The sequence below is a fragment of the Bicyclus anynana genome, chromosome 12 (genome assembly GCF_947172395.1).
Source record: "Bicyclus anynana chromosome 12, ilBicAnyn1.1, whole genome shotgun sequence".
Classification (NCBI taxonomy): Eukaryota; Metazoa; Arthropoda; class Insecta; order Lepidoptera; family Nymphalidae; genus Bicyclus; species Bicyclus anynana.
In genome coordinates, this window is record NC_069094.1 from 12,694,951 (window position 1) to 12,767,039 (window position 72,089).

At 35.4% G+C, this 72,089-nt stretch overlaps 3 protein-coding genes across 3 annotated transcripts; 1 reads left to right on the forward strand and 2 right to left on the reverse strand.

The window, feature by feature from the left end:
* Positions 1-329: 329 nt before the first annotated feature.
* On the reverse strand, positions 330-11,665 carry LOC112053572 (uncharacterized). The gene is made up of 5 exons (XM_024093032.2): positions 11,425-11,665; positions 6,256-6,449; positions 2,823-2,950; positions 2,133-2,308; positions 330-1,063 (listed from the first exon to the last, which is right to left on the reverse strand). The coding sequence occupies exons 1-5, from the start codon at positions 11,629-11,631 to the stop codon at positions 659-661; spliced, it is 1,110 nt and encodes a 369-aa protein (XP_023948800.2). The 5' UTR covers positions 11,632-11,665; the 3' UTR covers positions 330-658.
* A 6,230-nt stretch (positions 11,666-17,895) lies between these two features.
* On the reverse strand, positions 17,896-21,734 carry LOC112053573 (2-iminobutanoate/2-iminopropanoate deaminase-like). The gene is made up of 3 exons (XM_024093033.2): positions 21,649-21,734; positions 19,034-19,260; positions 17,896-18,144 (listed from the first exon to the last, which is right to left on the reverse strand). The coding sequence occupies exons 1-3, from the start codon at positions 21,732-21,734 to the stop codon at positions 18,005-18,007; spliced, it is 453 nt and encodes a 150-aa protein (XP_023948801.2). The 3' UTR covers positions 17,896-18,004.
* Positions 21,735-25,729: 3,995 nt separating this feature from the next.
* On the forward strand, positions 25,730-43,531 carry LOC112053575 (serine protease nudel). Its single transcript, XM_052884806.1, has 27 exons — positions 25,730-25,796; positions 27,155-27,268; positions 27,365-27,976; positions 28,210-28,267; positions 28,348-28,461; positions 28,601-28,738; positions 29,020-29,270; positions 29,881-30,038; positions 30,113-30,240; positions 31,162-31,342; positions 31,929-32,242; positions 32,870-33,168; positions 33,709-33,824; positions 34,052-34,211; positions 34,309-35,392; positions 35,506-35,675; positions 35,785-35,898; positions 35,974-36,151; positions 36,233-36,658; positions 36,743-36,931; positions 37,358-37,502; positions 38,279-38,435; positions 39,149-39,156; positions 39,968-40,337; positions 40,554-40,785; positions 41,882-42,013; positions 43,167-43,531. Exons 1-27 carry the CDS (start codon positions 25,730-25,732, stop codon positions 43,474-43,476), a joined length of 6,225 nt encoding a protein of 2,074 aa, XP_052740766.1. The 3' UTR covers positions 43,477-43,531.
* The last annotated feature ends 28,558 nt before the right edge of the window (positions 43,532-72,089 follow it).

Here is a 72,089-nt window from a genome sequence, read left to right on the forward strand (position 1 = left end):
TAATAAATAAATGAAAATAAATAATATCTATTTTACTGACAATTTATTGAATGTGTATGTAGGAACCTTAGGAAAGGATTGGTGTCTTTATGTAAATGTCAATCAAGTATTTAGTTTTTTTTGCTTTTGGGATCAGAACTCAATCACACAAAAAAGACAAAAAAATCATCAAAAAGACTAAAAAAGTTACAATGTTTCAATAAAACGTTTATTAAATTAAACCTTACAACTATTAAAAAAAACTATTAATATTTGTAAGAAAAAATCATAATATAGTATTTTATTTTTAACACTTTACAATAAAAAAAATGTGAAAAATCCAACGCCTATATCAACGTTCTTGCGGCTACCGTAATAAAATGGAAACACATAAAATCACAAACTAAGCCATTAATTGCTTTTAAAGTAAAGTGTCCATTAGACGTTATAGTCGTAAACTAAGACGTCATACAGTGAGAAGTGGTGGATTAAATATTAAAATTAATGCTATAGACTTTATAATAACAATCATAAAAGTGATAACTACAAGTAAACTAGATTATAAAAGTGTCAATAAATATTAAATAATACATGCCTATCCGGATACAACACTTGAGTAAAATACGTAAATAACGCAGTAACTATACTAAATAAAGCTTGAAATAATTTAGCAAATATATCAAGCTGAAATGACAGGAGTGGGACTTTGAAAATGAAAACCGTTGTACGGTAAATCTATAGCGTAGTCTGCCTGCACTTCACCTGGCTGTGTTGTTAGATCAACTAAAGGAGATGGTGCATCTACCACACTGAATATTGATGGTGGTGGTACGTTTATAACTCCTGAATAAACTGGAAACTGCTTTGCCTCTGGTTCTGTTTGAATATGAGATTTCCTTACAATTGTTTCCTTATTATTTTGGTTAGCATCTGCTGTCATCCTATCAACTTTATTATCATTAATTTGATTTGGAGATTCATATGGGTTTGCTCGTGGTACTGATGGATTCCAATCGCGGCTTCTCTCATAGTGGTCGTAAGGGTATCCCTGGTAAAAGCCATAGCTTACCGGACTTGTAGCAATCTGGAACAAAACATCTATTAAATGGTTATCAATTTGTTTATTAGTAAACGTGCTACGTACAAGTACGTGGATAATATTATGAGACTGTTAATTGTGTGATGAACAAATATTATGTTAAACTTTTGTATAATAATCTTTTTAACATAAAAAGACGTATTTCAGTTAATTTGATTTTTACACAAAATTACTTGATTGATTTTCATGAAAATGAAATGGGACCAATCTTGAAGTATGCTCTTTCAAACAAAAAAATAATTTTTAAAATTGTTTAATTAATGATGAAGTTATGAGGTAATTAAAAAAAAACATAAGCGTCGAATTGAGAACCTTCTCCTTTTTTTGAAGTCGTTTAATCTTTTAATAATTTATTTAATCTTTTAATAATTGCTTAGCATTAACATATAATAAGGTTATTTAAAACAAAGCCTTTATGTAATTTGGTTCAGAACTTTCCTCTGTCGTGAAACCCAACATAAACTTCTATTTAAAATATAATGTTAATGTTAAATGTGTTAGTAAAGGATGAATTTTATTATAACACAATTTGGTTAAAAATACAGAAATGAAATTAATGTCCGCCACGGTTAAAATAACGGAGCATTTTCGGCGGTTATTCAATTTTGTTGAAATGAGGAAACCTGTTTTTATTACGAACTTTTCTTACAACATTTTTACACGCTTTTTACTTGATTTTTTTATATCTCCGTCGATTTTGAGCTCATTTTTCTTTACAAGGTAGCAGTACCTAAGTTAGATGGTAAGTGATGATGCAATCTAAGACGAAAGCGGTCTAACTTGTTAAGAGGAGAATGAAAATCCACACCCCTTTCGGTTTCTACACGACATCGTTCCGGAACGCTAAATCGCTTGGCGGTACGTCTTTGCCAATAGGGTGGTAGCTAGCCACGGCCGAAGCCTCCCACCAACCAGACCTGGACCAATTAAGAGAACCTCAATCGGCCCAGGGAATCGAATCCAAGACGTCCGTCTTGCAAATCCACCGCGCATACCACTGCACCACAGATGCCATCAATAGGTTTTTATTGTTATTAATTGAACAAATATTTACCTTTTTGAGGCCTTGTATAGAAGCGAGTATTAGAGCCATTTTAGCAAGCAGCAGTGCTTTGCCTCCGAGAACTGACAAGAATTGAAATCCCATAGGAATAAGGACCATACCGATGGATACAACTCCAAACATCATCATTGTCATCATATGGTGTCGGCGACGTCCTCGATATTCGACTAAAAATAATTAAAAATTTAATCACGAACAAAATTTTTTAAATTATATTTTTGGACAAAAAAGTTTTTTTTAATCGGTCCACGTATATTTTGGGGAACATACATACAGCCAAACATCATCATTATCAACCTATTCTAACAGCCCACTATAAGGCCAGACCTCCCTCCTGGAAGGAGAGCTGGCGCTGAAACCCACCACGCTCCTCCAATGGCGGGCTAGCCACACATAGAACTTCCTTTTTGAAAGTCGGTTGAAAATTACGCTGTAATGGTTTTGGAGTATCTACTTATTCATTTCTTATACCCATCGCTAGCAACTCTCTCCCGAAGCCTGTTTTCCGATTTTTACAATCTAGGTATCTATAAGACCCTAATGGGCATCTTCCAGGTAAACGTTTTCCACGTAATATTTTGAATATCTGTGAGCCTACTTACTCCTTTTTTTACAGGATCTGAGTTATGACAATTTGTATGTTTATTTAATCAATTAAGATAATTCCTTTAAAATAATTACCTTTTTCAATAATATCGTTATCCTCAAATAAATCAATCTTGATAACATGAGTGCGAAGAACTTTGGCCATTCTCTGCAAAGCGAGGTTTCTCCATTCCCCTTCTTCTAATTCTTTCTCAGTCCACGAACTTTAAAGTGAAATAGTTTTTGAAATTAACATTTATCACTTAATTTTTTTTTTTTAATTCTTAATCTATTAGTACGAAATAAGATGTTAGACTAACGGTGAGCCCTTAGTTTTGAAATGGTTGGAAAACGGTGTTTACAATCCATTGCTGGATTAGTCGACTAGATTGAATACAAAATATAACATTATGTACAATCTAATACGCACACATTTTCACATCTGTTGTACGAAACAATTCTACAATGGTTTGATCTTAACAATCGTTAAAGTAATCGTGCGTGCCTTCATTGTTTCATATCTCTATTTATGTGATTCCAATACCGTTACAAATGTACTGAAACGTAACGTTCCAGTCAATTTTTACATTAATAAACAAGGTTTGCCCATAGTTTATTTTTAGAATTTCTCCTTAGTGCAAGTTTTACTTTTCATTAAGTCCATTTTCATTACATAAATTTAACCCTTCGAATATTTGCTAAAACCTTCGCTGGAAAAAAGAAAATACAAAAAAATCAAAAATTCCAGAAGATCTTTATTCATTCAGAGATTATATATATATTTCAGAGATTATTTTTGTACATAATATATATATTTTGTACATAATAATAAGAAATGCCATTACTCGGTTAAAGATTTTTATCATTGTTATGGTCAGTGTAATATGTTGTTAGGTAACTAGCTTATTATGTAATAATTTAGTTCACATAATTACGGACTGAATAAAGTAACCGACTTGGTTGGAGGATCTCACATTTTTTATAGCAGAAGAACTGAGTTGCCAGAATAGGGAAGAGGACATTTTTTTAAATTGTATATAAATGAAGAGTATGCTAATAGTAAAGCAATTTTGTAAAAGTAACAGGGTATTTGCGATCATTACTTTCGGAGCTACAGGGATTTAAAGGGTCAGATTTGCGGCGCTGCCGCGGTTCACTGAAAAGCGCCCCTTACAAAATGGTACGAAATAATGACGTCGTAGGTACATAATGATCATAAACGCTTGTCCGTCATGATGGTCTATATTTGAACTGCTTCATGACGTCCAATCCAATCCCTCACAAACGGAGCGTTTGACGAAAACATTAGTTTGACGTATAGTACATTAAGGAACATTGTGACGTCACAAAATGGACGACAGCGTTTTGGCGTTTGTAAAATTTGATAATGATTTTATTAATTAATATGGGACCCTTAGTCCATGTACTATACGAAATTAATATATTTTTTTTTAATTTGATGACCTACTATAATATTTCAATAAGGTGCGAGTGCGAGTCACTGCAGTGTTGAAATTGGAACGCTTACGCAATAGTAATTGGAAACTGTATTAAGCGAGCTTGACAAATTACTGCTCGTACGATAACCCTGTATACTTTCTGTTAGTTTAGGTTAGAAAATTTCATGGGCCATTAAAATGAAAAATGTTTAATAAATTATTCGGTTTTCATATTTAAAGCGTCTGATAATAAAATACTATAATTTAATTGACATGACACTTTTGTTCAGCTCTCCGGCTCGGGGCATGCACCTCTTTGCATTTTAAGAAATTAAATATCACATGTCTCAAACGGTGAAGGAAAACATCGTAAGGAAACCGTGGACTATTAACCTAACCCCTCAAAGCCTTCCAGATGAAAATCGTCGTATCAAGTGATAATTGAGACTACAGGATTAATTTCGAGCTGCACTAACCACACCGATATTATAAAGGCGAAAGTTTTGTATGTATGTGTGTATGTTTGTTTCTTCTTTGCGCTGCAACTAATGAAGCGATTAGGCTGAAATTTGGGATGGATGGATGGAATGGGAAATAGATTTTACTCTGGATTACACATAGGCTACTTTTCATCCTGAAAAAGACCTTGGTTCCTGCGAGATTTGTATAAAACTAAATTCCACTCGAACAAAGTCGCGGGCTTCCGCTAATCTATACTAATATTATAAAACTGAAGAGTTTGTTTGTTTGCTTGAACGCGATAATCTCAGGAAGTACTGGTTCGATTTAAAATAATATTTCAGTGTTAGATAGCCCATTTATCGAGGAAGGCTAGGGCCATATATTATAGCCGTATTCTTACGAGAACGGGAACCACGCGGGTGAAACCGCGCGGCGTCAACTAGTTTAGAATATGTCGGAAGAAAATCAATATTTCAGTGCCCAACACAGGCTTCCAAAATGCTGGGTACAAAATTTTATAATGCGAAGCGGCTTGGTTAACCACTGCACGTTCTTTCATTTTCTCGTCTTCACGTTTCTTTCATTTGCTCGTAAATAGCTCAATAATTTTGTACTCCACTAAGCCTTTGTTTTAGTGTATCATAATATTTAACGGTTTCTTTATAGCGTCATCTATAAATAGATATTAGTTGAACAATATATTAATAGAAAATGAATAAGGCTTGAAATGCCATTGAACTTTATATCAGAGGCGTGGCGTAATACAAAGTGTAGATGAAAATATCTATTGGTGGGGTGGCGTGCTTAATCTCATATCAGTTCAACCCACATCATATCTAAAGCCTTAAGTACATGATTGGTACGATCTTGTGACCTGGAATTTTTCTTTGTTACTACTACTTATTTATATACGAGGGCTGTCCAAAAAGTAAAGTGACTTTTCTATTTTCACGGGCAACGTACATTCGATTATCATTTTTTTGTTGTTGCTGTGTTGCTACACATTTCCCGAACTTATGTTCAGAGTTTGAAATAAATAGAATACTTAGTTTATTTCTGACAGATAAAAAAGTGACAGGTATTCTGTTGTTCTCGGCGATTTTCTATTATTATAAAATTTGATGGAATTTCAATCAAATTTTATATGAAAAATGGAATCAAGTCTAAAACTTTTGAAATATTGACAATGGCGTATGCTAAGTCTGCTTTAAGTAAAATTAATTCATCATCATTATCAACCCATATCTGGAATACTGCTGAGCTCGAGTCTCCTCTCAGAATGAGAAGGATTAGGCCAATAGTCCACCACGCTGGCCCAATGCGGATTGGCAGACACGCAGAAAATTAAGAAAATTCTCTGGTATGCCGGTTTCCTCACGATGTTTTTCCTTCACCATTTGAAACACGTGATATTGAATTTCTTAAAATGCACACAACTGAAAAGGTGCATGCTCCAGACCGGATTCGAACCCACACATTCGATGGGCTATCACAGCTCTGACAGTGACGTCTGCCAATCCGCATTATGGACTATTGGCCTAATCCCACTTATTCTGAGAGGCTCGAGCTCAGCAGGGAGCCGACTATGGGTTGATAATGATGATGATGGTGATATATTCCTCTCATACCTTGTCTCATTGTCATGCAGGACGTTCCCTGAGTGGTCAACCAGTTCGAACCTTACAAGGTTGACTCCGTCAGCGAGCGGCACCACATCCGGGCTCAAACAGCGGTCCAAGGCTCTCAGGGTCTTTCTCTTCATGCATCGCACGAACCTCGGGTAGTACTCCTTGTGGTCTATTATGTCCTTTACTGCGATTAGCTGAAGAAAAGAATGATTTTTTAATATTAGTGCCATTCTGCTATTATAATTTTACTAGCTGACCCCGCGCGGTTTCACCCGCGTGATTCCCGTTCCCTTATCAATACGATGATAAAATATAGACCTTAGCCTTTCTCGATAAATGGGGTATCTAACACTGAAAGAATTTTTGAAATCGGACCAGTATTTCCTGAGATTAGCGCGTTCAATCAAACAAACAAACTCTTCAGCTTTATAAAATTAGTATAGATTCATCACAAAAATGTTGTGCAATTTTATAATAACAAAATTAAATTATAACATAATTAAAAATCATTTATTATAATAAAACTATTCATTCCTTGATTGTTTATTTCTTGATTCCTTCCTTCCTAATTAATTTTCCCAGAGCAGAAATCTACTAATCTAATTCTAACTAAGTCTAATAACAAGGAGATCATTCTCGCTCCATACATTTTTGGGCTCTTTTTGAAAGTGCCGGCCAACAAAAAAAAATGGCACGACTCGTTAGAATTAGCTATTTAGAGCAATAGTTAATATGGCATAAAAGTTGTCAGGTGGCTCTGAACCAAGTTATACAGGTTCGACGATTCGTTATTTCCATACATTTTGTCAATTTTCCAAAGTGCCCGCTAAGAAAAAAAACTGATACGTATCGTTAGAACTGCCCATTTGGAACAATAGTTAGTATCGCACAAATGTTGTAAGATTACTCTGAATCAAGTTATACAGGTTTAATGACTCGTCACTTCTATACATATTTTTTGAGTTTTGTAAGTGCCCACCTACAATATAAATAATACGTATCGTTGTAACTAGCCATTTGCAGCAATAGTTCGTCGTCATCAACCCATATTCGGCTCACTGTTGAGCTCGAGTCTCCTCTCAGAATGAGAGGGGTTAGGCCAATAGTCCACCACGCTGGGCCAATGCGGATTGGCAGACTTCACACACGCAAAGAATTAAGATAATTCTCTGGTATGCAGGTTTCCTCACGATGTTTTCCTTCACCGATTTAGACACGTGATATTTAATTTCTTAAAATGCACACAACTGAAAAGTTGGAGGTGCATGCCCCGGACCGGATTCGAACCCACACCCTCCGGAATCGGAGGCAGAGGTCATATCCACTGGGCTATCACGGCTATTACAATAGCAATAGTTACTATGGCATAATCATTTTAGTTTAGCTCTGTGTCCAGTTATGCAGTTTCGATGATTCGTCAAATCCATATGTTTTATTGATTTTCAAAGTGCCGTTTTACAAAAATATGCACTTATCGTCAGAACTGCCCATTTGGAGTAATATTTAGTATGTCACGAATGCTGTAGGTTTGGTCTGAAGCAAGTTATAAAGGTTCGATGTCTCGTCACTTATATGCATTTTGTTGTGTTTTGTAAGTGCCCACTGACAATATTAATGATACGTATCGTTTTAACTAGTCATTTGTGGCAATAGTTAGTATAACAAGAATGCTGTAGGATTGCTCTAAACCAAGTTATACAGGTTAAATGGCATGTCATCTCCATACATTTTATTGATTTTAAAAGGTGCCTGCCAATAAAATTCTTACAGGTATCATTTTAACTGATCATTTAGACATACTTTGTCAGTTAGTATGGCAGACACGTTGTATAAATGCTCTGATCTAAGTTATACAGGTGTGACTATTTGTAATATCCATACATTTTCTTGATTTTTAAGTGCCAACCATTAAAATGTTACGTATCATTAGAACTGGTTGTAATAGGAACGGGGAGTAATAGTTAGTATAGTACAACAAACGTTGTAGGCCTGGTCTGAGCCATGTTATACAAGTTCAACGATTCTTAATTTCTATGCATTTTATCGATTTAAGCAATACAGTTAGTTGGTAGGTATGACAGAAACATTGTATGATTGCTCTGATCCAAGTTATTTGCGTTCGATGATTCGTCACTTATGTTTTTGTAGATATCTGAATGTAATGGGGAACAATAAATAGGTAATAATGATGAATTCTTAACTAATAATATGAAATAAATGTCATCATTATTTGTTATGTTCTTCCTGCTGGACCGTTTCTGCACTTGGCCATGTGATTCGCCGTTGTGCGTGTATTTGTTATGTTATTCAAGCTTGTAAACCGAATTTACCATTACTTGAAGAACTTAATAAATCGTTTTTATTTCTCTCAATGCACAATAACACAATTTTTAGTTACATTTGCACCATAATTTTGAATTTGTGCAAATGCTTAGAATCATTATTTCTATATTTTATTATTGCTTTTATGTTTTCCAACTTTTTCGGAAATCAATGAATGAAAGTTATATTACTTGTTTCAGTACTAGAATTTTTCTAAAGCGTGTGCAACGTGTTACTAACTATTGCTCCTAATGACTAGTTTTAACGTTAGGTACCATATTTTAGGTGAACGGTACTTTAAAAATCAGTAAAATATATGGATTTGACGAATCATCTAAACAGTATAACTTGATTTAAATCTATACTACAATGTTTATGCCATAGTAACTATTGCTGCAAATGGCTAGTTATAACGATACGTATGATTTATTTTGTTTGCGGACACTTACAAAACTCAGTAAAATGTATAGAAGTGACGAGTCATCGAACCTGTATAACTTGGTTCAGTGCAGTCCTACAACATTTGAGCCGTAGTAACTATTGCTCCAAATGGGCAGTTCTAACGATACGTACCAGTTTTTTTTTCTTTGAAAGCACTTTTGAAAATTGACAAAATGTATGGAAATAACGAATAGTCGAACCTGTATAACTTGGTTCAGAGCCCTCCTACAACTTTCATGCCATATTAACTATTACTCCAAATGACTAGTTCTAACGATTCCTGCTATTTTTTTTCGTTGGCCGGCACTTTCAAAAAGGGCCCAAAATGAATGATCTCCTTTGATATAATTTTTAACCGACTTCAAAAAAGGAGGAGGATCTCAATTTGACGCATATGTTCGTTTTTTTATTTGTTTGTTACCTCAGAACTACGTCATTTCTGTACCAATTTTGTTTTTTTTTTGTATGAAAGTGTATATATCCTCCTGTCTCCATGGTGGTGCTAAACCGGTATTGTGTTAATTTAAGTCGTTTCTGAAAGAACACTGGCTGAAAAACCTAAATCTTTATGATATTCTTACATGGCTTGAATAAATACATCATCGGGTTAACACCGCCTTCAAACTGATCGTCAGTTAGTACATAATATGATATATAGAACTTAGTAGGATATTATTTTTCGCTTTTTAGTTAAGTCAGTATGTTTTATGTTTTTGAAGTCGGTTGATTTTTTTTTATAATTTTTTTTATAGTAGTAAGTAAAATCCTTTTTAATTGTGCATTTTTAAGCTTTAATATAAACAATTTATGTACTTTAACATTCGAATGCTCCATTATAACGACTGTTTGCTGTATAATATAAGGTAGAGAGGTCACGGTTTACAATTTCCATGGGCAGCGTATATCAAAGGTAAAAAGGTAAAGAAAAGCGTTCCAGAATTTACATATTATTTGCACATAGCAACACATTATTAAATTTCTATGTCAGGCTACCGGGACTTTGCGATGAAAGTATTCTTTTAATAAAGCCTCACCGAGGACCGCTGAATTCATAAAAAGGCTCTATCCCAAACTTTCACTGAAGCTAATCTATTATTTAGTTTTCGTGGCTTCAAATTGTTTAAGTTTTCGTTTAATTTTCTATTATATTAATGAACTAGCGGACGCCCGCGACTTCGCCCGCGTGGAACTCAATGTAAACTTTCAAGCCTTATTTCACCACTTTAGGGGTTGAATTTCAAAAATTTTTGAATTATATTCGGCATTATATTTCGTATTTATTTTATGATTTATGAACAAATTTTTAAAACTGCAACTCTAAAAATGAAGGACTTTCCATACTTCCCCTCCTCATTCTATTTTCGCAATAGAAAGTATCCTATAACCGTCTCCGTATGTTTCACTCTTGAAAGTTTGCCGCGATTCACGATAATAGTACGTATTATGAACGTCATACAGGCGACTGTCACCATACCCATGCTATCTGAAAAACCCTTTAGCCATTTTTTGCTTCAACTTTGACGCGCAAGTGACATGTCTAATAGTATAAAATCTTTGGACATGGTTGACATAATTATATTTCTTAAATTGTTTTAGGTCTATTCAGATGTCCGAGTGTCATCGGAGTTAGTTACCCTGCGGCATACACGTGTCGCCAAGCAATTAAGCATTCAGCCACGAGGCATAGGCAGGGTACGAGTGGGCGACGTGGGATGAACGCGACGAAAAAATTTAAAATACTTTTTTCGTCGGACATTTTCGAGGCACGAGGTCACTTAGATTCCGAAATAACAGTTGTAGCAATAAAAATTGTCTGGTTGTTATAACACACTTATATTAGCTTCACTTGTACATATGTATGTAAGAAAATCAAATCGTGGAATCTTAATTTAACCCACTTCCCGGTCTTCAATTAGGATGATAGATAATTTTTATTTATAACATTGATTGAAATATAATAAAAACTACTGAATTAAAATGAAAATTGTCTCTATTTGAGACCATAATACGAAGAATACGAAGGTTATAGGATAATTTTTGTCGCGAAAATATAATCAGAAGGGGGTGAAAAGTTTGTATGGAAAATCTCTTACTTTGATGACGATGCGAACGATGCGAACGCCCGCAATTACGTCCGCGTGGAAGTTTTTTACAATGGATACAAAATTTCATCCCCTATTTTATCCCCTTAAAGGTAGAATTGATCAAAATCCTTTCTTATCAGATGCCTATGTCATAACATTTACCTACATGCCAAATTTCATCCCGATCCGTCCAGTGGTTTGGGCTGTGCGTTGATAGAGCACTCAGTCAGATCAGTCAGTCAGTCAAGTCACCTTTGAGTTATATATATTTAGATTTCCATGTTATTGAAACATTATAATAATATAGTATATAAAATATTACCTTTTTTGAACAGTCCCTCCAAATAAATCGTACCACATCTGTCCCCTCGAGCCACAAATCCGCTACGAATCTACTTATATAGTCATCACCATCATTCAAATTCACTTTGGTATCGTTCGCTGCATTGATACCGTGCGAGACCAATATCAGTGCCAAAGTATAAAGCACAAGTTTCATATTAACGTTTTGCAGCGTCACGTATTTCATTTCCCCTCATATGCCATTTCTTGCACGCGCGAACTTCTGGCTGTAAAGTTTAAAACGAGCTTAGAGGCATATTTGCAGTGATATTAGAATTTGTTAGACGTAAAAGATATATTGGAGAATGATTATAGATGCATAAATATACAGGCTGCTGGGGAGTATTTCCCATTACTTTAGAGTTATATTCTACTAGCTCACACCACGTGGTTTCACCCGTGTGGTTCCCGTTCCCGTAGGAGTACTGGAATAATATATAGCCTATAGCATTCCTCGATAAATGGGCTGTCTAACACTGAAATAATTTTCCTGATATTAGCGCGTTCAATCAAACAAACAAACAAACTCTTCAGCTTTATATATTAGTATAGATATAAATTATGGGAATGTTCATATATATCTATATATGTTAGGAAAATTAATTAAAAATATCTTAAGAACATGTATTCTAAAATTAATATTTTCGGAGTAAAAAAATATTTATTTTGTAAATAGTTTTTAAATCGTGTCCTTTATTATATGTATATATTATGACCTAGCCAATCTCATTTATTGATAAATATCATGAAGTAGCTTACTAGTGAATTGCGGAGTGCCAGTAGCAATATTCGACAGTCTTACCACTACGATTAAGTATTTTAATATGCGAGGATAGATAAAGGTGTGTGTTACATTATATGAATTACTTTGTATAAAAACATAAAAAGTTTTTCTTTTAAATAGTTAAAAAAAATTAGTTATGCAGTTCGGCTCCTATAAGTGGACTAGTTATGGGAAACACTCCCAAGCACCCTGTATTTTATCATTATTATCCGCCTATTTTAACAACCCACTTTAGGACCAGGGTCTGCAGTCATGTGGCACGTCGATCCTCTTTCTACAAACGCTAACGCTTCGAAAACTTACAAAATGTATGGGAATTTAATTTTGAACACATTTTCACGATATATATTTCTATATGTAATCTCATTCATGATAATAAAAGCTTATTTATTTTCATAGGTATAAGAAAAACAAACAAAAAAATTGAAGTTTACTAAAGTCTACTAATATCTCCAACACAGATAAACTCACGTCAACTTGTACGAGACTACGACTAGTTTCGAAACCACACAATTACGAGTAAGAACCTTAGTTCTCGTCTTTCTACGCACCATTTAAGAGCGCGCAGCACGTCGGTACGATATGGATAAAATTCGAAGCGCAAGCGAGACGCCGAATTATGACTTTCACGTGAGTGAAAAGCACGGAGCGATTGACGCGCGACGCAAATTTTATGACGTGACGCGCCAAAACCATTTTAACCTAATTGCAAGTAAATTAAACAACATAACGAAAAACAAAATGGCCATGTTCAAGATATATACCTAATTTTCTATACAAAACAAAAATGTAAGACAATAAGTTTGCTTTTCTTGAGATTGAAAGCAAAATGTGAGCAAAACATGTATTTTTCAAAAAAATAAACCATCGATAAAAGTTTTACAAATTGTGTATTTTGTATAGTCATGACGAAGCTAACACTTTGAAATATCATTTACCCAAATATCAGGCTCCTAACTTTTCCAGAATCTGAGATCCAGAACCATTTGTAACAACCAAATTACATATTGCACACTCTTAATATTAAAAAACTTAAAGAAGAACCATAAGAATATTATTATAGACAAACTCTCGCAAGTATTTTCTCTTTGAAAGATTTTGTACACGAGTTTCAAAGTTACAACTCCTTGTAAAATACGAAACTCAATATTATCCCAACTGAATACACTTGACTACATTATTTTCTTATTTTAAGACATATTGGAAGATGGAAAAAATTCCACGTACACAAGCGAAAATAACTGATAGATATAAATTACCTCTGTTCTTTTGGGACGACACAGTAATGTTTTTTAGGAATACCCGCACAAATATGTTTTAAAAACAAGGAATCTTATCGTTCAAGTAAGTAAATCAGTTAGTCCAGAGTTAGAAACACAAATAAAGCATACACATGAACGCTTACATTATATAGGTATCCTACGGGAAAGCGGACAATTTTCCACATGAACAAACCGTGCTAATAGTTATCCATACGTGAGTATTTGTGCATATGCATGACGGTCAATATCGGTGACTGCTGGCCTCTTTCTTCAATGAACGTTACGATTGTATTCAACCAACTTGGCTTTGATGTTGTATCTATAGGAACAATGGTAATGAACCGTTGACTGACGAAATTGCAGACTTTGCATATCGTCGCAATGTAGAATATCTGTCGGTTTTTCCCGGATATACTTTAGTGACAAACGGTGAAGGAAAATATCGTGAGGAAACCAATCTGCATTGGGCCAGCATGATGGACTATTCGCCTAACCCCTCTCATTCTGAGAAGAGACTCGAGCAGCAGTGTATTTGCTCTCGACATGCCCAGATGGTTGAGGCGACTGATACTTACGTAGTTCCTATTTCTACGGGAATACGGGGAAAAATTAATATAGCCTTTATTCTGATAATATAGTTTTCCATTAGTGGACGAGTTTTGAAAATGGGTTCAGTAAATTCGTAAAAAATCAACAAACAATCATACAAAAATTATCTCACCTCTTTACAATAATTAGTTTAGACAAAATCCTGGGCTGGCAATCAAACCCAGAACTTCACTGTTAAAAACTAGACCATTCCCGAGAGTCGGTTCATTTGTGTAAAAAAAAGGATAGTCTGTATTGTGTAGGTAACTACAGCCAAAACACATTGAGACTTGGCTATACAAATTCATCGTATCTTAAACACGCCTCTATAATATCCACGCAGCAGGTGGCAAATTGCGGCGACAATGAGCTAAGGGCGGAAAATCATCATATTACTGAGGAAGTTTCGCCCAAAAAGTGTACCTACGAGTAACTCAGTAACATCGTGCAAGACGTTTTATGTCAAGCCCGTGGCAATGAACTCTGGCCGCGATAAAAAATAATTATATGAAACACGAGGCTAAAGTTTTTGCCAAGCACATCAGTTTTTGCAGAATTTTTATATGTTTTATACAAGTTGTTTTTGTATCAAAGAAGTGGACATTTTAAGTCGTTGGCTCAGTGGTTAGACTATATGGCTTTTGATTGCGAAGTCCTGAGTTCGAGACCTAGTTATAAAATACTATCGAACGGGATAGGGCAACCGAGAAAAATAGTATTCTATATTCTGTTCCAGGGTCTTAATTATATTAAAATTCAACTAAATCAGTCCCAAAAATGATTACAGAAAAGACAGTCAGCGAGACAAATATACTTAGCGTCGCACCTTAATAAACCCTTTGATTTTGTTTCTTCGTCACTTTCTTATCAAACAACTTCCAGGCTTCGCAGTGATCTGCACAATTACGTAGTCTGCATCTATTAAATACGTACAAAGAGGATTACTTCAATATTCCTGAAGCGCACTGCAAAGATCTGGAATAATCTTCCAGCTCCCGTTTGACTTGGAACTTCCAACAAGGTAATAAGCGAGTTGATACTTTCTGTTCAATGAATGAAAATGAATGAATTCTACTATAGAATGCGTCATTACTTAAAAAAAGGCTTTTTTGTCAACTTATGCAATTATAATTATTTATTTATTTTATTTATGCAGTATTTTTTTAGAAAATAATAAAAAAATATATAAATAAATAAAAAAAAATGTTTTTCGTTGAGCTATAATCGAACTAAGTTTTGCCCATAGATTTACGATTCGGTACAAGTACCTAAATTCTATGGTTTTGCCACTTTTTACACCACTTGTGTCGTTATGTTACCGTCGATATGTGTTAACTTGATGCATATTTATTTGTTTTATCTTTGTTATTTGACATAAAGTGACAAATGTGACGGTAGTATCGGACGCATCGCATCAAACACCTTTTGGTCCTGATAAATTGGTTTGGCGGCGTGTTCCAGGGCTGCATATTTACTTACTTTATAGACGTGATTGCAGCTAAGCTAGTCTACAATAGTAGATTGTTATGCAAGGGGCTAAAAAGATCCATTATATACGAGGTATTTTTAGGGCCCGAGACGTAAGGCGAGGGCTGCCTAAATAGAAACCGAGTTTATAATGGGTTTAGCCCCATGTGTTACACTCTTTTCACTACTATTGCGAGAAAATAAAATAGTTTAGTACAATATTCAATGATTTATTGTAATTGAAAATTAAATGTACAAATATATAAAGGTAACTAGCGGACGCCCGCGACTTCGTCCGCGTAAATTTCGATGTCAACTTTACTACTACCCCTATCCTACCCTACCCCTACCCTACCCCTACCCTACCACTACCCCAACCCTACCCAACCCCTACATCTACCCTACCCCTACCCTACCCTACCCCCACCCTACCCCAAACCTACTCCTATCCTACCGCTACCTTACCTACCCCTACCCCCATCCTACCCCTACCCTCATCCTACCTCTACCCTCCCCGTACCCTATCCCTTTCCTACCCCTATCCCAACCGTACCCCTATCTTACGCCTATCCTACCCGTACCTCTACCCTACCACTACCCTACCTCTACCCCTACCCTACCACTACCCTAAACCCGGCCCTAAACCTACCCTACCCCTACACTAACCCTACGCTTCCCTACCCGTACCCTACCCTACCCTGTAACTTCTCTATCTTACTCCTACCCTTAGCAAAATCGGTCCAGTCCTTCGAGAGTGGTGGTATGACCAAGAGAAATAGAGACTACTATGCTAATAATATAAAGAGGTAAAGTTCGTGTGGTTGTAGGAGGTAATCTCTGGATCTACTGGACCGATTTGGAAAATTGTTTTACCAATAGAAAGCTACGTTATTTGCGAGTGTCATAGGCTATGTTTGATCCCCATATTCACACGGGAACAGGAACTACGTAAATGAAAGCGCCGGGCGTCATATAGCGGAATTTCTGCGTATTTTAGAAATTTGGTATTATCTCCGAGATTATTTAAGTAATTAACATACTGTAAAGGGCAAATCTTATCTTCATAATATCCTTGTGATTATTAAATAATTTATTTTAATAAGGATTAAAGTTTAGTTGTATAAATAATGACGTAAACCTAAGTATATAAAATTAATAATTTTTAAAACACAAAAGGAACTATATCTGCTAATATATAGAAGATAGATATATGGTGTCGCGGACTTTTTTGTAGAATTTTAAAGATACATAAAGTCTCTATACATTAATTTCAATTATTCACAATAGTGAAGGCAGCGCATGCGAATAAGTCTGTTTAAGAGGATTTTCAGTCCGACCTGTATGACAAAAAATGTGATAACTCGGCTAATATATATGATACCAATATAAAATATAGCCTATAGCACTCCCCGATAATGTAGCATTCTACTGGTGAAAGAATTTTTAAAATCAGACCAGTAGTTCCGAAGATTACCCCATTTAAAAAATGTGACAAACTTACAAACTTACAAACTTTACCTCTTTATAATATTAGTATAGACTAGTATAGAAGTATAGATATAGATATGACAGTGTTTTTGAGCAAGAGTAATGAAAATTATATACATAGAATCTATTTAAAAAAAATCTCTCAAAGTGACTTTTCTTACCAGTCTAGAAGTAGATATTTTTTTATTGAAAGAAAAAGACATGTGTTACATTTTATTTATTGGTACAACACAATATTAAAAGATACAACATATTAATAAAAACAATTTGAAATATAATATGAATAAAAAATCACCAATTAGAAAATTTCAAACGAAAGTATACTTTATCAATACGTGACTACAAACATGCAAGCATTAACAAACTCGACAAATTTAGATTAGGTATTGTAAATAACTTGCTAACTTAGACGACGTAATTTAGGACAAGTGTAATATTTGATCAAGACTACTCCATACTCGTATGTAATAAACAACAAACCACTGTAGCGTTAGATAATAACGATTACGACAAAGTATTTGTTTCCAAGGAAGTTACTTAGCAATCTGCTGAAGATACTGAATATTAGGTATGTCATCCGGTGTCTACAGGTGGATATCATACAGTATTAAGATGACATTTCTCAATTGATTTGATGTTTATAGGTTGATAATAAAGACCAAATAGTGAATAAGCCAGTCGGCATGTAAGCCTATGTGCCCATTGTGCTTGGAGTGTCTACAAATAAACGCAAGATTAGTCAGTTCTTAGTAGAGCTAAGGGTGGTTATGGCCACGTTAAAACCAGTCAGGGTTATGGGTGTATTGCCAGTAGGTCATTTAACATCAAGGAAATTGCAGTGAAGATTTAACTTGACGTATAATTAAAAAAAAACTGTTAGGGTTGTAATCTGACTTTGACAAGTATTACGTAAATAACTTCCCTTGGGTGTCACAAACATGATTTTTTTGTATTTTTATTTAGTTGGAATATTATTTTGAACAAGGACATGGTCCGGCCTCTGCTATAGTCAAATCTCCACTCAAAGCTATGGCTTCAATCTCCACTGCAGCGCCAAGGGGTAATTTTCCCACTTGAAATGTTGCTCGGGCTGGACAGTCTCTGGTGAAAACTGCAAGAAAAAAATACAAATAAAAAAAAACTCAATTTGCCTACTTTTGCCATCGACTGGCTCTAAATATAGCCAATGTCTTCCACAATCCGTCAGGTGGGCCATCTGCGATCGATTATCTATAGTTACTTATAATAAATCTGTAGAGAGGTCAATTCTGTACATGAAATACATTTCCAGAATAACTATTAGGGGGTGATTATTGATCGATATTGATACCAAAAAAGCAATCAGTAAAATTTTTGTCTGTCAGTCTGTATGTTCGTTAAAGAAACAATAACTACTCGATATATTTTAACGAAACTTGGTACAATTATTCTTCATACTCCAGGGCAGGTTATAGTATACTTTTTATCACGCTACGATCAAGAGGAGCAGAGCAGTGAAGGGAAATGTTGGAAAAACGGAAGAAGTTACTCTATTTTTACAGACATACTACTGTAAGGGCTGGATTAAAGAGGTCTAAAGTCGGACGAAGTCGCGGGCATCCGCTAGTTACATAATAATAATAATAGTAAAAGCCTTTATACGCTGACCTTTTACATTTTGACTTATAAATAACACATATTTTAAATTCAAGTAAAAATAAAATAAAATATAATTTTAGCAACCACTTTGTAGGTCAGGTTGTCCTGCGACATAGGCCTCCCCCGCTTTTTTCCACTAATCTTTGTCTCGAGCTAACCTCCTCCATCCTTTTGGTAAATCATCCTCCCATCTTTTGATTTGACGTCCTTGACGTCTTTTTCCGTTTCGAGGATACCACTCCATTACATCCTTTGTCCATTTTCCTCTATCGCTAGTTACATAATAAAATATAAAACTAACCCAACGACAATCCACCGTAGTGCTTTTCCCATCAACTATTACTTAACAAAAGTCAACTTACATTGACCATATATTTCGTTAACAGTTTTGAAGTCGTCTATATTTCCAAGTAGAATGGTTGTCTTGACAACAGCTTCAAGGGAAGACCCACCAGCTTCCAAGACGTGTTTCAAGTTATTCAAAGCCTGGCGTACTTCGTTTTCAGCACCACCGTCCACCAACTTTGCTTGTGGGTCCAGTCCTAGTACTCCAGAGATGTATAGAGTATGGTCTACTAATATTGCTTGACTGGAAAAGAGATTTAGAATATTAACTTATTGAAACACAGCTAAAACTCACGTGATACAACGTCGGAGTATGCACAACTAGTTTCAAATCCATATGGGGCCCTTAATCATGAGCTGGTTCTTGCAACGCGGTGGCGCGTGCTGCCGCTCGCAGCGTGCGTTGAAAGAGAAGTTGAAGGGTAGGGTAGTGAAGGTTCCGTTACACTCTCCGATGGTTAGTGAATCTTGATTGGACGCGCCTTTTTGTAAACAAACCGAATTATAGTCAGGCAAGTTCTTTGATGACACTCCCATGATATGCGGGCGACGGGGGGAAAGATTGCGCGGGTGTGAAATCGTGCGTGCAGGGAAGTGAGGTGCATCAGTCGTAGGTTTTTCATTCATCGCTACACGCCACCCGGCCCGCGCGAACCATCGGGAGTGTTACGAACGAAGGTGCCATATAACACTATCTTGCTCCAAGTTAGTTATTTACGACATCGAATGAAAAAGCGATTTCCGAGCTTACTGAATGATGAATTATTATATTAAAATATTCTTAACTAACGGACGCCTGTAACTTGATCCGCGTCGAAATTAGTTTTTCCCATATTCCGTATATGTTAATCCAGAGTAAAATCTATAATTCCATTCCAAATTTCAACCAAATCGGTTTGCCGCAGCGTAAAGGAGGAACAAACATACTTACACACACACACACACACACACACACACACACACACACACACACACACACACAAACTTTAACCTTTATATTATTAATGTGATATCCCTAGCTTAGGAGTAATATTATGTTTAAAAACTACATGGGTAATATTCTTATAAACAATCTAATTCCCTATAGCAAACCATAAATAAAATAAATATTTATCAGAATAATGTGATTACGGATTACTTGGTCACATTGTGTTATTCGGAAAAGCAATTTCTTTTGTTATCAATAAAGGGCTGTTTATTTGGTAAACATCATTCGGCTAAGCCTTCCGTCCTTTTCCGATCTATTAAATAAATCGGAAATGGACATTTCTCCTAGAACTCCGATTAAGAAAAAGAGAAAAACTATATTAATAGCGATTTTCCGATCTTCTGGATCATGTTTTGATTACTATTAAATTTTTACTTTTTACTATTTAAGAAAACGAAGGCTTTAAATACTAGCGGACGCCCGCGGCTTCGTCCGCCCATGAACCTCTTTAGCCCTTACAATAATGTCGCTACAAAAATGGAGTAACTTCTCCCGTTTTCCCAACATTTACCTTCACTGCTCTGCTCCTATTGGTCGTAGCGTGATGTAAAGTAAATCAACCGCTATATAAATGTACCAAGTTTCGTTAAAATCCGTCGAGTAGTTTTTGTTTCTATAACGAACATACAGACAGACAAAAATTTTATTGATTACATTTTTGGCATCAGTATCGATCACTTATCACCCTCTGATAGTTATTTTGGAAATATATTTCATGTACAGATAAGTCTGGATGAAGGTTCTTGTAACAGTAAAATGAACAGCCAGGGCGTTTGTGTGTTAAACTGAAGAAACGTTAGCAAAGCAGAATTTTTATTATAAACTATCGTCCGTTAGTCCTTGAGACGATTTTAATAAATGGATTTTGACACCACACAGCGTTTTTAATTTGCTGACGTTCCTGCCACATGCAATACGATACCATCCTCAAAATAGAATCATCGTCCTGAGGGACTCCCCAGGACGACGACACGCTCGACTAATGTCTTGAGTACCAGCTTTCATAATTTATGTTTCCGGTAGCTTCTCATCTTCATAACTTCGTACATAATTGCACATACAAAACCCTCGGTTCCCCCAAAGAGGTCATCGAATTGCAACCTATTAGAGCCCCCGCTCACTGACAACTTTTAGTTGGCCGACTAAGTTGCCGAGTATACTAACAGGTATAGCGATATATGATAGCCCGCACATCTACAGCAACTATAATAAATAATAATGATAAATTGGACGCCGATCGTATCAGAGTAGGGATTCACTTTCGATTAGGGTAGTGGCACCAAAAGATGAACGTTTAAGCGTTTTGGTCAACTTAAAATGCATGTAAAGCAAATACTTCATTTGAAATGGAAAAATCCTAGTTCCCGAAAAGTTATAAAAAAAAAGTAATTTGATTGCCAAATTTAGGGATTTACCACAGTAATTGAACACTACCCATACAAATTAAAAAGTTGCGGAACTAAGTAGTAAGCGTTGGCAACTTAGTTGTTCGATAGTCGGCCAACTAAAAATTGCCAGTGAGCAGCTACCCTTATTTCTTATCAACCGGACAGTTACAACTGGATATGCCTAGCTGGCTCTATTAAGATTATTTAGGCTGTGCGTCAGTAAATTAGGATAAAGCATTTTATATACATAGATTACCTGTAAGGTCCAACCGGTTTGTAGATGTGAGGAGACGAAACTATGATTTTTGTTACTTTATGCCGTTTTGCAACTGTCTCAGACATTTTAAGGAATTGGTACTAAAGGATATCTAACAAACTTTCAGATAACTCTTAAATTTACAATATTATTTTGGTAATTACTTAAACACTCAACATTTTTTCCTTTATATTGTTGCCTAAATTTTCTTCAGCATTTGGCAAGACATTTTTAATAAAAATCACCGCGTAAAATTTATTGAGTTTATGAAACTTGACAACATCTCATGAAAAATTGAAGTCAGTGTCAAAATGTTTTTAAGAAAAAAGTTGAAATTTGCATAATTTTGAGGTTTTATGCGAAATGTTATGGAACGTTAAAGTTTAAATCTCTTTTATTTACCAGTATGCATAGCATGCGACCCCTTGGTCCTTCAAGGACCTTCAAGGACATATCTTGTGAAGAGATATATTTTTTCATGTTATATATTTATGCATTTCAATCGAGAATTTGCCGTCGTTTCAAGCGTTGAATTGCATGTGTTAACTGGGCAGACATGGTGATACGGGTGGTTTCTGAGTCTAGCTGTGTACTTCTTGTTACTGAAAGGAGATCATTCATTTTGGGCCCTTTTTGAAAGTGCCGGCCAACGAAAAAAAATAGCACGAATCGTTAGAACTAGTCGTTTGGAGTAATAGTTAATATGGCATGAAAGTTGTAGGAGGGCTCTGAACCAAGTTATACAGGTTCGACTATTCGTTATTTCCATACATTTTATCAATTTTCAAAAGTGCCCGCCAAGAAAAAAACTGGTACGTATCGTTAGAACTGTCCATTTGGAGCAATAGTTAGTACGGCTAAATTGTTGTAGGACTGCACTGAACCAAGTTATACAGGTTCGATGACTCGTCACTTCTATACATTTTACTGAGTTTTGTAAGTGCCCGCAAACTAAATAAATCATACCTATCGTTATAACTAGCCATTTGCAGAAATAGTTACTATGGCATAAACATTGTAGTATAACTTTGGGTCGAGTTATAGTTTCGATGATTCGTCCAATCCATTTATTTTATTGATTTTTTAAAGTACCGTTTAACAAAAATATGGTACTTATGATTAAAACTGCCCATTTGAAGTAATAGTTAGTATGGCACAAATGTTGCAAGATTGTTCTGAACCAAGTTATACAGGTTCGATGTCTCGTCACTTCAATGTATTTGATGGAGTTTTGTAAGTTACAAAGTAAATACTATCGTTATAACTATTTATGGCATAAACGTTGTAGTATAGATCCGAATCAAGTTATACTGTTTAGATGATTCGTCAAATCCATATATTTTACTGATTTTTTAAAGTACCGTTCACCTAAAATATGGTACCTAACGTTAAAACTAGTCATTGGGAGCAATAGTTAGTAACACGTTGCACACGCTTCAGAAAAATTCTAGTACTGAAACAAGTTATATAACTTTCATTCATTGATTTCCGAAAAAGTTGGAAAACATAAAAGCAATAATAAAATATAGAAATAATGATTCTAAGCATTTGCACAAATTCAACATTATGGTGCAAATGTAACTAAAAATTGTGTTATTGTGCATTGAGAGAAATAAAAACGTTTTATTAAGTTCTTCAAGTAATGGTAATTTCGGTTTACAAGCTTGAATAACATAACAAATACACGCACAACGGCGAATCACATGGCCAAGTGCAGAAACGGTCCAGAAGGAAGAACATAACAAATAGTGTTGACACAGCTCTTACACCATGGTTACATTTATTTCATATTATTAGTTAACTATTCATCATTATTACCTATTTATTGTTACTCATTACATTCAGATATCAACAAAAACATAATTGACGAATCATCGAACGCAAATAACTTGGATCAGAGCAATCATACAATGTCTCTGTCATACCTACCAACTAACTGTATTGCTTAAATCGATAAAATGCATAGAAATTAAGAATCATTGAACTTGTATAACAATGTGTTTGTTATACTATACTAACTATTACTCTATTCTTGTTATACTAACTATTGCCACAAATGACCAGTTAAAACGATACGTATCATTAATATTGTCGGTGGGCACTTACAAAACTCAATAAAATGCATATAAGTGACGAGACATCGGACCTTTATAACTTGGTTGAGACCAAACCTACAGCATTCGTGACATACTAAATATTACTCAAAATGGACAGTTCTGACGATAAGTGCAGTGATAAGTGCATATTTTTGTAAAACGGCACTTTGAAAATCAAATCGTATTATTTACGTATTATTTATATTGTTGGTGGGCACTTACAAAACTCAAAAAATATGTATAGAAGTGACGAGTCATTGAACCTGTATAACTTGATTCAGAGCAATCTTACAACATTTGTGCCATACTAACTATTGTTCCAAATGGGCAGTTCTAACGATACGTATCAGTTTTTTTTCTTAGCGGGCACTTTTAAAAATTGACAAAATGTATGGAAATAACGAATCGTCGAACCTGTATAACTTGGTTCAGAGCCACCTGGCAACTTTTATGCTATATTAACTATTGCTCTAAATAGCTAATTCTAACGAGTCATGCCATTTTTTTTGTTGGCCGGCATTTTCAAAAAGAGCCCAAAAATGTATGGAGCATGAATCTCCTTTTATTTCTTCTTTTACTGTTTGCATTTCTAGATGTTCGTGAATGGAATACCAGAAACGGTATTCGTAGAAACCACGGCGCGTTCGACATATTGTTTCAATACTTAATTTTGTGTTCTTTGTATAATGGTCATACTGATAATTGTCTTATAGACAAGTAGCTTGTTTTCTAGGGATAACCTGGTGTTCCGAGCAAATATACAATACAACCCCTTAAATCGATGGTAGATCTCATCCATCTTGGTTTGGATATGTTTTTTCCAAGTGAACCTACTATACTTGTTTATTACCTTTTGGAAGCTGGTTGTTGCAAAATACTACAATTTTAATTTTAACTAGCAGACGCCCGCGACCATACAAACTTTCAACCTCTATTCTATCCCTTTAGAAATCAAAATCCTTTCTTAGCGGATGCCTACGTCATAACATCATCTGCCTCGGGCTGCCATTTGGCATGCAGGTAGCCAAATGGCAGCCCGATCCGTCTAGTGGTTTGGGCTGTGCGTGCGTAGATTACTATGTCATTGAGTCGCCTTTGAGTTTTATATATTTAGATTAAATAGGTTGTTACCTAATAATGAATAATATCATAATTATTTCGGTCAGCATAATATACATACATTCAAATGTGAAATACACATATGAAGCTGTAATAATAAAACAATAGGAACCCATCAGCAGTTTTGAAAAACTCTGTACAAGCAAAATTGCGACCTCAATATAGATGTGGCAATGCGACAGTAGCCTTAACGACATGGAGACAATCAGTTCTTAGTATACATTAATTATTTAATTTATAACATAAATTATGTGTTTATTTGGTGACAGTGTTTAGATACGTGTTGGGTTATAAGACGTAAATGTGAGTATAAAATGTTATAATAGGTTGTGTCGTATTTCATTAAACTACTATTCATAGTTTTCGAGAGAGTACGTACTACGTACCTACGGTACGTCTTTGCTGATAGAAATTTGCAGCTAATTCGTAATTTGCACTAGCCACGACCAAACTTTACCAACAGAGACAATTAAGTAACTATTCATGTCGGAACTTCATTAAAATTTATTAATCATCATCATTATCAACCCATATTCGGCTCACTGCTGAGCTTGAGTCTCCTCTCAGAATGAGAGGAGTTAGGCCAATAGTCCACCACGCGGGCCCAATACGGATTGGCAGACTTCACACACGCAGAGAATTAAGAAAATTCTCTGGTATGCTGGTTTCCTCACGATGTTTTCCTTCACCGTTTGAGACACGAGATATTTAATTTCTTAAAAATGCACACAACTGAAAAGTTGGAGGAGCATGCCCGGGACCGGATTCGAACCCACACCCCTCCAGAATCGGAGGCAGAGGTGATATCCACTGGGGTATCACGGCTTCAAAAAAAATATATTCAAGGCTTTTTATTTCATATTTAGATGATTGCTCCTGAAGAAAAGAAAATGGTCGGTCTTCTCCCCATGGATCTGGCTGAGACAAATAAGGGTAACCATATCTACCATATGTATATTAATATTTAATGAATGTAGCAATGTTCTTGACTTAACGACATTATTAATAATTTAAACGATATAATGTAAGCAGTATGTGTCTACAAAATTAATTAATAATTCAATGTTCATAAGATTAATGTAGCACCGCTTGATAAAACCAGTATGCCTGCAATATATATACTAATATTATAAAGCTGAAGAGTTTGTTTGTTTGTTTGTTTGTATGATTGAACGCGCTAATCTCAGGAACTACTGGTCCGATTTGAAAAATTCTTTCAGTGTTAGATAACCCATTTATCGAGGAAGGCTATAGGCTATATTTTATCCCTGTATTTCTACGGGAACGGGAACCACGCGGGTGAAACCGCGCGGCGTCAGCTAGTCTTTAATATTAAGGCTGAAACTAACATTTTAAGCCACCTCCGGCTTGTTTTCTTTCCTGAAGTTAATTAATATTCCCTTATAAGTTTCATGCTTGATAATAATGTTTTCTAGATTTTAATTAAAATCTTTACCTTTTAAGTATTCCGTATCTCAAAAGGAAAGAAATGAAACTCTAATAAGATCGTTAATGGCGGTATAATCATTCTCAAGTGGCTAAATTTTTATGAATTATTGAGTTGCGCAGCAGCGATACCGGTGCGAAAAAATCCAGTCCTGCAATTGACCAACCTGCACGCACAACGCGGTCATTCTATGGGCACTAACCTTATGGATAAATAGTCCTTGAAAGAGGCCCATGTCTAGCAGTGGACGTCTGTTGGCTGATAGAATAAGATCACTATGTTGTCAGTCAGTCTGATTGTCTATCAAAACCCTTTATCTAGGGAACGAGAAAGTGCAGAGCTATAAACAGACCACTAAGCAGTAATATATTGGAACTCTGGTACCAGATTCGCACGGTAACTAGCCACGGCCTATGTTTATAAGGAAGACCAGGGCCTATAGTCATGTGGCACATCGATTTTCTACAAACGCTAAACCTTTGAGAACTAACAAAATGTATGGAAATGACAGATCTGATCGATAACTTGATCACGTGACCTGTCGATAACGAATGTCATTCTCATACATTAAATAGTTTTCGTTTAAGTAGAGCGGAATTAGAAAACAGAAAAATCAAAATTTTACCTGAGCTTAAATAGAACCAAATATTATGATTTACTACTTACTACTGCAGAAACTTAATATCAACTAAGACTCTAATATAATATGTTGTCCCAATTCATATATATTGATTAATATAAATATAATCCCTCACGCACTGACCTAATTATTTTTCTTTCTATTTTGAAAGATTTTCAGTAATTTTCTCTTCTCGGATCATTAAGGAAACCTTCGTTATTTCAGAAAAAGGCGGCCTAAAATGGTACCCTCTTCTGCAAAAAATACTAGCAATATTGATTATAATTATATTTGCTGCTGGATTTTTCGGTTTGATCTTAAGGCTACTAGAAAGTAATTGTAAGTATATAATAAAAATAATTCATTTTATTGACTTTGAAGAGCAACCAATATTAAACAAACAACAAACAATTTATTTTTAATTTCCAATTTTAGCAAAAATCCAAAATACAGAATTGATTTTTGTGTCGGGATTCAGTGAAGAACAAAACATTACAACACTATACGACAAGATGGTTATATTTATCCAGCCAAAAAATAAAACATTGAACACATTTTCAAGATCACGTAATAAACGAGAAACTGTTTCTTTTCCTAAAAATAATACCGATTTAACTAAAACACATCTCGTGAAATTCAAGGATAATAAAATACAGAGGCTCCGGAAAATGATGTCAGAAAAAGATGTTTTATGTAACGATGAAAGTCACAAAGAAGCCTGCAAAGAATTGGTTATGAAAATAAAGTTGCTAACAGAAAATAAATCAAAAAATGACGATGATAAAAATAAATTCAGTAACACAAAAAATGGTATAGATATGAATATCAAAGGGAAATCAAATAAAAACCGTGCAGATATACCAAAAAAGGGAACAGCGCTTAATTTTGTGAGACCAAAGAAAAGCGTAACTCTAGAAAACTCTTATGGCATTCCTAATCAAATGAGCCATTCACATGCCACGTTTCCACGTGAATCATCTAGTCCACAATTAACAGATACCTGTTTATTAGCACGTCTCATGAAACAAAGTTTTCCTGAATTACAAGGTAAATTGGTTTTTTAAATATTGATGATCTATATCATAATTTTAGCACTAGCAGCATACATAATACAATCATTTGAATTAATTCCCATTCCCATTTTATTCTTTCTTTTGCTTTGTTAGTTTTTGTTATTAATATTTCAACTATTAAATGAAAGAATTACATACCTACATTTTTAACATTGCTTAATATTGTATCAGTTAAATTTATGTGTTTTTTGTGATTTTTACTTATAGGTGTTTACGAGAACCCACAGTTAGACTACCAATCACAGATATCTCCATATTCTTCGAGGTACGTATTCATAATAATTTATTTGTTATTAGCACTTCAACTAAAATTACCTAATTTAATATTAAATGTATTAATTTCAGACATGTTCCGTCAAGTTATATATCTGCTTATAATCATGAACGTGATGTGGAGACACTCAAACATAAACCACATCCTCAAGATGTTGAAATTGCTATGCATTATATAGAACCCAAGTGAGTTAATATGTTTATTGTTTCTTATGTAATTAGTTAACTTGTTAAGTGTACATTTTTTCCTGTAAAATTTACAAAGTGTGTGAAGACGGAAATCTGTAAGTGCGTGTTACCAGTAATAAGTGATCATATTATACAGATCGGAAACTTGGGCGCTATGTGCATCAAAAGAAGGCTCAGAGTCAGACATCGGGCTATGGGATAAACTATGCTCGGACTTGGAGTATCTCTGCGTGATCGAACCATTAGGGAGATTTGCAGATAAAGAACTCAACGAGTAGCAAAGTTATAGTTGAAGGGCATTGTTGAAGAACTCTGGAATAGCGAATTGCAACTGAAAGCGCAGTGTTAGATGACCCCCTACTAGCCGGACTGACGACATCCAGCGAGTTACAGGGAGACACTAGATACAGGCATCTCAAAACCATGTAGTTTAAAAGTTCAGTTATTCTAAGACGATGAATCGTCTAATTATGATGATGATGATAAATACTGTTGACTGTTATTAAGATTGTAAGGTGATTTATATTTTACAATACGGAGTATTTATATTTTCAGATATAAAAATATCCTGCCAAAAGATGCATTATCAAATTCTTCAGTCAAAGAAGTCGAATGCCCCGTCGGCATGATGTCCTGCAGTGATGGCAGTAGCTGTGTCGATGAGAAAGATTGGTGTGACGGGCAGGTAGATTGTAATGACGTCAGCGACGAAGCGAGATGCACTTGTAAATCTCGTGTGGATGTAGCGAGAATATGTGACGGCTATTTCGATTGTCCTTTCGGTGAAGATGAAATGGGATGTGATGGTAAAACTATTTTGTAAGATATGATAATCTAGAAAGAGAGCATGCGATAGTAAGATTTATCTCATTTTATGAAGGCTGAAAAATCCAATCTAAAGTCTTCATAAAATGATGTAAGTATGTACTGTTATTAATAAAAAATAAAGTTAAAAACTATAACCGCGAATACGTAAAAAGGGGTCTAAAAATAACGAAACAAGAAAATATTTCAGATCGAAATAGAGAAATGTATAGAATCGATGTGGTAGTCAAAAAGGTAAATATTTATCTATACTAATATTATAAAGAGGAAAACTTTGTTTGTATGTTTGTTTGATTGTAATGAATAGGCTCAAAAACTACTGTACCGATTTTAAAAATTTTTTCACCATTCGAAAGCTACAATATCCAAAAGTAACATAGGCTAAATTTTATTTTGGAAAAAATAGGGTTCCGTAAGATATTTAGGTTTTTCGGACACAAGGTGTAAAAAAACAACCAGAAAAGTATTTAGGGGTAGGTAGGAGTAGGGTAGGAGTAGGGGTAGGATAGGGTTAGTTGAAAGTTTACACCGAGTTTCACGCGAACGAAGTCGTGGGCGTCGGCTAGTGAATGATAAATCTATTCTTTTCAGGTTGTGATGAAGGATCTTTTAGCTGTGAAGACACCAATACTAACACACGAGTTACATGTTACTCTAAGGATGAACGCTGCAACAACGTAGCCGATTGCCCCAACCACAAAGATGAAATCGATTGCAGTATGCTTGCGCCCACTCTACATAAGAAACCTGTAAGATATTACATTCTAACGTAAACGATATTAAAGTAAACAAAAATTTGCATTTATATGAGATCTTTTTACAGCTGTTTGCAATATCTAACACTGAAGGCTATCTGCATAGGAATTATAAAGGTAACTGGTACGCAGTTTGTAACAACCCTTACATGTGGGCTCACGATGCTTGTCGGCGTGAAACGGGACTCATTATACGGTAAGATTTCTATTTAATCTAATCTTCTCAGCCTGTATAATTTGCTTACAAAGCCAAGTTTACTTCTGCCCTTAGGCATTGGGATTTGAAGGTTAGCTTCTTTGCTTCAAAGTGGGTCGCTAACATAGGGAACTAACTGACTCTGTAAAGATCACTATCAGATATTAGTGACGTTGACCAACGGCTTGCTGAGTATCACATCTACACTGCCAACTCTTATTGAGAATTTCATAAACAATAGTAAAGCTTTTAATATTTCTCAGCCCAAAGAACCAAACTCATCTTAGACTATCTATGCTGCTGCAATACGCGTAGGTGATAATGTATGCGTATGACTCTGTACCGATCAATGATCAGATTTTAATGATATTGAGCGGGATGGACAGATTAACATGCTCCTAATGGGGATGCAACACAACCAAAAACCTAACTCTAACTTCGACTGATACTGAAAGTTCGTTGATAAATAAAATAAGCTCAATATTTCATAACTCCTAACTTTTTTACGGCCTCCGTGGCGCAGTGGTATGCTCGGTTGATTTACAAAACGGAGGTCCTGGGTTCGATCCCCGGCTGGGCAGATTGAAAATTTCTTAATTTGTCCAGGTCTGGCTGGTGAGAGGCTTCGGCCGTGGCTAGTTACCACCCTACCGGCAAAGACGTACCGCCAAGCGATTTAGCGTTCCGGTACGATGCCGTGTAGAAACCGAAAGGGGTGTGGATTTTCATCCTCCTCCTAACAAGTTAGTCCGCTTCCATCTTAGACTGCATCATCACTTACCATCAGGTGAGATTGTAGTCAAGGGCTAACTTGTAAAGAATAAAAATAAAAAAATAAAAACTCGATTTAAGATGATGCAAAGTCACTTATGTTAACCATTATTAAATTTTTAGTTAAAATAAAACTTAAATTGTTTCCAGACCACCATTTATTCAAGTTTTGCCAATCGATCCACTGCTGAAGGTTAACTATATAAACAACGCTCTGGGAGGATTAGTTCACACACATAATGAATGTCTTAACGCTTCTGCAGTGTATGTCACATGTCCTGATTTACTATGTGGAACTAGGATGCTCACAACATCTCAACTAATAAAGGAGGTAATCTCCAAGCTGTTTTATACTGTCCTTTCATTTAAATTTTTAATGCTTTTTTTGAATTTTACAAATTTCAATAGAAATACGATTAAAATGTCTGTCTGTGATTTCAAAATGACTGTTTCTGAAGTGTTTCTAATTAATTAAACGATACTATACTATTCTATCTAGCCCCAAAGTAATCATACAGCGTTTGTTGTTGGTGCTAAGATAGCTGAGTTTATATCATAATATATGTATTTTGTTCGGATGTATGAACACTGGAAAATACCCATGTCCATTACACAAATATTTTCCAGTTGAGGCAATTGAACCTACGACCGTGGATGCACAAAGCAGGGTCACGTAATGCGGCCGTCAAGCCATACTAAAACACAAACAAAAATTTTGAAAGAAAGGCAAAAAAGTTGCAGGCATTCATTCATTAGTTTGGAATATAATTCATTTGAATAATATATTGGACATCACAATTGCAGATTTTTTCAAATATCTTCGTTTTTTTAAGATCCCAAATAAACAGGAAATATTTAAAAATGAAACGCAAAAACTTGATAGGATAATATATATTTTTATGATATTTTTATTACAGGACGCTGCAATAGAAAGTCGACTCTTTGGTCGGAATAAACGATTCCTTTTACCATATCCTGCCATGTTTTACGGAGGTCGAGTAAAAAGATACGTAACAAATAAAAATACGGAATCAGATTTGCTTCGCAAATATGTAAGCGGCGAGGAGGAAACAAGGAGAAAACGGGCTGAAGGACGGGTTGTGGGTGGTAAGCCAAGCCAACCTACTGCTTGGCCGTGGGTGGTAGCACTGTACAGAGATGGGATGTTTCATTGTGGCGGAGTTATTATCAACCAAAATTGGATTATGAGTGCAGCGCATTGTGTTAATAAGTAAGTTTTTTTACTATAAAATCTTGTTTAACAAAAAAATTTAACCGACTTCAAAATCACAAAAATAAACTAAAAAGCGAAAAATAACATCATACGTGCTACCTTCTGATCACTTTGAAGGCGGTGCCAACAAATCATAAGGTTTAGGATTTAAAGAATCGAATATCGAATGATGTATGTAACATCATCATTCGAGGCCGGTGTCAATTTAATCTACACCAGTTGTAAATCTAGACGAGAGAAGGATAAAATGTCAATAAAGAGCAGCGGAATCGAAAATGTCGCTCTCTCTTTTATTGTTATGGGACGAAAGAGAAACGATATTTTACCGTTATTGGTTGATAATATTTATTTTTCTCTTCAGGAGATATATTACATGTTAAGCCTACTGGGCACAGCACAGTCCTTACTCTCTTTTAAAGAGTCTTCTTTCTTATTAAATCATTCCAATCACTATAAATAAGCCAAGTTATACATACTTAAAACACCACATATCAAGTTGTAGCTAATTTTAAAGTATGTGTTATTTGGTATTTTTATTCTTTAATTACTACGCTTTATTTTCTAAGTAATTCTATATTCAAACAGTTGGTTCTTTTATATTTATATGTTTTACTTTATTTTTAGATTCTGGCAACACTATTACGAAGTGCAAGTCGGTATGCTTCGTCGCTTTTCGTTTTCGCCTCAAGAGCAAAACTATCGTGTAACTCATGTTATCGTCAATCAGAATTATAATCGAGAGAACATGATAAACGATCTTTCTCTGCTAAGAGTTAAACCTGGTATACAGTTTAGTAGATGGGCCAGACCTATTTGTTTGCCGAGTCCCGAGGTTGCTGGCAGTGACTGGATGTGGGGACCTCCAGCTGGAACTATATGTACTGCTGTAGGGTGGGGTGCCACAGAAGAACGGGGACCTGATCGTATGTAATTTAATTTTATTAAAGACGAACTCAATAGAAATAAAGTCAAGAATGATGGTGATGATGATGATGATGATATAAATCACATAAAATTGATGTCTTACATTATTAGGATAAGCAATTCAGAATGATTAGACCGATTTCACGATCTCTCTCTCGCAGTTCATACTGCTGTAGTTCTCAACAGAGAATTACTGGGTTCAATTCCCATCTCTAGGTCTAGGTCTGGTCTGGTAGTAGATATTGGCCTTGGCTAGTTACCACTCTACCGAAAAAGACGTATTGCCAAGTGATTTAACGATCCGGTACGATACTGGTACGAAACCGACAGAGTATGGGTGAAATGAACCTGTATCTCTTCCAAGTAAGCCCGCTATCAAAAAAAGGCTAAATTGTCACAACACCGGATGAAATCGGTCAATAGATATAATTGCAGGTGGTGTTCGATATTTTATCTATTTTACTAAAATTACTATTTTTAATGTAACAATATAAAATTGTTTGAATATAAATTATAAACGTTTCTTCATCTGATTACAGCTGATCATATGCGTGAAGTAGAAATACCTATTTGGGAACATTGTAAACACGAAGAAGATCAATCCGGTAAAGAAATATGTGCAGGTTTAATGGAAGGAGGAAAGGATGCTTGTCAAGTAAGTTAAATTCATTTTGGAAACAAAAGGGTAATTAATTTAATTAAATGTCCTATACGAAGATTAAATTGTAAATCATAACATAGTGCAATTATCAGTATCAACTTCAGCTACAGCTCAGTATATCATAGCTTATTTACCTTGTGATTTGAAGACTCATACGCTTACCTACTATCGAGGCACATGATGCAGTACACACAAATATTAAAATTTCATTTTAATTTCAGGGTGATAGTGGTGGTCCTTTATTATGCAGAAATCCTATGAATACTCAGCAATGGTATGTGGCAGGTATCGTAAGCCACGGCGATGGGTGTGGTAGAAAAGACGAGCCAGGAGTTTACACACGAGTCAGTTTGTTTGTAAATTGGATAAAGTACCATATATGTAAGTCCAAGTGCAAGTTTATATTTAAATTTAATAACTATAATGTTTACCAAATAATATGCCATAAAAATAATAAATATTTTTTTTATATTGACAGCTTCAAAAAGATTGCCTTTAATTCAACCAAAACAAGAATGCCCAGGTTTTAGGTGTGATTCAGGAATTTTAAAATGTTTACCTAAAAAACGAATGTGCGATAAAATAATAGACTGCCTTGATGGAGAAGATGAGCTTAACTGTGACATTTCAATAATGGAGTCAAATGAAAAATCTCTAACTGTGAATTCTCCAACGAGAGAAGTCAGTGAAAATTCTAACAGTAGTAAAGCAAAGGAAACGAACGAAATTGATGACTCCTTGTCATCTGAAGATAGCGCAGATAATGATAATATAGTTACCACAACTAAAACGCTTTCAACCACTTTGATTAATGAGTTCATTACTGAGTCTACAAGGTATAGTAATGATGATGTTAAAATTGAAAGTACAACAAAATATTGGAAAGATATGGAAAATGTTACATCAAAATATAAAAAACATAAGCCTTTAACCGATTTGGATACAAGTGCCAGTCATTTCATGTATGCTTCTACTATAGAAATCTCAAATCCAGATTATTTTGAGGATTTCGGTAAACAAGAGTCAAATGAATTTGTTACTTCAGACCCTATCAATGATTTAACAAATAAGAAGCCAGAAATACATGCAGTGGCAATAGATACATCAAAACATTCTTTACAATCAATGTCATCTACTTTAGATAAAATGCCTATTCAAAAAGAAAATCTTGAAGATATTTCCCTAAAGACAACGACTTTCACGACTGTTTATCAAACAACAACTGATAACAATTATGAATTTAGGGAGTACTTAGAACACGATACACAAAATTTAGAAAGTAATAAGAGCAAAGCTGCCAAAGAATCCCAAGAATTGATAGTTGAACTTATGCCCCAGGCTAATATAATTAATGATGGCATAAGTAACATAAACGCAGAAAATAAAAAACATGATCATTCATTTTCTGAAGCCAAACATGTAGAAAATAAGTCAGACGCAACAAAACCTTTAGACTCAAAGAATGAAAATTTTAGTGAATTAGAAGATATTACACTTTTGGAACTGCAACCGGCAAAAATAAGGAAAAAACATTTATCACCAACGGAGTTTCAATGTAGACGGTATGTGATAGTTACATGAGGATAATCCTCATGTAATCGTTTATTCGTAATAGAACAATCAAAAGAAAATGTAGATATTAATATTATTTATAAAATTCCCTTTAAAATTTCAGAATTTATCAAATTGTGCCTTATGCATCTCGGTGTGATCATAAACCTGACTGTGAAGATGGAACTGATGAATTAGATTGTACATGCTTAGATTATTTAACGACTTATGACAGTAAGCTGATATGTGATGGAAATTTTGACTGTGCCGATGGACAGGATGAAATTGATTGCTGTACGTAGTTATTATAATACCTTGAATTACTAAGGTTTAGTAAATATATCTGAAATTAACGCACTCACCTTAATTTATTTAACATTAATAAAAATAACTGTATTTTTAGTTACATGTGAGAAAAGCCATTTTCTATGTAAACGGAGTCAAATTTGCTTGGACACAAAGTACATATGCGACGGAACACCACAATGTCCATTAGGAGAGGATGAAATAGACTGTTGTAAGTACAAGATTACTAATCACAGTTCAACAAAGAATTACAAGTGAAATTAACTAATTTATTAATATATTTCAGTTACTTTGTCGAACGGTAAACATATAACTTACGATGTAAGTGGCAGACCACTGGTCAATTTAGAAGGATATATAACAAAAAGGCATGAAAATAATTGGCAAATAGTCTGTGAAAAAGACATGCAAATTAAAATGCAAGAAGAAGCTGCGATACATATCTGTCGTTATCTGGGTTTCAAGTACAGTATTTTTAGTACTTTTATTTTTTACCGTATAGTGGTCAACAGCTAATTTTCTAATCAGATAATATACTTTTTCAGTTCAGCTAACAGATATTTACTAAAACACATAAATATAAAAGATAGCCTCGTCAGTGGTGGAGGAGATCATAACAAAAATAAACGAGATATTGATTTCGAAATTCCCGTGCACTTTACTTTTAAAACTGAAGATACGAATAACTCACTAAGAAATGTGATTATACCGAAACCTGAAATCATTAAAGAAGAATGCGTGCCTAATGTTACAAGAACATGTATGACTCTTTATGTATTTTGTGACCATTCTTTGTTTACACATTTTGATGTAACCCAAAACCTTCGTACAAGTAAAGATTTAGAAGATGTTTCATTATTCATGTGGCCTTGGGTTGCTCAGGTTTATGTCGATGGATTATACAAGTGTACAGGTGTCCTTGTAGATTTATCCTGGGTTTTGATAAATCACTATTGTTTACAAAGTTATTCGTAAGTATTTTTAATTATCTAATGAAATAATTTAATTTATGAAATAGTTTAACAAAATTACAATAAACAAAATTTTCATTTTAGTTTTAACCATAACTACATTACTGTAGTACTTGGTACACAACAAACTTTACAATCTACGGTAGGTCCGTATGAACAAGTATACCAAGTTGATGCTAAGAAAGACTTATATCGCAGCAAAGTTCTTCTACTGCATTTGAAAAAGCCTGCAGTTTACTCTGTTATGGTAAAACCAATGATCGTGACGTCCTTGTAAGTACATATTTTATATTAAGCTTTATTACGAGTTTACCCTGTAAATGTTTATCTAATTGAGAAAGAATTCCAATTTATATGCGATTATTAAATTCAACAAACAATTAAAATGTATTTGTTTCAAATAGGTCAATTATTTCAAATTAACTTATTACATTAAGAATTTTTAAAACGTCAAGTTTGACTATTTATAGAGAAGAGTCTCTATAGAAAATCAGTGTGAAGACCATTCATTTTCTTTGCTATTAAGAAAAAATAGTCGTAAGTCATGAAAATGTTAATTGAGTTGATGAGCATTTAAAACAAGTTGAATGAGAACAATTTCGCATACTAGGATATATTAATTATTATTGTTGTCAATAACAGACTTTTTTATGTAATGTAATTAATTATACAATGCCTAATCTAATCTAACCTTTATAGATTTTCTGAAGATACGCAGAACTCTATATGCGTTGCCGTTGGTTCAACAAAAAATAATAAGTCATTCACTGTCTTCTTAAAAGAAACAAATAATTGCGATCAACGTAGCCGGTGTTTCATTCCAGAGAGGAACAGTTCGTGTCCTGTAAGTTTACATTATAATCAACTAAATTAAAACTATTATAATATCGTATTTGCTGTATTCTTCGTTAACGCGTGTACATAATTATTTCTCATCTTTCGTTTTAAATGTAAAAGCTTAGTAAGCATTTAATTTGGCTCTCAGTTTTGATGTTTACAACATACTGGAATTTGCGTCTTGAAACAATTTCAAGCATCACGGAGCATTTAATTTCGTTCTAATTATGACGACTGTATAAGCAATGCGAAATGTAAATCACAATGATATACCTACCATTCGAAATACAAAACTTAGTCATTAAGTGAACGTGGCTTATAAAAAAATTTGAATTCTACATTTAAATTAAAGGTTTTAGACTATGTATAGTATGTATAGTATGAATTAGGAATGGAATGATTGAACAAAATTCTTGTAACCATTCTTTACCATAATCAAAAATACGACACAATATTGAATCTGTTGTGCATTTAAATACCACAAAATTTGTTTTCATAAAAATAACATATCTTGAATTTTTATGCGATATATTTGTTAATCTATACTAATATATAAAGCTGAAGAGTTTGTTTTGATTGTAATCTCAGGAACTACTAGTCCGATTTGAAAAATTCTTTCAGTGTTAGATAGCCCATTTATCGAGGAAGGCTGTAGGCATATTATCCAAGTTTTCTTACAGGAACGGGAACCACGTCGGTAAAACCGCGTGGTGTCAGATAGTAATAATAATATAATCGATAGGCATTTAAAATTATTCTACAAGATTATGTTTTGGTTTACAGACAGACGTACATTCTAACTGGGCTGGAATAATTAGTTGTCATACAAAACAAGGATGGTACCCGACAGCATCGTTTGTACAAAATACCATCGATTGTAGTAAAATAATAGTGGGTACAGATATCGGAATTCTCAAACATGAGATTAAAAGCTATAAAGGTACGGATGTTCCATTTTTCGCTAATAACGAACGGTGCGCTTACACGCGAAATTTAAAAAAATCTAAAATTCATTTATTTAAAGTAGACTCAGTTTGCAAGCACTTTTGAAACGTCAGTCGACTATTTGTAAAGTTTGTACCACTGGGAATCCAGGTTCTGTTGAAACAGAAAAGGCAAGAAGCTCAACATTTGCTATTTTTTTTAAAGTCATACAGTATTATAATTTACAATTGATAACAATAATAAAATTTCTTGTAGTTTTACTTCTTGTGTAAAGGTGGAAGCTGATCCAATGACCTCCAAGCACCTTTATCATAAAGGAACTCATCAATGATGTAGTAACTTTTTACGGAGCAAGCATTGCTTGGCAACACGTCTTTGAAGCAATCATCAACATCATGACCATTAACAACCCATAATCGGCTCATTGTTATGCAAGAGTCTCCTCACAGAATGAGAAGGCTTAGGCTAGGAGAGGAAATAGTCCACCACGATGGCCCAATGTAGATTGGCAGACTTCACACATGTAAATAATTAGGAAAATTGTCAGGTTTCTTAAAATGCACACAACTGAAAAGTTGGAGGTGCATGCCCCGGAACGGATTCGAACCTACACCCTCCGAAATCGGAGGCAGAAGTCTATCTACAGGGCTATCTCGGCTATGATGCAGTTTATAAAAAATTTGACGTTACAAACGAAGATTTTTTCAGATATTGCAGTAAATTATTTCATGTAGTCATGACGTCAGTAACCAATATTGGCCAGAATGTAGCAATTTTAATTGCCCGTGTATCTGCAGCTTTAGTTAGGGCGTAGAGAACTTTCTTATTAATTATGTTAAAACTCGTATGCATTAACAACACAAGCGAAGTTACTAGATACCTTGTTATTTGTTCCAACATGACTTGTTTGAAAGCCGTGCTCTGATAATAACGTATCTACCCACTTTTAGTACACGAGTTTCCACTCAACTAACCTGAGGAAGGATGAAACTGAATACGTAACTAAAATAACATTTTATGCATCGAAACTTGAATAGCAATGCATTATGGGAATTGTAAAATATTTCTGGTTAAAACATACTAGAGCATTTAAAATCTTTATAACATATTATAACGCCACACCATAAATAACTAACACTAAACAAACATTTGTTGGAAGACAGTATCAGCAAAGGCACAATGGCAATTTAAAGTCGCTGCATACGTACCGTAACGAAATGTGGTGATAAATGTAAACACCACGTCGCCGTTGCGTTCGTACCCCCTTGACGTTTATCAAAGTGTATTAAGAATTTTTAAACCGATTTTTCATTTAAAAAATCTTCCAGTCCGTCCAAAGTGAAACACGCAACGTAAGCGTAGGCGTAGGCTTCTTCAAACAAATCATCATCATCATATCAGCCGATGGACGTCCACTCCAGGACATAGGCCTTTTGTAGGGACTTCCAAACATCGCGATACTGAGCCACCTGCATCCACCAAATCCCTGCGACTCGCTTGATGTCGTCAGTCTACCGGGTGGGGGGGTCGGCCAACACTGCGCTTACTAGTGCGGGGTCGCCATTCCAGCACTTTGGGACCCTACCGTCCATCGGCTCTTCGAACTATGTACCCCGCCCATTGCCACTTCAGCTTCGCAACTCGTTGAGCTATGTCGGTGACTTTGATTCTTCAAACAAATGTGATGTTATATTTACAGAAAAGCCTATGCATAATTCTATAGAAGAAAATGTACTCGACGATTGCGAAGGTGCTCGATGTCAACGAGGCAAGTGTGTAGAGTTACGAAATGTCTGCGATGGAGTTACTGACTGTGAAGATGCTGCTGATGAATCTAAAGAGTCATGTAGTAAGAAACACGACATTTGTACCCATGATCCTCTATATCATGGATGTGGTAAGCAATTACTCAATTGACAATAGATATAGACAATACATCATTCACGGAACGTCTGATCCAATTTTAACTGGACTTTACCTGACAGAAAGCTAATATTATAAGGCTACAATTTTGCGCGACAGAAATTAACCACAAAATGTGTCATCAATCAATCCGTTTTATTCCGATATTTCTACAGAATTTAGATCTCCGCAGGTATTATTATTCTTTCAGAATGTCCCGTTGGTCAAATGAAATGTAACAATGATCGGTGCATCCTGAAGGAACTTTTCAAAGACGGCCATGACGACTGCGGGGACGGCACGGATGAGCCCGGCCACACCAAGTGCTCGGATTATCTCAGTCGAGTCATGCCGTCGAGACTCTGTGATGGAATACTCCATTGTCATGACCGGAGCGACGAGGACCCGATGTTTTGTAAATGTCACGCGAAGAAAGGATTTAAGTTAGTACCCTGAATTTTTAGAACTTACCTTACCTTACTTTCTAAATCTTATACTTAGGTAGATTACTCAAAAAGATGGTTTGACTGAACGCGATATTTCTCAGTAAGTAACTAGCTACTGGTTCGAATTTAAGAATTTTATTCAGAATTCAGAAATTAAGCCTAACCATAGTGCAACCATAGTTGGTTGAACCCCCCGGTGACGTAGTGGTGGACGTAGTGGTCCCACATGGAGCCATCGGCAATTACTCAACACGAAAAAAAATAGTTGGTTTAACTGTGCTCTGGAAATTAGACAACACATTCGGTTCAATCAGATTTGAACAGAATAGGCTGCCCATATGTAGCCTTTCTGGAGACTATTATAACCTAAATTCTAACGTTGTAAAACATTTTAAAACGTAACGTTTAAAAGCTGACTTATGATGATGACAACATTTATGGTGATGACCAGTGTGCATTTTTCAGAGGTACCTACCTAACGCGCCCCAAATTATATTGTGTTAAAAAAAACAATAAATTTTTCTTGGCGCGTTCTAAATCCAAATTGAAATTCCGTTTGGGAATGTTACAGATATTTACATTAAACTTACTCTATTTCCGTTTCCGACAGTATCAAAACAAAGGAGATGGTCCATTTCAGGTACTTTTGTACCCCGTATCAATAAAATTAAAAAAAATACAAGGATCTTATTAAGATTTATTAAAGTGAATAAATGTAACTAAATAAAAAGAAATAAATAAAATTAAAGCCCAAGTTTTTAAGGTATATCAAGATGGCGCTCTTAAAGCAACTATGACATGACAATTAACAGCAAACGTCAAATCGATTACTGCATTGAAAACGTCATCAATCCGCCATTATTACCCATACTAGTGTTGCATTTCTTGGGAGATAATTAATATTATTTCGAAAGAATTAAAGTAAATTCGTAGATTTATATAATCAAGAATAGTTAAAAAAAAATATTTTCTTTTATTTCCGCTAGGGTACAATGACTGGACCTGGGCTCCATACAATTTTGGACCATCTCCTTTAATAAACAAATTTTGTATAAACTTTTAGCATATTTTGATAATTTATTTCGTGTTCCAGGTGTACTAAATCGTCGGTACCGCCAGATGACTACTGCGTGGCTTTAGACGTGGTGTGTGACGGGGCTCGCGACTGTCCAAACGGAGAGGACGAAAAGAATTGTATCGGCCTGAGTGCGCCTAAAGGAACCCCGTAAGTTTATTACACTTAAATGCCTGTTACTACCTTTTGATAAGTGTTTCATAGCTTGACAAAACTTCAACCCATTTTCGACTCAGTTGAGCACGAGTCTCCTCGCAGGATGAGAGGGTTAGGCAATATGTTTTTCCTTCAACATTATTGAGACGCGTAATATTTACTCGTAGCGCATAACTGAAAAGTTGGAGGTGCATGACCCACACCGGAATCAAACCTACACCCTCCGAATTGAAGGCCATATCCACTGAACTATTACGGCTCTCAAACTTATGTTTAGACTTTTCGATACTTTTTTATCAGAAGGTGACGAAACCAGCTCTTTGAATTAAACCATTGGAGGAACTTGGTGGGTTTTAGTGACTAATCACCCCTACCACTAAAAGGGAGGACTGGTCTAAATGAAGCGGCTAATGATGAATGATGAATTCATTACAAAGTCAGATTTCACTACTTAATTGGCCTAAATAGGATATATTGGCCTAAATAGGATATATTGGCCTAAATAGGATATATTGGCCTAAATAGGTCAACTCTCATTGAAGCGAGTAGATAAACTCACATAACGGAAAAAATCTATATAAAAAAAAGAAAGTCGTGTTAGTTACTCCACTTATAACTCAAGAACGGCTGAACCGATTTTGCTGAAAATTGGCAGGGAGGTAATTTAGAGCCAGGAGAAGGACATAGGATACTTTTTATAAAAAAAAAATAATAAAAATAAAATAAAATAAAAGTCGGGTTTTCCTTCCTGACGCTATAACTCCAGAACGCACAAACCGATTTCCACGGTTTTGCATTCGTTGAAAAGGTCTCGGGCTCCGTGAGGTTTATAGCGAAGAAAATTCAGGAAAAATTTCAACGTAGGGTAGGGGTAGGGTAGGGGTAGGGTAAGGGTATGGTATGGGTAGGGTAGGGGTAGGGTAAGGGTATGGTATGGGTAGGGTAGAGGTAGTTGAAAGTTTACATCGAGTTTCACGCGGACGAAGTCGCGGGCGTCCGCTAGTATCCCAATAAAAAGGCATAATAAAATTAAATCAAACATAGTGTTTTTAGTAAGTAATAGACTACTAACTAAAAAAAAGTAGATTATTTGCTATTAAATACCTTAGTTCATACTTCATTAACTGTTGCGTAAAATTATTTTCAGGCATGGAACTGGAGAAGTAGTAATAAGATCACACGGGGTGTGGCATACCAAATGCTTTCCCTCGCTGAACCACACCAAATCCCAATTAGAAGCGATTTGTCGAGAGGTAGGCTTCATCAATGGCCACGCGAAACAGCTGCCATCTCTGGGAACGCCACAACAACACCAAAAACTTGTTGTTGATACGTTTTCTGATGTAACGCTCAACAACAACACGAAAATCAAACTAAGAAACAGCTATTTACCAATGGCAAGGAAAGTTGTTGTAGAAAATGAGAATTGCTATCCAGTTTTTATAGAATGCTTGTAGAGTTAATAAGTGTAGTTCTATTATATAATAATTAATGTATTTCTAGTTAGTATTTAAATAATATTTTATGTGAAAAAAAGAATTATTAAAGTAATGACGTTGTTTTATTATTTATTATTAATTTTATGGTTTTGCAAGTAGCGTCATCTGTTAGCATTTATTGAATTCACTTTAAGACTTCTGAGAAACAAACCTCATTGCAAGATAGTTCGCTAAAATCCTACAAGATGGCACTATGTACAAAAATTTACAACGCGCACTACACTACACAAAAAACCAAAGAAACACTAGCTATCGCCCCGCGTTTTCACCTGCATAGTTTCCGATCCCGTAAGATTAAGGGAATAATGCTCAAATAAAGTAGTTTTCTAGTTAAAAAAGAATTTTCAAAAATGTTCAAAAAAAAATTTTCAAAATAAAATTTCAGTTCAGGTTTCGTGGTTTTGTAGTTGTAAAAGAATTTTCAAACAATAACACCAATTGCGCAAACTTTACCTTTTTATTAACCGACTTTAAAAAAAGAAAGAGGTTATCAATTCGTCGGAATCTTTTTTTTTACTTCACCGATTACTCGAAGACACCTGATCCGATTCAATTTTTTTTTTCGTTTGTTATGGTATGCTTTCCGTTTGGTCCCATTGTAATCATGTTAGGATCTGATGATGGAATCCTGGAGAAATCGAGGGGAACGTTCGAATATTACAGGGACAACTAGTAAGTTTGTTAATGTTTTCAATAAATAAGTATTTTAAAGCACTACAATTTAAAGAAGGCCGGGGGTTGATCTGATGATGGAGCCTAAGCATAGATGAGGTAACTCCTCATCGATTTCATTACTTAATTCATCATCATCATCATCATCAACCCATATTCGGCTCACTGCTGAGCTCGAGTCTCATCTCAGAATGAGAGGGTTTAGGCCAAATAGTTCACCACGCTGGCCCAATGCCGATTGACAGACTTCACACACCCAGAGAATTGAGAAAATTCTCAGGGATGCAGGTTTCCTCACGATGTTTTTCCTTCACCGTTTGAGACACGTGATATTCAATTTCTTAAAATGCACACAACTGAAAAGTTGGAGGTGCATGTCACGGACCGGATTCGAACCTACATCCTCCGGAATCGGAGGCAAAGGTCATATCACAGCTCTATTAGTTAATTACAATGACCTATTCTAAAATTACATTCTTTTAGTCAATATTTAAATTAGGTACCTCACAGTCACAGCAGTTTAAATATACGGCTTGTGGGAGGCTTCCGCCGTGGCTAGTTACCACCCTACCGGCAAAGACGTACCGCCAAGCGATTTAGCGTTCCGGTACGATGCCGTGTAGAAACCGAAAGAGGTGTGGATTTTCATCCTCCTCCTAACAAGTTAGTCCGCTTCCATCTTAGATTGCATCATCACTTACCATCAGGTGAGATTGTAGTCAAGGGCTGACTTGTAAAGAATAAATATATATATACTTCCAGCTGCTTCCAGCCTAACAAGGAAAATGTATGTCGTACTTTATAGCATATTTTTATAAGAGTTGATTCTATGAAAAATATTACATAAAACGTATTTGCGCTTCACATATTGATCCAATACTTACATAAAAAGCTTAGTAAATTCTTCGCCATAACACGTAGGTACGTATTTACATAATGTTCATTAATATTCAAGTTGAAATAATTGTATTTATTCGGAACAGACTCCACGGCGTCGCTGTATTTTATCTCCATATATAGGTAAAGGTGAATACACACTGATTAAATATTACTATTAGTTACATCATCCATCGAATCAGAAATGAAGAGATCCGCAGAAGAACCAAAGTCACTGACACAGCTCGCGACGCACGAAGCTGAAGTGCAATGGGTAGGACACATACTTCGAAGAGCCGATAGACGTTGGGGTCCCAAGAGCTGGAATGGCGACCCCGCACTGGAAAGCACAGTGTTAGTCGACCCCCTAATAAGTAGACCGAGGACACCAAGCGGTTTGCAGGGAGTTGTGTTTGGAAGAACCATGCAAGAAGCCTATATCCGGCAGTGAGCGTCCATCGGCTGTTACTGATGAATTTGATTTAGTTTTGTTTGATATCTTGTATTGATTTAACAATAGATTAGATGATACCTAATGCCTCTTTAGTCCAGTGGATAGCTTAAGTAGCTTCAGTGTCATGAGGTCCTGAATTCAAGTTAAGAAATACTGAATTTTCCATTCCCTTTTTAAATTCTCAGTGTAATTTCTTTTAAGATTTTTTTATCATTATCACCAACTACCACGTCGGAATGGAGAAGCATACGGGGTCGTAGTTCCATATCCCATCTCCGTTAACATAGGCTGATAACGCCAATGATGAATGATTTTACATAATTAGTGACTCAACATTCACACACCCCTTGATCTATAGTCTCTATGCCATCAATAACCAACGTGTGATGTCATTTTTGGACAGAAATCTCTATGTTTTAAATGTTTTTTTCCGTGATCGTAAAATTAATGTCTCTTCTGCTAATAGGGTTAATCACACCAAGTTGTTAGTCATCCGTAGGTTTGTGTTGTGTGATATTAATTGCCCCGTCAACGAACGAGTAGTTATATCGCAACAATCTGCCATGTCATGACTATGGTGAGAAAAGCAGCGATTATTGTGCTAATTAAAAGGAATTGTATAAATATGAATAAACTAGCTGACGCCGCGCGGTTTCACCCGCGTGGTTCTCGATCCCGTAGGAATACAGGGATAATATATAGCCTATAGCCTTCCTTGATAAATGAGCTATCTAACACTGAAAGAATTTTTCAAATCGGACCAGTAGTTCCTGAGATTCAATCGCGCGTTCAATCAAACAAACAAACTCCAGCTTTATAATATTAGTATAGATTTATTTTGAATATCTGAAAATAATAACTGACTGATATTCCTACATCGTCAATCCGAAAGTAATAAAGCTTAAAAGTTATTAAAGAAGAATGAATGAAAAAGGGAATTAATGGAGAAATTTAAAATATTGTGTGAAAGTTCTAAGCTAAAGCTTTTACGTAGGCGTTTAAGGCTTTTCACGAGATTATATCTCAAAACTAAAATTGCTTAGACTGTTCGGAATTCATTACAATATATCCTATCTATACTAATATTATAAATGCGAGAGTAAGTCTGTCTGTTACCTTTTCAAAGCTAAACCACTGAACCGATTTGAAAGAAATTTGGTATAAACATAAAATGCACCTTCGAACAGAACTTATATTACTCTTTTCCTGGTATAATCCACGGACTAAACAAAAAACAGATTTTACGCGAACGAAGTTGCGGGCGTCCCCTAGTAAGCTATATCCACCAGTACCTAGATCTGCTTAGATGCGCAGGGAGGAAAGTCATATTACTAGAAAAATTATGAATGTGCAAGTGGAAGGACATAAGAGGAGAGGAAAGCCAAAGAAGAGATGGTTGGATTGTGTGAAAGAGGACATGTGTGTAAAAGGAGTGGATGATGAGTTGACGAGTAATAGAGACGAATGGAAAAGATTGACTTATTTTTCCGACCCCACTTAAGTGGGATAAGGGTAAGGAGATGATGATGACCTAGATCTGCTGATAATGAAGATGATTGTCAAATCTTATTTAAATATATATTTTAACCTACACTAGTGGCCGATATTTAAGTACTTATATAAAATTTTTATTTTTTATTCATAAGCATTATTTCGAATTTTGTGAATAATGTCAATAAAACTTTGTATTAATAAAGCAATTAAATGTAACGTTAATGTCAAACTATTTCATTAACACACTTTATCGTACACTTGCCTGACAGTTTTTTGCTGCAATTTACGACTGTATGCTGACATTCTTGAATGTAGAAGCACAGTTAGGCTCTCTTCACACATGCAGCTAGATTATAAAAGATCATTCAGGTGCACCTAGTACGGCAATCGTTAATTGGCGTAATCGGTCCCCATGACGCCCAAGTAGCTACAAATTTAGCATCCCTGCTATCAGTGTAGTCATGATTTTTAACCGACTTTAAAAAAAGGAGGAGGTTCTCAATTCAAGTCTATGTTTATTTTGTATGTATGTTACTCGATTACTCAAAGACTACTGGACCGATTTGAATATTTTTTTTTTGTTTGCAAGGGTCTAATGATGGTGCTAAACCGATTCGAGTAAATTTAAGCCGTATCTGACAGAACCACTTATTAAAGAACACTGGCTGAAAAACCTAAATCTGCATTGCTTATATTAACACTAGTCGGTTTAGCAAACTGATCAGCAGGTAGAATATATACCTGCAGATCAGTAGGTACATCATATTATCAGTACATCATATTAAGACATGATATTTTTTTGCTTTTTAGTTTAGTCGGTATACGTTTTATGTTTTTGAAGTCGATTGTATTTTTTGCATTTATGAACTGCACTTCTCTTCACTTGTCTATACTCTACCTCTGTGGATAGGTCCTTAGAGCCTGTTTCCAAACGTTTGTCTTATCTCAAGATGTACATTATGTAAATTTGGCATTCCATTTTGATGGTATAATTCTTTTCTAATGCTAAGTAAAATAGTATGAATCATAATAGCTCATTATGTTTAAGAGATCTGCTAGAGGTTACATTCTTGACCCGGGGTCTATATATTATATTACCTATTTTATATCGATTAATCTAATGAACCAAAAGTTATAAACGATTTTGAATATAAATATTAGGTAGGTATTGGCTAACTATGTACCTTATTAGAAATCTCAAAATCACTCACTTGGAGTTTCTCTGCGTGACCGAATCAGAAATAAGAAGATCCGCAGACGAACTAAAGTCACCGACATAGCTCAGCGAGTCGCGAAGCTGAAGCGGCAATGGGCGGGGCACATAGTTCGAAGGGCCCATGGACGTTGGGGTCCCAAGGTGCTGGAATGGTGACCCCGCACCGGAAAGCGTAGTGTTGGTTGACCCCCCAATAGGTGAACCGAAGACATCAAGCGGGTTGCAGGGAGCCAATGGATGCTGGCGGCTCGAGACCGTTTTGTTTGGAAGTCCATGCAAGATGCCTATGTCCAGCTGTGGACGTCCATCGGTTGATAATGATGATGAAGTTAGTACCTGATTGTTTGTATTTGCTCTTCACTTAGGAACTGTTATAATCATACACCAATTTCGAATTAAATCCCAAATTTAAGTTATCCTGGTTAAATATACGGGTTGTAAATATTACTTTTTAATTTGTGAATGTATTACTACCAGGTTCTGACGGCTTCTGTATTTATAGCTGCTATACAGGCAAAGGTGTTCTTGTGGCATCATTGTTATGAATGGAATGGTGTTGAATTTCTGAGCAACACGCAACAAAATATTTACAACGTAACGGTGTTTAATTTTTTCGTGTAATAAATTATGTCCAAAGGGTTCTAAAACGTTTGAGTGTGTAAATAAAGTGGATTTACAAAATTGGGCTTAAACTTCTTGTAATGGTTTTTACACCTTACTTCCTTAATAATATATTTAAGGATATCTGGATTATATTTGCGTTGGTAATACAGCAATCCATAATTTTACATTTTCGGTCTTTTTCGGTCTATTTCGGTCTTTATTATCAACCTATTGAAATAAACATCAAATCAATTGACAACATGTCATCTACATACTGTAACAGGCATTTTTATATAGAATCTCAAATTCATTAGCATACGTCAAAAATAGTGAATAAGCCTGCAGGTGTTGACAGTAAAGATCTGAATAGAGACAGAAACAGAGAAAGTAGAGTATTTCTGATAATAATTGATATAATAGTTGAAGGGATCAGTGTTGTGAACTTCATAGATGAAAAAAAGCACTGCCTACCCTAAGGAATCACCAATGTTGGACCAAAGAATAGATGTTGTACAAGGAATTTTCCAATTTTTACTTATAGTGCATACCCTAGTTAAAAACCTTTACACGCCACTGGAAAGGTCAAAGGAAGGGAGACAATGCTACGAATATAAGAACTGTCTAAGAGAGTAGTATAGACCAGTGGTTATGTTCTCTGCTTTCGATTCGGAGGGTGTGGGTTTGAATTTGGTCCGGGGCACCTCCAACTTTTCAGTTAAGTGCATTTTAAGAAATTAAATATCACGTGTCTCAAACAGTTAAGGAAAACATCGTGGGGAAACCTGCATGCCTAAGAATTTTCTCAATTCTTTATATGTGTGCCGTTTCGCATTGGGCCCGCGCGGTGGATATTGGCCTAAAACCCTCTTATTCTGAGTGGAGACTCGTGCCAAATATAGGTAGCTAATGATGATTAATATACAATAATAAGAAATATAGTAATAGTAGGCACGAGATACATAAAAATTGTAATAATGACAAGATGTAGCCCTTGTAAAACATTTTAGCAATTCTAAAACTGGCTAAACAGTTTCTAGAATCATTCTCGTTTCGCCTATTGAAAGGTCAATATCACAAAAATAAAACAAATTGATTTATTTATTTATTGGTTTTATTAAAATGGTAGGTAATTAACGATTACATTATTTTGACTACGTATAAATTATTAAATAGGATCCACATTATAAATCTTGATTGAATTTCGTTGAGTTATGGTCGAGACACAGGTGCTCGAAACTGGAATCTAATTGCCCGACAGCTTGTCTGGCGATTCACTATTTATTGCAATAAAATCAATAAAGGTCGATAATACCTAACAACCAAAAACGGCAAGAATATATATATGTTACCGTTAAATTGTAAAATACGTTAGCTTATAATCTTACTCGTGATATTATAATCTGCCGTCATATTGTGAACTGAAAATACTGATTACAATTTATTTTTCGGTTCAATATAATCTATCGGAAGTGAAACCTATATCTTTCACCGATAGAAAGTCTCGTTATTTATGTGCGTCGTTTTAAGGCGAAAGTAATTGTGTATGTAAGTGTGAATGTTTGTTCCTCCTTTGCGATTACTTAAGCGATTTGGCTGAAATTTGGAAAGCAAATAGACATTAATCTGGAAAAACACATAATTTTACACATCCCGGAAAAATTCATGGTTCCCGCGGGAATTGTGAAAAACTGAATTCCACGCAGACGAAGTCGCGGGCGTCCACTAGTAGTGAATAAAGTTGTTTACAAAATGACACTGCAAGTGCCATTTCAGCACGTTGGCAAATTTATTTCTGTGTCAATCAACATTCCCCATTCTTCTTGCGAGTATAAAGACATTGCTTTAGCCTCCTTGAGATGAAAATACTGCAGATTCCTGTGTGAGTGAATTTATTGGATATCTCGAGACCGGCGTCGTTATTTGAGGATTCATTTATGTTTTTTCTAAAATAATTTTAAGTTAATTGTATATATATAACGATTTTTATTATATAATACAAAATATTGTTAGAAGAATTAGCTGGTTGGAGACTTCGGCTGTGGCTAGTTACCACCCTTCCGACAAATACGTACTTACCGCCAAGCGAATTAGCGTTCCGATACGATGATGTAGAAACCGAAAGGGTTGTGGATTTTTCATTCTCCTCCCAACAAGTTAGCCCGCTTTCATCTTAGATTGCATCATCACTTACCATCAGGTGAGATTGCACTCAAGGGTTAACTCGTAAAAAATAAAAAAAAGAATAAGCACATGATGTCATATTTCAACTAAATCTTTATCTCTATCTATTCCTCACGATTGTACATCGAGATCACTCCCGAAGCAATAATTTTCCGATATATGATGTTCCTCCATCGTAAGTATAATATATGATCCATGGCCATTCGAACGAAAATAATACAGCTTATACATAAAATCATCAAATGTGATGTTGCAATATAATTTAAATACGAGTAGGTATGTAGGGAATATAAGCAAAAACAACAGGAATCGCCAACAGAGGGCCTAGTGGCAGTTTGATACTGTTACTGTCACGTAACGTAAACGCGAATTTCTAAGGAATTGAAACAGTGCCATCTAGTGGCACTACTGCACAACTGTTTTTAATTCCATATAAATTTGCGTTTACGTCAACGCGATAGTAACAGTAGGAAAATGTTGAAAACTCTCACTAGGCACACAGGAAACAAAAAGATGCGCTAGAACGTGACAATATGCCATTACTAAGTTTAACAGTAATAAATCTTCTTTTTTCAAATTGGTTAGTTAATATACAAACAGCGTTAATTGCGTCTCTCGTCTGTCTCGTATCTCATGACTTTTTTTTTATTTAATTAAACGCATTCAAAAATACCTACAGTACATCAAGTTCCTCATTAATAAGTTTATAATTTACTTCCGTGTCCATTGTTGATGCATACGATGATAATTAAGGCTTAGCACAAACGTAGCAATTTTAATTGATGCAACTCGACTTTCCTAAATAGAAACTCTCGCAACGTTATTTGGACGCCGCTGCAACAAAAATCAAGTTCCTGTTGTACGGATTTGTTCTAAATAACATAAATTACTATAATAAATTATAATGTAATTATTGAAAAAAGAGCACATTTTTATATAAATTTATAATAGTATTTTTTTACATCAGCACTTTGTACATCAGCATTGATACAATTTAAAAATAAAGTTAATAAACAAATGAGAAATAAAAATAGATATGGTCCTGGATTATCATGGAAATATTGTATTTAAAGTTCAATCCTCTATCAAATCGTTGTCGAAATAAGATTTTTTGTGTCAAAATATTTTTTTAAAATATGAAATTTGCCATCTATCGAGTTTAATATTATGTAACCTACATTCTACTCCTTATAACAGTAACAAGTTATATTTATTAAATACATATACCTATTTAAATAGTATGTGTAACGCCACAAACTGTTAGTCGCAGGTAGTCGAAACGATTAGTATACCTCGTAGCTACGTTAGCAGTAACCCTTAGTCTCAGAATTTCTTACTTGGCAGTATTTGTGTGAAAGGTCAGGGTGGTCCAAACTACGAAGCAATTAAAGGTTAATTTTCAACGATAGCCATCAGTGAAGCGGTTACTTATACTTTAATCTTTTAGAAACATCGTGTAAACAAGTATCAATGAATATCTTCTAGGAAAAGAGGAAGGTTAAAACGAACGGCGTCAGAAGGTCCTATCGGAAGTGCTAAGGATACATTCTACAACGGATGCTCCATCGATATAAAATGAGTTTTATTTTAAGTTTTTATTTGATCTAGCTCGAAGAGATTTTTTTTCTGATTGTGTAAGTGCCGTAGGCTCCTATAGTTTTTAAAATTTTCGTCTGTCTTTCAGTTTGTTTGTCTGGGCTGATCTCTGGAACGGCTGAACCAATTTTACTGAAATTTTCATTGGATCAATATTCAATATTCAAATATACGTTTATAACATGTATATGTATATAAAAACTGATTTTCATGTACGAAGTAGCGGGCGTCCGCAGCTAAAATTCGTACAATGGCGTTGTCGAAAACCGCTTTTAACTATAATAATTATAAAAGATTTTTGGAAAATTCTAAATAAAGAGAATCTCCGTGAAAATAACAGACGATAATTTTTAGCAAACCTTGACACCAAGGGCTTGGTAAGCAAAAACTTGACGCAACCTACCTATACCTACTCGTATCAACCGTTTTGGCATATCGTCAAGTAGGTATAAAAAAGGTAAAACATGCGGTTTCCTCAAAGGACCTTTATTGGCTGTAATTATATCGTAGCGATGCTCACAACTTATTCCGAAAATTTGGTACCGACTTATATGTCTGATCCGAAATATATCTGACGAACATTCTGGCGCAGTTGGTGGTGCCGTACTGGTAGTGATGAGGTCCTGGGTTCAATTTCCAGCACAGATCAGCTAAGGTTAAAAAACGGGATTTAATATTTTCTAAATTGGCTTAGGTCTGGTCTGGTCGGGTCTGGTCTGAGGGCCTAGTGGCAGTTTGATACTGTGACGATCGCGTTAACGTATGCTTGAATTTCTAAAGAATCGAAACAGCGCCATCTAGTGGCACTAATGCACTACTGTTTCAATTACATATAAATTCGCGTTTACGTTAACGCGATAGTAACAGTATGAAACATTGAAAACTCACACTAGGCACCATGGTTTGGCTTTGGCCATGTCTAGTCACACACATAAATAACGCTTACTTTTTTTTATTCTATGACAAGTTCGCCCTTGACGGCGATCTCACCTGAGCAGACTTACATGGAAGAGGTTACAAGACGGAGGTCCTGGGTTCGATCACCGGCTGGGCCGATTGAGGATTTCTTAATTGGTCCAGGTTTGGCTGGTGGGAGGCTTCGGCTGTGGCTAGTTACCACCCTACAGACAAATACGTACCGCCAAGCGATTTAGCGTTCCTGTACGATGTCGTGTAGAAACCGAAAAGGGTGTGGATTTTCATAATCCTCCTAACAAGTTAGACCGCTTCCATCTTAGATTTCATCATCACTTACCATCAGGTGAGCTTATAAAGAATAAAAAAAAATAACTACAAGTTTATTCATGATTTATTAAGAAAACCTCAACCGACCCAGCCGGGGATCGAACCAAGGATCTCCGTCTTGTAAATGCACTGCCTATACAACTACGTCATGGAGGCCTACTCATAAGTAAGCGTGAAGCTTTTTACGTCGCGATGGTGGTCTTCTCATTTGGTGTGGGTCTGAATTTATCGGCGTAAAATATTGACGACAGTTCAATAATTAATGAGTAGTAATCGTTTAATTAAACTGAGTGTGAGTTTTAATTAACCGCCACCCGTATGAAAATCCCTACACTAATAAATCATTTGTCTGATACAACTACTGGACAGTGAACAACTGTGCAATCATTTACTTTACTGAAGTTTTAATAATTTGTCTATACTAATATTATAAAGAGGTAAAGGTTGTGGTAATCTGTGGATCTACGGAACCGATTTTAAAAATTCTTTAACCACGTTATCGCACTGGAACGGGAACTATGCTATTGAAACTGCTGGGCTAGTAATGAAAGGCTAGTTAAAACTTTTTTAAATGGTCTTCAATTGATCATTATCTTTCTACGAGATTGAAAAAAAATCAAATTTGTTTGAGACGATATTACATGAAAATTTTAACTTTTAAATTTTTATTTGACAATACGATCCAAAACGCAGTTGGCCTTGATAGTCATTTGTTTTATGACGTCATGTTAACAAATCCTTTACAAAACTTTTGATTAGTTTGACTTTTAGTACATCAAGTAACAGTGTGACGTCACAAAATGGACGACAGCGTTGACGTTTGGAAAATTTAAAAAAAATGATTTTTAAATTAAGTTTTATACGAAATCCTTAACTTTTATTAATTAATATCGATATATTTCGGATCCTTATTCCATGTACTACACGAAATCAATATTTTTTGTATATTAAATTTGATATGAGTCAACTACCCTAATCATGTACGTCCGATCAAATTACATTAAAAAAACTTCACTTCAATTCTGAATGGAGTGAAATTCAAAAACTAATATTTTTGGGCAATCCACGACCGTGGTCAATACATACCGGTATATTGCTAGTGCAAGACCTTCGTTAATTTTAAGCTTCATCACCATCATTATCAGCCGATGGACGTCCACTGCTGGACATAGGCCTCTTGCATGGACTTCCAAGCACAACGGTCTCGAGCCGCCAGCTTCCAGCGGCTCCCTGCGCTTTGCGATTCGACCAACACCGTGCTTTCCGGTGCGGGGTCACCATTCCAACACCTTGGGACCCCAACGTTCATCGGCTTTTCGAACTTTAAAGCTTGCCCATTGCTACTGTAGCGACTCGTTGAGCTATGTCAGTGAATTGGATCGTCTGCTTCATTAATTGTAAGAAATAAAGAGTTTGAAAAATGTGGTACTTACATTTAGAAAAATGTGTACAGTATCCGTTTAATAAACTATTTATGGCTATTCTACGGATCATAAGACAAAAAATAGATGCATACCTAATCATTACAACATGTCTTCATTATTAAACGATTAGCAAGTAATAAAATAATGCTTAAGATTTAAAATTATCATCTTGTATTGTTGTTTGAGCGGCACTTCAAAGATAATATCAATGCCGCAATCTTTGAACTTCAGTGATTCATTGAGATGCGTTCACACTAGTGCGAAGGTAAAAAGAGGTGCAAAAATAAACCAATATACTAAACATAGTGTACACTGTACATCGCCGTCCATACAAAGTTTTGCCCAGTACTGACCACGCTGGGCATGCGGGTTGGTCAGCGCAGAGCTAGATTATTTACGCCTTGTCGCTGCTGCCCGACACCGGCCTGAAATATTTCATACCTGGATATACCGCCATTCCTCAGTGCCTGAAGACGAAAGTCTTCGAACAGTGCGTGTTGCCAGTGATGTGAACCTATGGTTCCGCGACTTGGTCGCTAACTATGGGCCTCATGATGATGACATTGTACATGCCAGCCCGTTTACTAGCTCAGACTGGAGGTCAAATAATTGCAGCGAGGAGTGCGATATTCCTATCAATGGTAAAATAAATATCAATGATTTCCCTGAAACTGAAGCTATTTACTTAAAGTTTGGGACTTTGGATACATAGAAACTAAAATACAATAAATATAGAGGGTCATCATCATCATTATCAGCCAATAGACGTCCACAGCTGGACATAGGCCTCTTGCACGGACTTCCAAACAACACGGTCTCGAGCCGCCAGCATCCAGCGTCTACCTGCAACCCGCTTAATGTCTTCAGTCCACCTAGAGGGGAGTCGACCAACACTGCGCTTTTCGTTGCGGGGTCGCTAGACCCCAACGTCCATCGGCTCTTCGAACTATGTGGCCTGCCCATTGTCACTTTAGCTTCGTGACATTGGTTGGTGACATTTGGTTCATCTGCGAATCTCCTCATTTCTGATTCGATCACGCAGAGGAACTACAAGCATAGCTCGCTCCATTGCCAACGAGGATATGGGTTTTAAAATCGCGATTTTTAAATTTTTTAGTAAATCAAAGATAGGAAGCTATTGTGAAAGATTTAATCTTGATCTTCAACTGTTTGTCTTTAGGCAGTAATATTGAACTGTTGTAATGTTTTCCTTTTCGTATTTGAAACAAATCAAAAATAACACTTAATAAAAACAGGATAATAAAACCAGCCTTTGTTAACTGCCTCCGCCCTTGTTTGTCTGCGTAAGTTTAATTGTTTTTCATCGAAACACTATAAAATCTATTTATAGCCAATTAAAACACGCAAAATTATGTTTCACGTGAACAAACATCGTAAAACTTCCAAATAAAGTTTGTACTAAAATTGTTTAATGGAATATTTTGGCGAATAAAAACTTCTTAGCAGATTAACATCCTTTATGATTGTATAATACAAAAACTTTCAATATCTCAATCAGGAAGAGACCAGCAAAACACTAGCTAGTGTAATAAATCTGTCACTCAACATATATTTGAGATCTTAATCGTAATAAGCTAATAAAAAGCTAATTAATTATTGCGAAAAAATCACCTCGAGTTTATATTTCAATGGAGCGAGATTGTCTACACTTCTTACGTGAGTCAAAAGAAGGATGCATTTTAGTATCGGTTCAGAAACTTTACTAAACCGCGCCTTCGTAGAATAGTATCTAAGAACTAGAATGGGACTTACCTTCCGAACTGGTGGTAGTCTTTACAAATAGTCCAACTTAGCGTCTCAAACTAGTCCACCACGCTGGCCCAATGCGGATTGGCAGACTTCACACACGCAGAGAATTAAGATAATTCTCTGGTATGCAGGTTTCCTCACGATGTTTTCCTTCACCGATTGAGACACGTGATATTTAATTTCTTAAAATGCACACAAATGAAAAGTTGGAGATGCATGCCCTGGACCGGATTCGAACCCACACCCTCCGGAATCGGAGGCAGAGGTCATATCCACTGGGCTATCACAGCTCTCACTGGGCTATCACAGCTCTCGTGGTTACTTTACGTGCATAAATTAATTATTTTTTGTTTTGTACAAGAGATTTATGGATTTTTGTATCACTGTTCTGGCGAAATATTCTATGCCTATTTTGTTATTTACTCCTGTACCTACTATGTTATGTTTATGTATCAGGTCAGGTTAGGAGGTGCAGACATAACTGGTTTTAACCGACTTCAAAAAAGGAGGAGGTTCTCAATTCGACGCGTTTTTTTTTAATGTTTGTTACCTATAACTTCGTCATTTGTCAACCAATTTCGAAAATTCTTTTTTTGTTTAAAGTTTAAAGAGTAAACTTCTAAGTCCCATTTCCATTTTACGAAAATGGGTTTAGTACTTTTGTGTTTAAATCAAAATAACTATAAACGTATTTGAAGTTGGTACCATTTTTATTTAAAAAAGATTATTATTATTCTTTTTCTTATTTGTAGGGTGTTGTTTGTTATTGTAGAAAGTATTATGGCAAAGTTTTCTGAAAGATCCTTACAAAAGAGTTAAGTTAGAGATTTTGGTTTTAGTTATTCCCATAGAACATGAAAAACGTTACTTTAGTAACTAGGTTCATTGCAATAAATGAAGTCATAGATCACAGAAACATACACTAGCGGACGCCTGCGACTTCGACTGTGTGGAATGCAGTTTTTCACAAATCCCGCGGGAATCATGGATTTTTCGGGATGAAAAGTAGCCTATATCTTAATCCACAGTAAAATCTATTTCCATTCCAAATTTCAGCGAAATCGCTTCAGTAGCCGCAACGTAAAGAAGGAACAAACATACACACTTACACACGAACTTTCGCCTTTATAGTACAGATGTGATACACCATTGTATTTACCTACAGCTTCGATTGATAGGTACATAAGCGAAGTCACAGGCGTCTGTTAATTTAATATTAAGTGCCCCATCTTGACCTATCGACATATTTGGCGAATTTTCAACTTTTTGCCGTGAACACAAAAAATGCCTGTTTGTGGTTTTTTTAAACTTAAGATCTGATGATAACGTTCTCTTGTTTTTGTGTACCCTTAAGTTTTAACCTATTTACATCCGCATTTATAATATTTGTACTGACGATGATCTATGATATAGGGTTTAAGGATCAATTGCGATTTATAAGATAACAATACAAATCAACAATTTTTTGCCCAAATTCTTGAGAAATAACTAATGAGTATTGTTTACGATCTATATCTTTTTGTTATTACCAATCAATCCAACCGTTTATTCACCCTAGATATTGAAGATAGATATAAATATTTATGTTTGGGGAATGCCCAACCCCAGCCCAGCCCTACCTTAACCGCCCGACAGTTTACTTATGTCTAAAAAATTCTTTATAAAAAAAAGTTTGCTACAACGTTTTACGACATTTTTAAGTCATCTTTAATTTGTCTAGAACGGGCACCATACAGCCTGAGTATAACGATATTTTTAAAGACTTGTGAGTTTGTTCATTTTCTTGTTTGTTAAGCTTGTTGGTAACAGAAAAAAATAATATAGCTTCAAATGTTAATTCACTGTTACACCGGCGGATATTTTAACACAACTATCCATTCGCTGCCCGCGAGTATTTTATCGGTGAGCCCGTCTGCGTTGAAGAAGCCGACAGTCAGGGAATGCGGTTTTAATCTACCATTGTTGTAAGCCATTTAAAAAATCTTTATATTCCTCTATCGCGCGGAGCATGATACTGTGCTCGCCTATTGCTCTTAGTATTATTAGCTCACGTAACGGATACGATGGGCGACCGGTCGTCCATTTAGGAGTCAAATGGCTAGTGGAAAAAAATATAGGTACATTTCTTCTAGAAACATATTATACATCATACTATATCTCCATATACTTTTATACGGGGATATACCTACCTGGTGGGCATTCCCCTTTATCTTTACAATAATAAAAGATTAGAAAACAATTGTCTATAATTTGAACAAAAATCAAATTGTGGCTGTTAAGTTGTATAACTATTGATTAAACAGTAAAAAAAAAACATCTGGTTTGCAACTACTCTTGATAAACTACCCTCCTCCCAACTTGTATCAATAACGAGGTTGTTAATTTAGATGAAGCTACTCACGAAAAATTAACTTGATAGTAATCAATTGTAAAAAAATGTTCTACGTATCCCGGACCATACCTATTTGTTTACATAGCAACTTAAGTAGTTATTGTATACAAAACCTACCTACATAATGCTTTTTTAATTACAATTATATATTTTTTTGTTCATCTGCTATTATTTTAAGCGTTTGGTAAATCACGATGTTCAATTTGAATTATCAAAGTTGCGTATTAATAGATAAGGTAGGTACATTTTTTGCATAAAATAGTCTATTGCGGAAATAGTTAATCCTGCGTAGTCATTTATCATATCAACTGGACGGATCGATTTGTATACTCACTATTATGGTTAAAAAAAGTCAAGTGGGACTCGAATCGCACACTGAGGGTTCCGCACAAAACATACCTATGTAGGTACGTACCTATACTTCGTTCATGCGTATTCGGTATATTTTGGTGGATTTTATTCTATGAAAGTGAGTAAGTTAGTGAGTAACTCAGCTCAAGATAACAAAATGCCAGAGGATCAATTTCATAAAAAGCATGTCATACCAGATTATAAAGCGAAATTAGAAACCATCGATTTAAAGAATTTATTTAACGGCACCTAATAATCACAAAAACCTTAGTTTAAAAAAAAAGTAGAGTTGATCTATCGGAAAGTCTTAATATAACTGTAGAGTACCTATCGAGTGATATTTTATACTTGAGATAGGCATTAGCGCATCAAAACTGAGGCGGACAAAATGTGGAAAATTTACTTAATTTCATTTAGTCGCTTATTAAACAACGAACGTTATTTAAACAAATAATACCTAATATCGTCTACAATGTCGAGTTGTGTATTTAGGAAGTGTAAATACATAAACAAATAATGGAATTAAAGACAAAATTGTGCATGTGTGCGCTCAGTGGTGTTTTTTTTTTTATTATTATTCTGTACAAGTTAGCCCTTGACGACTACAATCTCACCTGATGGTAAGTGATGATGCAGTCTAAGATGGAAGCGGGCTAACTTGTTAGGAGGAGGATGAAAATCCACACTCCTTTCGGTTTCTACACGACATCGTACCGGAACGCTAAATCGCTTGGCAATACGTCTTTGTCGGTAGGGTGGTAACTAGTCACGGCCGAAGCCTCCCACCAGCCAGACCTGGACAAATTAAGAAAACCTCAATCAGCCCAGCCGGGGATCGAACCCAGGACCTCCGTCTTGTAAGTCCACTGCGCATACCACTGCACCACGGAGGCCGTCAAATGTAACTAAATCGGATCACTTTTTGCGGTGATTTTGTAGGGACGTAACCTATCTATAGTATAAAATTATCATTGAGAGTATCAGTTTTCATAGCTCTTCCTTATTCACCTGTTTAGTTCCCAAAGATATATAGATGACAATAAAGCTATTCAAATACATAATAATAAAACCCAAAAATATTCAGCGGGCCTGCCTTTAAATGAACGTAAATTGCTATTTTATATCTCAAAATACTTCATTGCGTACTATTGATCTAATAATAGAATTAATGGATATTATTAGAAAATGATCATATTATGTGAAGCCAGTTGATGTTATAGGCCCGGCCTGCCTACGTGTACATTAATAAACAGAACCAACCACGCTATATGGGTTCGTAGATAAGATTTTATTGTTAAAATTTGACAATATATTTATTATTCTTATAAAATATATGACTCAGATCCACTGACATCATTTACTGTTTTACAATCTCGTTCAAAAGATATAGAATGTGTCCATATAAACTGTTAAAAAGCTAATGAATTATATATACTGCGCTTGAACTATTGACCTAGGCACGGCTATAGTAAAGCTCACTAACAACAGAAAGATATAATATCCAATGCTATTAACTAAAATCATTGAAATATTACCCATACCAAGAGAAGCTTTTTGCGAGAAAGCTGCGTATCCGTATGTTCGAGTTTAGTATTAGTTTAGTATTACTTTTTTTTATTAATATTTCGGTTTGTTGAACATTGTTACAAATGAAAAAGTAAATCTATAATGCAAATAAGTAAGAGTAATTATGTTGACATCGGTTAATCGGTTATCGGTTGTTAAGTGCCTACTCAGTCTAACATCCTACTAATATTATAAACGCGAAAGTTTGTATGGATGTTTGGATGTACGTTTGTTACTCTTTAACGCCGCTACTACTGAAGAGATTTAGCTGAAATTTGGAATGAGAATAGATTTTTCTCTGGATTAACACATTTTTATCCCGAAAAATCCATGGTCTCTTGAGATTTTCGAAAACTGATGATTTTGTTGATATGAATGTTTGTTAATCTTTCACGCCTCGACTACTGAACCGAATTAGCTGAAATTTGGTATTGAGATATATTATAGCCTGGATTAACATATAGGCTACTTTTTATCCCGGAAAAATACATTTAATTTTTCAAAAATCTATCCCTAATATTAGTATAGCTTTCTCAACATTAGCACTTGTAGTGTAAACAGATCCTTAGATATGGCATCAAAACCAAAATAGAGAATGAGTAATTCCTTTAATTTATTCGAAAGGGTGTATAATTTGTATAAGTGAATCACCTCACACTCCCTTTTATATCGGAAGATAAAAGATTGACGTAGTAATCATAATCATCATCATCATCATTATCAATCCATATTTGGCTTACTGCTGAGCTCGAGTCTCCTCTCAGAATGAGAAGGGTTAGGCCAATCATCCACCACGCTGGCCCAATGCGTATTCGCAGACTTCATACACGCAGAGAATTCAGAAAATTCTCTGGTATGCAGGTTTCCTCACGATGATTTTTATTCACCTTTTGAGACACGTGATATTTAATTTCTTAAAATGCACACAACTGAAAAGCTAAAGGTGCATGTCCCAGACCGGATTCGAGCCCACACCAATCGAAATCGGAGGCAGAGGTCATAACTACTAGACTATCACGGCTGATGTAGTAATATCAGATGAATATCTATACCTATATCTCCAGTGGAATGTTCTGAATTAAAAAAAAAAATAAACGCACACAAGCTTTCGCCTTTATTTGTGTGATAAGCATATAATATCGAAAGTATCAAGGAATGATTTTTTCGATCAATTTTATAATTGAAGGCTTGAAACATCGACACGGTTGATCGTCGCCGTCTGCGGTAGGTATCGTCCAATCGACCATTGAAGGCTAACAAGGTGGTAAAGTAAACCTTTTTACAAAAAGGGATAAAAAATTATGACAGTACTTTAAATAGAATATAATTGTATGCTATTTAATGGCCATTTTCTTTTGTTTTCGTCTAATAATATCTCAATAACTCAATAGAGAACCCATCAATTTTATTTACAAAGTTCATTGTTTGTTCCCTTTTATATCGGTAGATAAAAGATTGATGTAAATCATTATCATCATCAACATTATCAATCCATATTCGGCTCACTGCTGAGCTCGACTCTCCTCCCAGAATGAGAAGGGTTAGGCCAATCATCCACCACGCTGGCCCAATGCGGATGCGCAGACTTTACACACGCAGAGAATTCAGAAAATTCAGAGTTTGTTTTGTTGTACATTCCCTTTTATATCGCTTTTTGTGTTGTAAGACTATTTCGTTGTATGCTCTGTGAAGTGTTCCTCTGCTTGTATTCGCGCTGGTTATCAAAAGATTAGGTAAGCTTTCGAACTAGTCTTCAATGTCAACTTATGGACCTATAGACCTCCACGAGGCCTGCCTCCTTATAAAAGAGAGTCTTCGGCGCTGAGGCCCGCTTAGGTGTAATTAGTGACTCCGAAGGCTTAACGTGCTTTCCGAGGCACGGTATAGCACCACCAGCTTCCTACCGGATTGCCACTGAGAATTTCTTGGGTTCAGGGTTCGAACCCACCTCCTAATTATTATCAGAAATCGCATAGATTCTTTTTTTTATTCTTAACAAATCTCACCTGATGGTAAGTGATGATGCAATCTAATATGGAAGCGGTCTAACCTGTTAGGAGTAGGATAAAAATCCACACCCTTTTCGGTTTCTACATGACATCGTACCGGAATGCAAGATCGCTTGGCGGTACGTCTTTGTCGGTAGGGTGGTAACTAGCTACGGCCGAAGCCACACACCAGCCAGACCTGGACCGTTTAAAAAACCTCAATCGGCCCAGCCGGGGATCGAACCCAGGACCTCTGTCTTGTAAATCCACTGCGCACACCACTGCCAAACACAAAACGTAGGCTCATCACTAGAGCAACGAGACAGTTGCACGACTTGTAGTTGTATAAAAAAAATTCTAAGAAGTGTGGACGTATTTTCCTTATTTTTTTTCTTCAAATATTAATGAATTAAACTTATCCTATTTTTGTAAAGTCACTCTAAATTTTAAATTAAAATCGGAAACTCGTAAAATTTATTTATCTAAAGTTCTTCCACGAATGTATAGTAATAGAGGTATTAAAAACACATTAAATACCTATAAATATTGTGAATATAAAATAGGGTCTATTAATGTAATAAAATTAAGTAACACGCTTAGTACGTCGATAAAAATCGTTATACTTACTACTATGAAAGAATAAAGGGTATTTTTTATTATTTCTTTATTATGAGTACTATTGCAAAATGTATAAATAAAATATAGAGGAGTTTTGTAATTATATGTTTGTTTTCATAGAATCACAGATTGTAGAACATATATGTAATACTCCAAATATAGCCATGATAGCCCAGTAGATATGGCATCTGCCTTCATATACGGAGGGCGTAGGTTCGGATCCGGTCCGGGGCATGCACCTCCAACTTTTCAGTTATGTGCATTTTAAGAAATTAAATATCACGCACCTCAAACGGTGAAGGAAGGAAAACATCGTGAGAAAACCTGCATACTTGAGAATTATCTTAATTCTGTACGTGTGTGAAGTGCCAATTGGGCCAGCGTGTTGGAATATTGGCCTTAAACCCTCTTATTCTGATACTAGACTCGTGCTCAGCAGTGAGCCGAATATGGGTTGATAATGATACCAGCTAATCTCTGAAATGACTGAATCAATTTTGACAGGACTTTGACATAAATACGAGTAGCTTATTAAAAGCTTTTACATTAAGTTATTCTGCGAAATGAACAACATTGTTGTAAATCCTATTCCTAATAATATTATAAAAGCGAAAGTTTGTATGGATGTATATTTGTTAGGATGTTTGTTACTCCATAACGCCGCTATTACTGAAGCGAATTGGCTGAAATTTGAAATGGAAATAGATTTTACTCTGGATTAATAGATAGCCGGGATGAAAAATATTTTCATCCCGGAAAAAATCCATGGATCCCGCGGGATTTGTGAAAAACTGTTCCACGTTTTTTTCACGCGAAAACAAATTCCACGCGGACGAAGTCGCGGGCGTCCGCTAATATTTACATACGTGACAGTTATAAACTAATAAAAATAATACGCAGTTTTTGTGAATGTACAATTTCATATTGGAATTAATTGGCTTCAATATTAATAAAACTAAATTTATTAAAAGCTTTTTTAAGGAAAATGTTATCAACCGTTCAAAAAACAATCCAGAACAAGATTTTAATTAACTTATATCTACAATACTAATTATTTTAAATGCTGGAATGTCGATATTAATACAAATTATCTAATTCTTCGCCATAACATGTTGCCACTCTGTCTATAGTAAATTTAAAAGGTTTTTAAGATTGCCGCACACTTTATTTTAAGATATACGATGAATTAATTTATTTTATATCTTTATTTTTGCCATTGCCTTGGAGTACTAATTGGTTTCATTGAGATTTTGAGTGGTCTATAAAATATTAAGCTTTTCTTTCTTTTTTTTTTTCATTCTTTACAAGTTAGCCCTTGACTGCAATTTCACCTGATGGTAAGTGACGATGCAATCTAAGATGGAAGCGGGCTAACTTGTTAAGAGGAGGAACAAAATCCACACCCCTTTCGGTTTCTACACGACATCGTACCGGAACGCTAAATCGCTTGGCGGTACGTCTTTGTCGGTAACTAGCCTCGGCCGAAGCCTCCCACCAGCCAGACCTGGACCAATTAAGAAAACCTCAATTGGCCTAGCCGGGTTTCGAACCCAGGACCTCCGTCTTGTAAATCCACCGCGCATACCACTGTGCCACGGAGGTCGTCAGAGAAATTCACAGTAGTAGCCTGAGGGTGGGAAATTTCAGCATGCACAGGACATATACCTAAATTATGTATGTGAATGTACTTTCAACGATGGTTTATAATTTATACAATAATAAAATTTAAAATTTTGAATAACCCCCGAAGGTCATGAAATTTATAATTACACTCTCGATCAAATCATCAATATTATCATTCAGTGCACATTCATTTGAGACCCTACTCGAGTATATTTGCAGACATTTAGTTATTCTTCCCCACTTTCATCCCCCATCCAACTTTTAAACGGCTGAACCGATTTTCGTTAAACATGTCTAAGAACACTCTCACATAAGTCACCTTTAATACAAAAAAAAACTACATAGAAATCGCTTCATCCGTTCAGGAGCTATGGCGCCACAGACAGACAGACACGTCAAACTTATAACACCCCTCTTTTTGCGTCAAGGGGTTAAATAAAACCGTCTCGATGACTTAATCTTTTAAATTGAAAACGCATCATAATCAGCAAATTCGTGAGGAAACATGTCAAACTTATGACACTTTTTTTCAAGATATGTGTTAAAAATATACAACACAGCCTTCGTAGCGCAGTGGTATGCGCGGTGGATTTACAGAACTGAAGTCCTGGGATCGTTCCCTGGCTGGACCGATTGAGATTATCTTAATCGCTTTAGGTCTGGCTGGTGGGAGGCTTCGGCCTAGCGGCAAAGACGTACCGCCAAGTCATGTCGGTGATGTCATGTAAAAACTGAAATGGGTGTGGATTTTCATCCTCCTCCTAACAAGTTAGCCCGCTTCCATCGTAGACTGCATCATCACTTACCATCAGGTGAGATTGTAGTCAAGGGTTAACTTGTAAATAAAAAAATAGTAATAAAAAAGACTCACGTGAAACACAGATACAGTCATATCGTTCGATATTTATACAACATGTCCGCGGTTAATCAAGAAATATTAATTAGAGAGGTCAACATTCTATTTATTACAACATAATTGATGAAAATGAAGTTTTATTTTAAACCAGATATAGTGGTATATATGTTTTCGTTTATGACTATACCTAGAAAAGCTAAATCTTGGATAACAAAGGACAACTTGAACTTATTCCATTCATACATTGGGGTTAAAGGACGTGTCCCAATTTTGTATGGAGGCTGGGCCTTTATTCCGAGTGTCGACTAAGCAGAACATATTATTTTTATCTTAAAAGAACATAAAATATAGGGCTTGTAATCCAAAATAAAAAAAAATTTGGAACCCGCATTTTTTTATTAATTAAATAAGATCATCCTCCACCCAAACAAGTTAGTCCGGTTAGTTAGTTATGGGAACGGGAACTATGCGAGTTTGCTAGTAAATTATAACATTATTGGAAGACGAATAGTAATGTATAACTTTTTGCGTGAAACTTAAGAAGCGTCAGAAAAACAGAAATTTGTTTGTAGAATATCATATCTATCATCAAATAAGAGTAACAATTTTGTTTCTTTTCTACTACATCAAAAGGTAAACCAGTAATAGAACGACATTACCTACTACCTATACATTAATTACCTACTTAGGTACCTAAAATAGAAGAAATTAACTGAAAAACTTTCAGCTTTTCTAAAATTACTAAGGAAAACTAAAATAGGCTTACCTTAAAACTGAATGCTAAAAAAAGTCAGCTAATATACTTACGAATTACAAAAATTTCTAACAATAATTTAGGACAAATTGTCTTGATATTCTATTAAAACCATAAAGTTAAAATAACAATATGCACAGCGGGAGTTAGCTATATATTCGTTTATTTGCTTTTCTATAATGGAACTTATCTCGTCTCCTTAGATATCAAAATGGCTTCCACTGGACGAGCCTGTTAGGCATATCACTTGTTGTTATATGGCTTAATTTGAAAGAAATGATTCATATATTCATAATTTAACTATATTTAATATGACACACATTTATTATCGACATTAACATTTCCTATAATATTTTTTATGCTGAATATTCTATCTATCTAATATATCTAAAGAAAGATATTATATTTTTAGAAGACATGTTTGATTTTGATTAAGGGAGTTAAGATAGCAGAAAAAAATATGTGGGTGGTGAGTGTGTGGTTAAGCAAATGTTTATTGGAAAATGGGTCTCTGTGTCACACGCGTGTTTCCTGTTTTTATTCAAATAATAATTTAACAATTCGTTTCTGCTGTGCTGACGGTCCTACAGTTTACAAACAAATACATTTGGGCTGTCAAGTTATTCATCAAAATCATTAATAACAGCCGATGGACGTCAACTGAACACAGGCCTCTAGCATGGACTTAAACAACGGTCTCGAGTTATTACTTTACGCAAAGTATCCATCCACCCATATTTCATCAAAGATGGAATATTGGTGGATAGATACCCGTAATCGTTATACATATATACCTAAGTAGTATACAACATATATATATTTTATGCCTGTTATGGGTAATGGGTGGCAATGGTGTAATGGGTTGCCTGGTAGAGATTACTTATAGTTAAGTAGTACTATATAAGGCCGCTTTTGCATGGTAAGTTTAAATTATCATTTTTAATGTTTTTATTTATAATTATATTTTTTTGTGCAATAAAGTATTTCTTCTTCGTAATACCAGATAAATATTTATCACAGAAAATAAAATATACACTTTCATAATTTTTACGATTGCTCTCGATTAAAAGTTAACACTTTTACTTAATTTTTATTTCCTTTTATATTTCTGTCTAGATATTAACTGTTTCTTGATTAGTAGGTAACCGCATATAAATTTGGTGAAAGATGTTCAAAATTAGGCAAATCTGCAAATTTATTACGTTATTTGATAGCTGTCTAACGGTAATAAAAATGACAACGATTAGTTAAAAGGAACCGTAATCATCTAGTTTACACTTTATAAATAGATAGTGTGAAACTTTCGATTGCCGTGGTAATAAATTATTAGAATGGATGAGATGTAAACAAAAACGAAATGGCATATTTTTTTTTCCTCTGCAGAACATCATCTATTTTACTATGAAATTTTACTTTAAGTTATTATGTTTTTCATTGAGAAAAAATATAATAAGGAATTTAATCTAACATATCCTAATAAAATACAAATCACGCCCACGTGGAATAGTGGCAAAAAGACTGGCTACATTTCTGCACTTTGCGTAAAAATGAGCCAACCCTTCTATCATCTTCTCCTTACCCTTATCCCACTTAAGTGGGGTCGGAAAAATATGTCAATCTTTTCCATTCGTCTCTATTACTCGTCAACTCATCATCCACTCCTTTTACACACATGTCCTCTTTCACACCATCCAACCATCTTTTCTTTGGCCTTCCTCTCCTCTTATGTCCTTCCACTTGCACATTCAACATTTTTCTAGTAATATGACTTTCCTCTCTACGCATTACATGTCCATACCAAGCTAACCTTCTACTCCTCAATTTTTTTGTCACTGGCGCCACCTTCAGACTTCCTCTTATATACTCATTCCTTATTTTATCTATTCTTGTCACCCCGCACATCCATCTCAAAATGCGCATTTCATTAACATGCATTCGTTTACTATCCGTCCCTTTCACCGCCCAACATGCAGCCAACCCTTCTACAATAAATTAAATAGTTGGCCATTATTGAAAAAAAGTGTCAGTACATTTTCTTGCGAATATTACAAAAAAGACGAATTTATTTTAAAACCAGCGAACGCCCGCGGCTGTGCGTGAAATAAGTATGACATAATCAAAATGGTAAGAGAACCGCGATAGCCCAGTGGATATCATCTCTGCCTCCGATTCCGGAGGGTGTGGGTTCGAATCCGGTCTGGGGATGCACCTCCAATTTTTCAGTTGTGTGCATTTTAAGAAATTAAACATCACATGTTTTAAACGGTGAAGGAAAACATCGTGAGGAAACCTGCATACCAGAGAATTTTCTTAATTCTCTGCGTATGTGAAGTCTGCCAATCCGCATTGGGCCAGCGTGGTGGACTATTGGCCTAACCAATCTCATTTTGAGAGGAGACTCGAACTCAGCAGTGAGCCGAATGATGGGTCGATAATGATGATGATGATTTAATAAAAAGAGTAATATAAAATATTTTACTGATTTTAGAACCAAACCAATATTGATGCGTCACAGAACTATAACGAGCATTAACCCGTCTCCTGTGTTATTCAAGTTTTTTACTGTTCGACCGTCAATTTCTGACAACATGTCGTTATAAACCTCAATAACATGGAAATTAAAGAAAATATTGACTTACATAAATGTTTACACTGTTATTACGCGCTCCTTGATCTTTTTGTTCCGTGTGTGGTACTGTGTATTTGACGCATATGGCGTCTTGGTATAAAAGCTTGCGAAAGCCAGACTTATTTTATTTATGAATGCTGAAAAGTTGTCAGCTCATACTTATACGATATATTTTGGCTGGTGGGAGGCTTCGGCCTCCTCCTCCCTACCGGCAAAGACGTACCGCCAAGCGATTTAGCGTTCCGGTATGATGTCGTATAGATACCGAAAGGAGTGTGGATTTTCATCCTCCTCCTAACAAGTTAGCCCGTTCCCATCTTAGACTGCATCATCACTTACCATCAATTTAGATTGTAGTCAAGGGCTAACTTGTAAAGAAAAAAAAATATATACACTCATATCTCATACTCATACTCATACTCATACTCATACTTATACGTACTCATACCATAATTAGTAAGTTTGGTAGCTAATTATTCATTTAGGCTATAGTGTTCAAGGGTCTATACCATAAACTATCTAATTTTAATTGACATAAAATAGGAAATCTAGTCACCAGTCGCTAAACTCTCCAAAAACACCTTTTTTTGTCCTATTATTCTCATGCGACCAGTAAGTTGTAGGGAAATTTGGCGGTTAGAAGCAACCTTCCCCAGCGGAATAAGCTCCATCTATATGTCATAAGTTGATTTCAATCAAAAATTTGCCATCTTTTCAAGCATCGAATCGCCTTTGGCATAGTTAACTTGTTCAGCCAGGTGATTCGAATGGTTTTTGAGTCTATCTTTGTACTTGTTGTTACTCAAAAACACCGTTTAAAGATCAAACTTTAAGAGTCACTAACTAAGACATACCACGAAGCTCTAAGATTCTGGTATTTATGATATCCCGTAAAAAACATCGTCATTACGTTTTACACTAGAAAAATCAGGATCTAGATCTTTCAAATCCAAATTTCATAATTACGATATTATACGTATGAGTAAAAGGCATAATAGCCCAGTGGATATGACCTCTGCCTCCAATTCCGTGTGGGTTCGAATCCGGGGCATGCACCTCCAACTTTTGTTCTCCTCAGTTGTGTGCATTTAAAGAAATTACATATCACGTGTCTCAAACGGTGAAGGAAAACATCGTGAGGAAACCTGCATAGCCAGAGAATTTCCTTAATTCTCTGCGTGTGAAGTCTGCAATTCGCATTGGGCCAGCGTGGTGGACTATTGGCCTAACATCTTTCACACTGAGAGAAAACTCGAGCTCGGCAGTGTGCTGAATATGGTTTAACGTTACGTATGAGTAATAATATTGGCTTAAAACATTCAGGCTTCATTGAGTGAGGTAGGTCTGGTTACGCACGCTCGCGATCTACCTACAAACAAATGAATGTGAACAAAACAATCTACTTATCCTGTTATGTAGGTGCTTTTGTTTGTCACTTAGTAAGAAAAGCCAATTGGCACCTTCTTGTAGAGTTCTTTGAAACGCAGCACAACAACACAACGAAAATTTGTATATTAAAGCTTTTGTAACGGGGAAAAACATTGTACTTATTACTTACTAGCTGACGCCGCGCAGTTTTACCCGTGTGGTTCCCGTTCCAGTACGAATACGGGGATAATATATAGCCTATAGCCTTCCTCGATAAATGGGCTATATAACACAGAAAGAATTTTTCAAAGCGGTCCAGAAGTTCCTGAAATTAGTACTTTCAATCGAACACTCAAACAAACTCTTCAGCTTAATAATATTGGTATAGATTTACGTTTTATGTTTAATTATTAGTTTAAGTTGAAGGATAGAATGTGTAACAAAACTATTCTGATGTAAAACGTCTTAGAACTTTAGTTTTTAAGTTTTGTAACATTAACATTTTTGCTAGATGAAGTTGTTCATACTTATAAAAGAGATTTTTTATGGAATATTAAATTATAATTAAACATGTAATTTATAATGGTATGTGGTATTTTGAAATCATATCCAAGTTATTAATTTCGTAACCTTGCACGTTCGGATATACCAACCACAATCACGGAAATAAGTCTTTAAAAATTGGAAAACCCCAATTAAACTTTCCTCAATAAATAATTATTACCGACATTCACATTACCGAATAATCATATAATTTTTAATTTGAAGTAGGAAATGATAGTAGCAAAAGCTCTTCATTTGATTCAAAATAATTGAATCCTTGCGGGTATTAAGTACCTAAGTTACGCAAAAAGTACTTAAAAAAAATATTTCCTATGATACATAAGGTTTTGTA

Coding starts and splice junctions, on each gene's coding strand:
- LOC112053572 (XM_024093032.2), bottom strand. CDS start 11,631: ATGAAATACGTGACGCTGCAAAACGTTAATATGAAACTTGTGCTTTAT. Junction 6,450..11,424: donor GGAGGGACTGTTCAAAAAAG/GTAATATTTTAT, acceptor TCTTTTCTTCAG/CTAATCGCAGTAAAGGACAT. Junction 1,064..2,132: donor CTATACAAGGCCTCAAAAAG/GTAAATATTTGT, acceptor GTTTTGTTCCAG/ATTGCTACAAGTCCGGTAAG.
- LOC112053573 (XM_024093033.2), bottom strand. CDS start 21,734: ATGTCTGAGACAGTTGCAAAACGGCATAAAGTAACAAAAATCATAGTT. Junction 19,261..21,648: donor AAACCGGTTGGACCTTACAG/GTAATCTATGTA, acceptor TCTCTTTTCCAG/TCAAGCAATATTAGTAGACC. Junction 18,145..19,033: donor TAACGAAATATATGGTCAAT/GTAAGTTGACTT, acceptor TTTTTCTTGCAG/TTTTCACCAGAGACTGTCCA.
- LOC112053575 (XM_052884806.1), top strand. CDS start 25,730: ATGATTGCTCCTGAAGAAAAGAAAATGGTCGGTCTTCTCCCCATGGAT. Junction 29,271..29,880: donor AGATGAAATGGGATGTGATG/GTAAAACTATTT, acceptor TATTCTTTTCAG/GTTGTGATGAAGGATCTTTT. Junction 35,899..35,973: donor AGAGGATGAAATAGACTGTT/GTAAGTACAAGA, acceptor AATATATTTCAG/TTACTTTGTCGAACGGTAAA.